Source organism: Schistocerca nitens, chromosome 10 (genome assembly GCF_023898315.1).
Source record: "Schistocerca nitens isolate TAMUIC-IGC-003100 chromosome 10, iqSchNite1.1, whole genome shotgun sequence".
Taxonomy (NCBI): domain Eukaryota; kingdom Metazoa; phylum Arthropoda; class Insecta; order Orthoptera; family Acrididae; genus Schistocerca; species Schistocerca nitens.
The window spans coordinates 51,425,734-51,497,822 of NC_064623.1; the positions used below are offsets into that span (position 1 = coordinate 51,425,734).

General features: G+C 45.4%; 1 protein-coding gene across 1 annotated transcript; it reads right to left on the reverse strand.

Moving 5' to 3' along the window:
* Positions 1-4,748: 4,748 nt before the first annotated feature.
* LOC126209853 (luciferin sulfotransferase-like) lies at positions 4,749-28,053 on the reverse strand. The gene is made up of 4 exons (XM_049938980.1): positions 27,949-28,053; positions 27,229-27,349; positions 22,105-22,199; positions 4,749-5,060 (listed from the first exon to the last, which is right to left on the reverse strand). The coding sequence occupies exons 1-4, from the start codon at positions 28,051-28,053 to the stop codon at positions 4,749-4,751; spliced, it is 633 nt and encodes a 210-aa protein (XP_049794937.1).
* Between the last annotated feature and the right edge of the window lie 44,036 nt (positions 28,054-72,089).

Here is a 72,089-nt window from a genome sequence, read left to right on the forward strand (position 1 = left end):
TCTGTATCGCTGAGGCAAACAAGCCTCCCCACCAACGGCAAGGTCCATGGTTCATGGGGGAAATGGCTAATATAACTATCTAACCCAAAACTATGTCACTATTCTGATTCATATATTTTGGCAACATAGTCCGCGGAGAGCAGCGACCTTATACTATATTTAAAAATGAACAGTCGAGATCGCAATAACATTTCTTTAGTGACCGGTTTCGGTTTACCCACAAGCCGTCTTCAGAATTTTTGGGCTGGCGGCTTCTCAGATTTTTCGTGATAGTTTTTTTTATTACAGAGGTCAGCTAACCCTCTGACCAAGCATGCTGAGCTATCGCGCCGGCGACCACTCAGCCATCTGGGACAGAAGGTTGTCGTAACTGAGCGGAGTATCTCGGCGCGCATCATGGCACACCCACACTCCCACCAAGCGCCAGCTACCCTCAGTCATTGTCCATTTCCTCCATGCTCGCTACTGTGAGATTCACGCAGGAGATGGGACATACTTGTGCATCCACACTGAAGAAGGTGGACCCATTGCCCATTTAGGTTCGTCAGTTATCAGAATGTGTAGTGTCTGATCTTTTGGACTAACGATTGGAAATTTGTGGTAAGTTCTATGGGACCAAACTGTTGAGGTAATCGGTCCCTAGGCTTACGCACTAATTATTATAACAAAATAACTGACGCCAAGGACAACACACACACCCATGCCAAACGGAGGACTCGAACCTCCGACGGGGGAGCCGCGCGAACCATGGCAAGGTGCCCAGACCGCACGGCACTACCGATTGAATTTTATTCTAAAATGTAAATGTATTTGGTAAATGTCTCAGTTTTGTGCCCTCAGTAATCAATCGTTTCTTACCTACTTGACGAAGTATTTTCGATCCCATGCTCATATGAACTTTTTGCCACGTTTTGGTGACAAAAATTCGAGGGGTTGTCCAGAAAGTAAGTTTCGATCGGTCGCTAAATGGAAACCACAGTGAAAACCAGAAAGGTTTATTTGCAACAGTTAGGTACACCTTCCACGTACTTATCTACATAGTCACCGCTCAAACTTCGAGTTTTAGCGCAGTGTTGTACGAGGGCTATTCCGAAAGTAAGGTCCGATAGGTCGCGAAATGGAAACCACGGTAAAAATCAAAAATGTTTTATTTGCAACAGTTAGATACACCTTGCAGCTACTTATCTCCATAGTCGCCGACCCGACTTAGACTTGTATCGTAGCGTTGTACCAACTTTCCCATACCCTCGCTATAGAAGGCAGCCGCCAGTGCTCTCCGCCAATTCTCTACGCTGGCCTACGGCTCGTTGTCTTGTGCCGAAATGTTGTCTTCATAACCAGCGGTTCATGTGACCTGAGCTGAAACTCAGAGGGAGACAATTACGGGCTGTATTGTGGGTAATCTCACATTTCCATTTGAAAACGATGCAGGAGCATCTTCATTGCCCCTGCAGAATGCGGCTGAGAATTGTCTTGAAGACGAAACAGCACGACAGTTATGTAATGTTAGCTGCATAGCTTCAGGGGAAATTTCTCACCAGGCCCCCGTACTTGGCGGCAGACACTATTATCTGGACATCTTTACGCACTCACTGCGAGCTCAGAAATGAGAAGAGCGACGTGATGCTAACTGGGGTTATACTAGAGACACTACCCAACACATCTGTGCAAAGCTTTATCGGATTTTCATAGTCGTTTCCATTTCGTGACCGATCGGACCTTACTTTCGGAATAGCCCTCGTATCAACTTTCCAATATCCTCGTCATAGAAAGCAGCCGCTTGTGCTTTCGGCCAGTTATCTGCGATGGTCTGCAGCTCGTTGTCTGTGGAAAAATTTTGTCTTCATAGCCAGCGGTTCTTGTGAGCAGAGATGAGACTCAGGGGGAGCCAATCACGGACTGTATTGTGGGTGATCAAACACTTCTCATTGGAAACGCTGCAGGAGCGTCTTCATTGCCCCTGCAGTGTGCGGCCGAGAATTGGCATGAAGAAGGAACTGCTCGACAGGTGTGTTATGTGGGCTGCATGACACAGGCGAAATCTGTAACCAGACCCTCACATTTGGCGGGAGACGCCATTCCCTACACATCTTTACGTGCTCACTGTTCACTCAAAACTGTAAAGACCGACACGATACGATCGACGGGCATACCACACTCATGCTCATAAACTAAGGATAATGCTAATACATGGTGAAACAACGCACTGGTGGGCGGTTTGCGCGTTTAAATCACCTCGACGTATGACCATGCGGCGCATTTGACCTGCGGTCGTCGCACGGTGGCGCTAGCAGTAGTCCACATACGCAGAGGTGTGTTGGTGCAAGTCAGAGTATGGTGCAGGGAGTAAGTGTGCAGTCGTTTTCAGATGTGCTAATGGTGACTGTGTGTTGAAATGGCTCAAAGAACACATACTGATGACGTTATGCCACAAAGTGTGATCTCAATATTATGGAAACGATTCCAGCAGGCAGGAAACGTGTCCAGATGCTACAGTACGGGACGCCCACAGACTACAACACCACAAGGAGACCGATATCTCACCATCAGTGCCTGCAGAGGGCCACGGAGTACTGCAGGTAGCCTTGCTTGGGACCTTACCGCTGCCACTGGAACAGTTGTCTCCAGACACACAGTCTACAGACGACAGAACAGACATGGTTTATTCGCCCGGAGACCTGCAAGTTGCATTCCACTGAACTCACAGAAGATCCCGTAAAACCTTGTGTCGAGAACACAGTACAGGGCTATTACAAATGATTGAAGCGATTTCATAAATTCACTGTAGCTCCATTCATTGACATATGGTCACGACACACTACAGATACGTAGAAAAACTCATAAAGTTTTGTTCGGCTGAAGCCGCACTTCAGGTTTCTGCCGCCAGAGCGCACGAGAGCGCAGTGAGACAAAATGGCGACAGGAGCCGAGAAAGCGTATGTCGTGCTTGAAATGCACTCACATCAGTCAGTCATAACAGTGCAACGACACTTCAGGACGAAGTTAAACAAAGATCCACCAACTGCTAACTCCATTCGGCGATGGTATGTGCAGTTTAAAGCTTCTGGATGCCTCTGTAAGGGGAAATCAACGGGTCGGCCTGCAGTGAGCGAAGAAACGGTTGAACGCGTGCGGGCAAGTTTCACGCGTAGCCCGCGGAAGTCGACGAATAAAGCAAGCATGGAGCTAAACGTACCACAGGATGGTGCTCCACCGCACTTCCATCATGATGTTCGGCATTTCTTAAACAGGAGATTGGAAAACCGATGGATCAGTCGTGGTGGAGATCATGATCAGCAATTCATGTCATGGCCTCCACGCTCTCCCGACTTAACCCCATGCGATTTCTTTCTGTGGGGTTATGTGAAAGATTCAGTGTTTAAACCTTCTCTACCAAGAAATGTGCCAGAACTGCGAGCTCGCATCAACGATGCTTTCGAACTCATTGATGGGAACATGCTGCGCCGAGTGTGGGAGGAACTTGATTATCGGCTTGATGTCTATCGAATCACTAAAGGGGCACATATCGAACATTTGTGAATGCCTAAAAAAACTTTTTGAGTTTTTGTATGTGTGTGCAAAGCATTGTGAAAATATCTCAAATAATAAAGTTATTATAGAGCTGTGAAATCGCTTCAATCATTTGTAATAACCCTGTACATGCTCATTGGAACAGTGGTCCCAGGTTATGTTCACGGACGAGTCCAGGTATAGTCTGAACAGTGATTCTCGCCAGGTTTTCATCTGGCGTGAATCAGGAACCAGATACCAACCCCTTAATCTCCTTGAAAGGGACCTGTATGATGTTCATGGTTTGATGGTGTGGAGCGGGATTATGATTGGTGCCCCTGCATGTCTTTGACAGAGGTACTATAACAGGTCAGGTGTATCGGGACGTCGTTTTGCACCAGAATGTCGGTCTTTTCAGGGGTGAAGTGGGTCCCACTTTCCTCGTGATGGATGATAACGCATTGCCCCACCGAGCTGCCATCGTGGAGGAGTACCTTGAAACAGAAGATATCAAGCGAATGGAGTGGTCTGCCTGTTCTCCAGACCTAAACCCCATCGAGCACGTCTGGGATGCTCTCGGTCGACGTATCTTCAAACCCCTACGACACTGCAGGAACTCCGACAGGCACTGGTGCAAGAGTGGGAAGCTGTACCCCAGCAGCTGCTCGACCACCTGATCCAGAGTATGCCAACCCATTGTGATACCTGTGGACGTGTGCATGGTGATCATATCCCACTTTTATGTCGGCGTAAATGCACCGGAAACAGTGGCGTTTTGTAGCACATGTGTTTCGTGACGGTTTTCTCAACTTATCACCAATACCGTGGACTTACAAATCTGTGTCGTGTATGTTCCCTGTGTGCCTATGCTATTAACGCCAGTTTTGTGTAGTGCCACGGTGTGTGGCACCACATTCTGCAAATATCCTTAATTTATGAGTATGAGTAGATACACTGCCCAACACATCTGTGCAAAGCTTTACCGGATTTTCCCTGTAGTTTCCATTTCACGACCGATTGGAACTTACTTTCTGGACAACCCTTGTAAATCCCTATAGTTTCTGACATAACTTTATACACCAGTAAATTCACTCAACACTAGCCTTTCTTTAGAGATTTTCTACAAAAGTGTGTTTAATAGCCAGCAGTGTGTATGCCCATCTACGTTGTACCGCTTAAATGGCGGAGTGCCCAGCGCTCCAGACGCTCCTGGAGAGAAGTGGGTGCCAGCCCAGCAGTCAGCGGGGCCCCGTGTAGCCACGGCCCTGGAGGCGCTGCTCGGTCCAGCGCTCCAGGCGTCGCTGGACGCCCTCGGAGAGCCGCTGCCCACCCTCGCCCACGACGCCGCGCCTCATGAAGGACCTTCCTGTGGAGGCAGCTGGCTCCAGCTGGTGCTCCTTGCGGATGTGCTCCACGGCGGAGCTGTTGTTGACGGCAGGGTTGTCTCGCATCCTGTCGAAGCTCAGATGGTCGACCAACTGGGCCACCATCTCTTCTGTGATCGGCTTCCCCAAAAAGGCAGCCGTTCTCCGTACCACCAATGCCAAGTCCTGTGGGTCAGACACACAGCTCAGTTACTCGTTTTTTATTCCAAGACTGTAGTTGTTTGCAGTGATGGTTCCTCCAAAATTTTACCAATGTGCTGCAATCCTATGGCCTGTCAAGAGTAGTAATCGTAACTAAATTAAACATATTAATTTTGTGTATATGAACTGAACTAGTTTATTACATAAATTTCATAATCAGTCGTTTAACATTGCAAGGAATAAAACTCCGTCTGAACAGGCCTTGGAAGGCCCAACGGCTACCGACCGGCCGCCGTGTCATCCTCAGCGCACAGGCGTCACTGGATGCGGATATGGAGGGGCATGTGGTCAGCACACCGCTCTCCCGGCCGTATGTCAGGTTACGAGACCGGAGCCAATAATTCTCAATCAAGTAACTCCTCAGTTTGCCTCACAAGGGCTGAGTGCACCCCGCATGCCATTAGCGCTCGACAGACCGGATGGTAACCCATCCAAGTGCTAACCCAGCCCGACAGCGCTTAACTTCGGTGATCTGACGTTAATTGGTGTTACCACTGCTGCAAGGCCGTTGGCCTATGAGGAATAACGAAAATTTAAAAAAAAAATAAAAAAGCAAAGGTAGCAGCGGGAATCGAAGCCGTGCCGATGATTTGCCAGTCGGCGCACTTCATCACTGTGCTATCGAACCAGCCCATAAATTGCTGCTGAAAAGTCGGTTGTACTCTACGTATAAATCTTTAGAGAGCGATTTACCTTTTCCTATGGCCTATTCAGGCAAAATACGAGGTGTGGCTAGAAAAAAACCGGACGAGTACTGGTGAAACAATAAAACGAATGCAATAAGGCTGAAAGTCGCGTGGCCTGTCACGTGATTCTCGCTCCGCCTACTGCTCGAGTTTCATCTGCCTCCTGCACTCAGTCTGCCCGTGGCCTCTGTTTTAAATAGTTGACGTTTTGTCTGTGCGTCGGAAAATGTTGAGTGTACAGAAAGAACAGCGTGTTAACATCAAATTTTGTTTCAAACTAGGAAAATCTGCAAGTGAAACGTTTGTAATGTTACAATAAGTGTACGGCGATGATTGTTTATCGCGAACACAAGTGTTTGAGTGGTTTAAACGATTTAAAGATGGCCGCGAAGACACCAGTGATGACACTCGCACTGGCAGACCGTTGTCAGCAAAAACTGATGCAAACATTGAAAAAATCGGTAAACTTGTTCGACAAGATCGCCGTTTAACAATCAGAGCAGTGTCTGAGTTAATAGGAGTTGACAAGGAAAGTGTTGGGCAGATTCTTCATGAAAGTTTCAACATGAACAAAGTGTGTTCAAAAATGGTTCCAAAGTGTCTCACAATTGAACAGAAGGAACGCCGAAGAATGATTTGTTCTGACATCCTGGAAAACATTGAAAGTGATCCCACCTTCTTACAAAATGTTATTACTTGCGATGAATCGTGGTTTTTTACTTACGATCCCGAAACTAAACGCCAATCGATGCATTGGAAAACTCCTGGTTCTCCACTACAAAAAAAAGCACGAATGTCAAAATCGAAATTCAAGGCAATGATGATTGTTTTTTTTTTTGACATCAAAGGGATTGTGCACATTGATTGGGTACCAGAGGGACAAACAGTGAATCAGCATTACTACATTAGCGTCCTGGCTACCCTACGTGAGCGAGTACGGAGAAAACGGAACGATTTGTGGAGAAAAAAGTCATGGATCCTTCACCAAGACAATGCCCCAGCTCACAGTGCGTTGTCAGTGAAGACGTTTTTGGCAAAACACAACATTCCCATCTTAGATCATCCACCCTACTCACCTGATTTGTCCCCCTGTGACTTTTTTCTTTTCCCTAAAGTCAAGTCAGCTTTGAAAGAAACTAGATTTGAGACTGTTGAATCAGTAAAAGAAAAAGCGACGGAAGTAATGTATGGACTTACCGAAAATGATCTGCAGCATTGCTATGAACAGTGGAAAATTCGTATGGAGCGGTGTAGAGACCGAGGAGGAGAGTACATTGAAGGAGATAACATGAAATTGTAAATAATTGTAAATAAATGTTTTTTCCAGCATCAGTCCGGTTTTTTTCTAGTCGCACCTCGTATTCTAGGAACTTGAAAGGCGTATCTACCTGCTTCTGCTCGTATAATCTGAGACAAATCTGTGAGCCTATAGCGCCTCTGTTGTTTCGCTCGATATGATATTGTTAGCTGGGATATCAATAACTATTCTCCTTTTCATTGATGTACTATGCCTGGTAGCTGAAAAGATGGACTCTTTTGTGTTTTGATTTTCAGGTTGCCCTCCCTTTTTCCTTCCCTCCGTATCGGTCCTGGTTTGTTGGAATGCATGAAGGTGAGTTTGGGGTAAAGATACCGAGATCAGCACTGACGAGAGATAGTGGCGTAGAGTTTGTCGTAACTTAACACTCTGAGCGAATTCAGCAAAGGGAAGCTAGCGCCAAAGTTAAGGCAAGTTAGTGTCAGGTTTGTCACTACCAAGGAAAACCTAACCACTGAATTTGAGCAGAGAGCTGTTGCCCATCTAGTTCCGCGATATTGAGCAGACTTTGGCTGGTTGTCGAACTATGTGGTCGTAGTTCGATGCAGCTCCTCACATTATGGTAAAATGAAGGTATTAGAACGTAATGTTTCCTCGCGCACAACTCTAATAACGTTCCTTTCGCAGTCAACTTAGTCATAAAAACTTTAAATGATGTTTTAATTATCATTAGTTTAGTGAGTTAGATGGCAAAACAAGAGAGTTCATATGCAGTTTGGACCATCAGCTCACTTTCTTATTTCGATTACAGGGTGTTTTCTAAATGTCTCGTTGGGTGTAAAATTTCATTCCGTTGCTGGAACAGTGTATTACCGAGCGAGATGGCGCAGTGGTTAGCACACTGAACTCGCATTCCGGAGGACTACGGTTCGAACCCACGTCCGGCCATCCTCATTTAGGTTTTCTGTGACTTCCCTAAATCGCTTCAGGTAAATGCTGGGATGGTCCCTTTGAAAGGGTACGGGCCAACTTCCTTCGCTAGTCCGATGGGATGGATGACCTCGCTTTTGGTCCCCTCTCCCAAATCAACCAACCAGCAGTGTATTTTTGTTTCATTACTTTAAGAATTCGGGAAATTGGAAATTTGTGGTAAGGACTATTGGACCAAACTGATTAGGTCATCGTTCCCTAGGCTTACACACTACTTTACTTAACTTAAACTAACTTACGCTAAAGACAACACATACACCCATGACCGAGGGAGGATTCGAACCTAGGATGGGGGGAGCCGCGCGAACCGCGACAAGTCGCCTAAGACATCACGGCTACCCCGTGCGACAAGAATTTCAGGCTCATCTTTGCACGTATGACTTGATCATATGCTGGCGCTACTTGCTGCTAACTTGCTTAGTTACGCTGAAATTTCAGTCTAGTGTGTTTCAAATTGTGCTACAGCACATCTAGGAATGGTAGAAGTAGAAAAGGACAAGAAACTGCCATTTCCAGATGTGTTGGTCACAAGGGGTGGCGAAAACCTGGGACACAGCGTGTATCGAAAACCGACACACACGGACCGATACCTGCACAAACTGTCAAACCACCACCCGAGCCAGAAAAAAGGCATGATTAACACGCTCGTAACCTGAGCAGGACGAATATGTGAGCCGCAGCACCTCAGACGCGACATGAAACACCTGGAAAGTGTTCTGAGGAGCAATGGGTACTTTTTTTTTTCTTTTTCACTAGCTGCTTATATTTTATGACCCACCGTCTAATTTCTCATGGTGGGTCGTATGTTGCCACTTAGCCGCTGTGACTGGGTCCGGGGTCCGGAGTGACTGAAAGTAACACCACACCGGCTCCCGTCCCCACTCACACCGTTGCCCGTGTCCCGCCACGTGGAGGCGGGCTCTATTTGTTTAGATCCATTTGATACATTTTTTTTGTGTGCAGCATTAGAAAAACTTATAATTAATACAAAATCAAGTAAGATATTAATAAACAAAACGAAATTAAATATTTAGAAAGAAGGAAGGAAGAGAATTGAATAGAGAAGGGATAGGTATAATATCGCCCGTCACCTGGTTGTGGGCGGCGGCCCGGGTCTTGGAATGACCACCGCTCACCATGCCTTTAACATCTACCATCCTAAAAACTAACTTAACTAGAAGAGATTAGGGTACGTTAAAGCTAGAAACTAAGACAAAGACCTCCATGTCCAGCGTGCTAAACTATTTACGATATACAAAAGAGAGGTAACTGATTTTGTGCTCGGCTCAAAGTTGCTAATGAAAGGATACTCGTGGTAATAGTAATAAAGGTAATGACGCTGACGGTTTGTGTTGAGCCTACAAGGCTTCTAGTAGAGTACATCAGGCGCAAGCACCTCCCGGCCCCGCCGACAACACGACCTGAACGGTGGTTTTCCCCGATCTACCATAGGTATCCGTCGGGTTGGGCTCAAAAGAGAGGAACCACAATTAAGATCCTTCCATCCAGACCGTGCGCCGCCTCTTATCAGGAGGCGTATGTCCCTTGAAGAGGTGCCTAATTTTAAGCTTCAGATCAGAAGTTATTAATGTAGTGGAGGTTGAGGTATAGGCTGTGTAGGTTGGTTGTACAAACAGTTCACGCTGAGCCAATGAGACTTACAATGATACGTGGTGTGGCAGTTAGCACCTTCCGGCACCGCCAGCAACACAGCCTGAACGGTTATTTTCCCCGATCTACCATAGGTATCCGTCGGGATCGGCTCAAAAGAGAGGGACCACAAGATCCTTCCATACAGACTGTGCGCTGCCTCTTAACGGAAGGCGTAGATCCCTTGAAGAGGTATCCAGCTTTAAGCTCTTATTAGACATGGAGATGCTGTTAACTATTTACATATAAGGTGCAATCTGTGTGTGACTTGTGCACCTCTTGTCAGTTGTTCCACTCTGTTCTTTGAATTTGACTTGGTTGACACTATGGATCATCCGCGCTGGACGCTTCAATATCTGTGTTGGTGCCCTGGTCTGTATCTGTTTCTTCTTCATCATTCGTGGTGCTAATCATATGTGTGTCCACCTGGGCATCGTGACGTCTGTTTGGACCGACTTGCCTTCGATAGGGCCTGTTGCGCAAGTATTCTATTTGTTGGATCTTCGAGATTTCGTCCGTTAGTTTGTTGAGTTCAGTCCACCTTTCCGGGTCGCGTATTATGGAATATAGTTCGTTCTGTGAGTTCAGGCGATTTATGTGTACTGTGTGTCTTATGTTCGTGCGTTGTCCGCAGAAGAAGACAGTATGTTTAGAGGAACCTTCTTCCCCGCATGTGCATCTATTAGTCTGCTGCAGACTCACGCGGTACAGGCACGTGGGATAAGGGCCATGTCCTGTGATGAAATGTACCATACCGTGGCTGGGATCGATATGTTTTAGTTTTAGTCTTTCCCGGATGTCAGGGAAGAAGTTGTATACACGGCAGCCCTTATCGCTGTTGGCCCACTCGCTCTGCCAGGTATCCACTCGCCATGCTCTGAGTTGGCGTGTTGTCTCAATCGGTACACCAGTGATCCATGCTCTGAGTTGGCGTGTTGTCTCAATCGGTACACCAGTGATCTGCCGAACCTGGTCTATTCTCCCCATCCTAAGCCAGTAGATTGCTGCGCGGTACCTGATGGTGATATCTATGGGGAAGATTCCCATGACGACACATAGTGCGTCATTTGATGTTGTGTTGAATGCCCCTGTTAGTCTAAGTAGAACACTTCTTTGGCCTCGACGTACAATGGTTCTGTTGGTTGAGAGATTTAACCTGTGGGCCCACGTACTGGCAGCAAAGCATAGTACTGACTCGAAGAGAGCGCAATGGTACGTTCGTGTCACTGACAGGGGTAGTCTGAATTGTTCCGAATTTAGCCTAGCCAGTTTGTGTAGTATCTTTTCCGCTTTGTTTGTGCATATTCGCACGTGTTCGTGGAAGTTCAATCGTTCATCAATGTATACTCCTAGATAGCGTGTGACTGCTAGTCTTTTTATGTTTGTGTCCCCGATTTTGACTATTGGGTTCCTGCGCAGGATACCCTTTAGCAATGTATAAGTTGTTTTGTTTCCTGCTATCTTCAATTTATTGTCTGTGCACCATTGGGTTATTGTCCTAAGTGTTCCATTGGCTCTTTCTTCTAGTTGGGCACGGTTGTTTGGTGAAACTACGACGAGTAGATCATCAGCATAAGCGAAAACTCCATCTGTCAGTATGTGCTCCTCTAGTAACTGTAGGAGCGGTTCTATAACTATGTCCCAGAAGATGGGGCCGTAGATCGACCCTTGTGGACAGCCTTTTGTAATTCGTTTAATCACTTTCTGGTTGTCCATTTGCCAAACGACCGTTCTGTCTCTGCAGTAGTCCATGAAACTATTATACAGAGACTCCGGTACCTACAGGTGTCTGAGTCCCTTGTTCAAGAGGCTCTGAGCCTCTTGAACAAGACCGGCCACCAGAGGTTGTCGAAGGCACCTGAGATGTCTATCATAATTGCAAATGTGTATTTCGAGGGTGTGTCGTGTACTATTTGGAGTGCTCTGTTAATTGCGTCATCTATAGATTTCCCTTCCCTAAAGCCGTATTGGTGTGGTGTGAGTCCCCGTAGTGTTCGGTGTGCTTGTAGTCTTTTGCAGAGTAGTTTTTCTTGTACTTTACCGTGTGTATTGATAAGGCAAATTGGTCTGTATGACTTGGGGTCTGATGGGTCTTTGTCTGGAGCCTTTTTGATGATAACCGCCTTCGAGGTCTTCCACACTGCAGGCACACGGCCCAGCCTTAATGCATCGTTTAACAACGTTGTGAGAAACGGGGTGATCTGCGGTGCAATTTGTTTCAGTACCTCAGAGTGGATACCATCCGGTCCAGGCGCCTTTTTGTTTTTGAGTTCTGAGATCGCTCTCGCCACTTCTTCCTGCGCAAATGGACAGGTGACGGTTGGTGTGGTGTATACTGTGTCTACTTCGCGTCTCAGTGCTGCATGTTGTGGTGTGTCTGTGTCTGCGATGTCGTCGGGCAGGAGTTTGCTCAGCAGGAACTCCGCTGTGCGTCTCCAGCCCTTAGTCATCTCACCATCCTCCTGTCGCAGCGTTCCCAGAACCAGTGGGCTCTTAATTTTCTCTGTCACGATTTTGTATGGTTCCCCCCAAATGTTTAGTTGTGTTTGTGCTGCTACATGGCTGTTCCAATGGTCTTTCCTGGTTTTATTCGGCTCAAGTTTATATTTGTCCTTGGCAAGCCAGTAGTTGTGTAGTCGTAATTGTCTTTCTCCATCTGAAATTGCTCGTTGGTAAAGCTTACGTTTACGTTTTGAGTCTTGTTTCAGTCGTGTTAATTGTGTAGTCCAGGGAATATTTTGGTGTTTTGTCATTCTTTGTGTGGGTATGCAGGTGTTCTGTGTGTGTGATGATGGGTACTCCACAAGTTACGTTACAAATGCAACAGAGCCAAACACTCAGCGAAGCGACAAATCAGAAAGACAAATGTCGGGTACATCCTTTCTGCCATACATTCTGAGCCGTGTGCGGCTCGCGTTCATGCCGTTTGTTCTTTGGCATTTTGTCACATCCAGTGGCGTCTTGTTTCTTCCTTACTTACTGGCGTAACGAAGTTGCTGGCTTGCCTCCTTGAGTGGCAGCAGCAGCGCTTATCGATACTAGTAGTGTCGTACTATCTTTGGTGTGACCGCTTGCATTTTTGGGTGGTGGTGGTGTGTGTGGTGGTCAGTCGGTTGGGACGGAGCAGCGAGGAAGTCTCCACAACGTGTGGCTAGGCCGGGACCGCTGGCTGCGTGCACACGCTGTCGGATCGTGAGGCGCTAGCTGCGAGACCGACAAAGTTCGTTGCCCACCGAACCTGCACGCTGAAGTTGAGTGACCAGTTAACCTGTTATGAAACCTCAACTACTGCGACATCTCTTCGTTCATTTGCGAGTTGTTGCTCCCTGGGCCGTTTGGGCTAGCAGAAACGTATGATGTGTTGGAGTCGGTGAAATCTTGCAGCCGTCTTCCTATATTGTGATTAATTATTAAACTGACTGTTACTTGCCAGTGAATTGCACCAGCGGTATGTTCTGCCCTGCGGCCTTTAACGCCCCAGTTACCTGCCCTGGTCGTTAGCGTAGTTTTCCGGTAGTGTGCCTTTCCTCGTCGTGCTGATGCTGTCCGGCACGGCGTGTAGTTCGACAGTCTTTTAAGTTGTTTGGTTCATATTTTGCTTAGAGTGGTTATTGTTTCCTTGGCTGTTTTTAGACGCCAATTTATGAAGATGTAGTGCTGTTCGTATCCTTGTCCTCGGCCAATATTTTCCATCGTTGTGCCATTAGTCGGATGAAAGGGAATTGGTTACATTATTGGTCAGTCCTTGGGCCGTCCGTAGTTTGGGTTGCCATCCGATTATTTAACTTCAGCTCTTGGCTGCCTGTCTCACCTCACGTTTGAGCTATCTTCTCAGGCCGACCCTTGGAACACTTCTGAACACCACTTATTCTGTTTGTTTTAGATTGTGATTTTCGTTTTAGTTTGAAGTATTCTGTGAGGCCTTCGGCCGTGTATTAATTCAGTTCTTTTTAAATTTTACATAAAAGCCTTCAGCCATGTTAAATTAATTTTAATTCAAAAAAAATATTTTTATTTAAAAAAATATTTTTTCCTTAAAATTTGTTCTATCTGAAATAGTTTGTAATCCAGGCCCTAAGCCGTTAGTTGTTCGATCTGTTATGTGTGGCCTTCAGCCGAGGATTTACGTGAACCCCTTTTAATAAGGCCTTCAGCCCTGTGTATTCTTTAAAGGAGAATTTTTTATAAGAAGGAAGGGGTTTATTTTAAATTGCTTGTCTGACTTGGTGTTCAGGCCTTCAGCCGTTGTTTCAAATTTGTTTTTGGCCTTCAGCCGTGCAATAAGTTAATATTTCATTAATTAGGCTGTGCTGTTGTAAGTTTAAAAAGAAATTTCTTGGTTAGAAAAAGTTGTTCATTAATGCTTTTTGTAGTGGACTGTTAAGGCAGCCAGTCCACAGTGAAGTAGCCGAAAGGGCACGCGTCAACTCACGCCGTCTGGCGTTAAGTCTGGAACAGGATTCGTAATGAATGTGATAAAGAAAAGAACGTAGCTACTAGAACACTTAACTTTTATATCGTCCTTTGATATACAGCATTCTTGATGATACAAGTGAGACTCAGTAGATACATGAAGTTACTTATGTCGCCTTGCTAGGTCGTAGCCATTAACTTAGCTGAAGGCTATTCTAGCTGCTCGGCAAATGAGCGAAAGGCTTCGTCAGTGTAGTCGCTAGCAAAGTCGTCGTACAACTGGGGCGAGTGCTAGTCAGTCTCTCGAGACCTGCCTTGTGGTGGCGCTCGGTCTGCGATCACACAGTAGCGACACGCGGGTCCGACATGTACTAATGGACCGCGGCAGATTTAAACTACCACCTAGCAAGTGTGGTGTCTGGCGGTGACACCACACTTTTTAATTATAGTTATTCTTCAAACATGTAGTGTAGGCCTTCAACTGCTAATTGCTTTCAATTGCATTTTTTAAAATTTTATGTTCTACTTTTAATTGCTTTTGATTTCTAAGCCAGGCCTTCAGCCGTTCTTGTTTTTCGTGTGGTTTTGGGCCTTCAGCCCAGAAAGCATCTCAAGTTTACTTTAACTAGGCCTTCAGCCGTATTGTCTAATTGTGATATTTTGAAGCAATGTGTAAATAAGTGGGTCTTAGAAAAATAAAGTTATGTGTTTGATTGTGAAGAAAAATAAAGTTATATGTTTGATTGTGAAACTCACAGTGAAGTGGCCGTGCGGTTAAAGGCGCTGCAGTCTGGAACCGCAACACCGCTACGGTCGCAGGTTCGAATCCTGCCTCGGGCATGGATGTTTGTGATGTCCTTAGGTTAGTTAGGTTTAACTAGTTCTAAGTTCTAGGGGACTAATGACCTCAGCAGTTGAGTCCCATAGTGCTCAGAGCCAAACTCACAGTAACTGTTTAAGCCCCATCCTCAATCGTAACCTTACCCTGTGCGCTCTTTGAGTGCCTACCAACCAGGTTTCACATTCCCAGACTGACGGACAGAATCGGTCGTATATTGCGCAAACACGGAGTAAAGAAGAGTTTCAAACCGACAAAGGAGATCAAAGAGTGTCTTAGATCGGCAAATCAGAAAAGGGACCCACTTGCAATGTCGGGAATGTACCGTATACCACGCACATAGGGAAAAGTTTATGTCGGAATGACTGGACGATCAACACCAGGATCAAAAAAAGTAAGCGACATTGCAGGTTGGGGCAGGTGGGGGAATCGGCCGTGGCAGAGCACGCACTGAATGAGACCGACCACATAATAAAATTCGCCGACACGGAAGTTCTGGCTGTAGAGAAGCACTATCACACCCGCTTGTTCAGAGAGGCTATGGAAATACAAAAACACGGGAATAGCTTCAACAAGAAAGAAGGAAGCCTTAAGGTAAACGGGTCCTGGCTTCCCGTGCTGCAGCGAACGACCGTCCCAGGTGGCAAGAGGAGAATCGCACCGGAAATGACCGCTGAGAAACCCTCGCCAAAAATGGTTCAAATGGCTCTGAGCACTATGGGACTCAACTGCTGTGGTCATAAGTCCCCTAGAACTTAGAACTACTTAAACCTAACTAACCTAAGGACAGCACACAACACCCAGCCATCACGAGGCAGAGAAAATCCCTGACCCCGCCGGGAATCGAACCCGGGAACCCGGGCGTGGGAAGCGAGAACGCTACCGCACGACCACGAGATGCGGGCAAACCCTCACCAGCAATGGAGAGTGAAGCTTTGAGAATACCAGTGAATAACACTCGTGCTGCAGTAAAATCATCAGATGAACGTCGCAGAAGAACGCGAGACAGAAGCCAATAGGCAGTGTCAACTCACTCTGAGCTCATAAAACTGGTCACGGACAGTGGGGTGCTTGTGACCTGTTTTCTCAGAACACAGCATCACCATTGGGGAACAAACATCGAACCACTGTATGGACCTGACCAGCCTACATAATACTTAGCTTTAATGCGACCTTGCTTATAATCCGTTCATCACAAGAATAAACCTGATGTAAACAAACACAAACGCGATGATTGGTCAGAAGCCATAGCACACGTACACTGATGTTACGCTATTGCAAGTAGGTCCTACTTATGTATTACATATCTTATTACTAAGTTACATTAAATGGAACTTTAAGATAATCTAATGTATTAACAGCCATCAACGTTTTTCTTAATCACGCTTTAGCTATGCAGTTTTCATTTCAAAAATCGTGTGCAGTCACAGCCTCTACAGCGTTGTACTCTGATTGTCGTGCTGTTAATGCGCAGTATGAAAATGGCGGAGGCTGCTTTTTGTTCCGTAATGAAACTCTCGCGTGGAACACGGTTAAAAAGTGCCGAGAAATAGGCTGTTCTTAATGTTTTTCATAAATTTACAGAGATAATCGGCTTTGAGGTTTTCCCAGCGTTGTATATACTTCAGCTGATGAAGAATCACGCATTGAACATGTAGTGCCGGCAGCGGTGGCCGAGTGGTTCTAGGCGCTTCAGTCCAGAACCGCGCGACTGCTACTGTCGCAGGTTCGAATCCTGCCTCGGGCATGGATGTGTGGAATGTCCTTAGGTTGGGTAGGTTTAAGTAGTTCTAAGTTCTAGGGGACTGATGACCTCAGACGTTAAGTCCCATAGTGCTTGGAGCCCTTTGAACCATTTTTTTTTTTTGAACATGTAGTGCAGTCGGTAGCGAAGTGGAATGTGAATCCAATGCTGTTATTCGTGCGTTGCTTCGAATCTTGCCAGCATATTTTTTTTTTCCTCGTTCAATCTGAAATACCTGCACCTCGTAATTATAAAACTCATCATCATTTTTTATGAACAATGCACGTCTTCTTGTTTCTAATTATATATTGGACGGAAAATTCCTCTTTCCATTTCAAATATAAATTCTAAATTATCGATGTTTTATGAAAGACTGTTCATAAAAATTGTTTACACAAAGAAAACATAAGAATTTAATTTTTAAGGCAAAAATGAAAAACCTAATGCTCGTTATACCACAGAGGTAGATAAGTATCGGAGAAACATTAAAAACAATCATTTTCACTGCATCGAGCACATCATACAAATGCTGCAGTTTTACATTTGCTACCGTACCATTACTATATGAACCCAAAAGAACTGATCTGGAGCCAAGCTGCTGGATTTGGCCCGAGAAGTAAGAAGACTGTTAAGTTGCTATACGTACTGGAACTAACGCTCGCAGCTTTTTCACACGCCACCGCTGGAGGCTGGTGGGATATAGAATGGCTTGTCATAAAAGAAGGGAAAATGCTGCGCCTGGTTGGCTTCGTATATTCTGTTGTTGATAGGCTCGTTATCCACGTAGCAGGTGACACTTCTAGAACTGAAATATATTTCTCGGATTCGGATATGGAAGGAGCTAAGAGATTACCAGATGGCTGACTGTAAGTAATACCTTCGGTGGCTTCAATATTTAACTATACGGTGAAATCGTTCAGTACTCTCTTACGTTACACACAGATTATGCAGAAAAATTACCCTGTGGTTATATCAGGAATGCTCATCATTCTTGTTTGTAATTACAATAGTACGTTAGCTAAAAAACGATGACGTGTTGCGGTTTTCGTCTAGTTATGAGCGTATTGTGAGAGATTTGCAGTGTATTATTTCATTCTTGTTAAAAATTAAATGGCATTCGAAGCTGTATTGCTCCTCTGCTCGTCTCTTTTTACGTGTGAACTGCAGCTGGCCACGCCACTGCAGGCTAGCTGTACCAGCTGACCCGTCAGTGCTGTCCAAGTTAAACGCGCCGGTAAAGACGTTGTCCCGTATTGTCGCTGAGTCGATTTGCGCGTAACGCACAGCGCAAAAGTACCCTTATTATCGTACTTGACAGTACTCGAGACAGCTTGGCTGCAGTCCCACGTGAAACGGAAATCCAATGAGATTCCTGCAAACGCAGAAGAATGCACAGCGCAAATTTTACATCAGATTTATTCTTATGATGAACTGTTTATAGTAACCGTGGGACACATGGAACATCACGATATGGCAGCCCATATTCTCACCGAATTTCCGCCATGTTTCACTCTTGGGACGTAACCGTTGCCAGAAGTTGGAAATACTGTGAAACAAGACTCATCCGACCAAATAACTTTCTTCCATTGCTCCATAGTACAGGTTTTATGGCTTCTGGACCACGTTTACCTGTTATGGGCATTTGAGTCACTGATGATTGGTTCTGAAATTCCATCTCGCCCTGCAATTACTTGGTTATGGAGGTCCCTCCGTGTTCCTTTGGTGCTGACAGGATTCGCGAGTGCGACATTCAGTTACGCAGTGAGTTTTGCGGCTGTTGTCCTCTTAATTTTTCGTCGCAGTCCTCTTCAATGACCGTCTGTCATGATAACTCAACAAACACTTTCGCCCGTGCAGAGTCTTTACCGCTTTCATTGTAAGCAGTATGAATCTAAGTTGCCGTGCCTGTTGAAACACCAAACACTTCTGCTACCCCTCATACGAGCACGAACAATGTGTCCGCGCCGGCCGAAGTGGCCGTGCGGTTAAAGGCGCTGCAGTCTGGAACCGCAAGACCGCTACGGTCGCAGGTTCGAATCCTGCCTCGGCCATGGATGTTTGTGATGTCCTTAGGTTAGTTAGGTTTAACTAGTTCTAAGTTCTAGGGGACTAATGACCTCAGCAGTTGAGTCCCATAGTGCTCAGAGCCATTTGAACCATTTGAATGTGTGCACGTTCGAATTCACTTACATCCGATATAATGCACTGACAGCCACACAGAACACTGTTCTGACACTGTCAATGCACTGAGAACATGGCACAGTTGCCGTTTGTGATCGAATACAACAGCACAACCTGCAGGATCGGCCAATATCTACATTTCTCGTTGCCTTCCGATACTTTTGTCCAATACCTGTACCTTTCATTGCAGAATGACCATGCAAAGAACGCGAAGTATGATATTCACGGTAACTGGTGCCGCTGTTTATATTGATGGCAGTAAGAAAAGCATGAAGAACGTACTAACTGCTGATGGCAAGTAGTACGTTTCGCACCGCGCTGCTGCTAAGGTCTCAGGTTCGAATCCTGCCTCGGGCATGGATGTGTGTCATGTCCTTAGGTTAGTTAGGCTGAAGTACACTACTGGCCATTAAAATTGCTACACCTTAGACATGCTTATGATAAACGGGTATTCATTGGACGAATATATTATAATAGAACTGACGTGTGATTACATTTTCACGCAATTTGGGTGCATAGATCCTGAGAAATCAGTGCCCAGAACAACCACCTCTGGCCGTATTAACGGCCTTGATACGCCTGGGCATTGAGTCAAACAGAGCTTGGATGGCGTGTACAGCAGCTTCAACACGATACAACAGTTGATCAAGAGTAGTGACTGGTGTATTGTGACGAGCCAGTTACTCGGACACCATTGAGCAGACGTTTTCAATTGGTGAGAGATCTGGGGAATGTCCTGGCCAGGGCAGCAGTCGAACATTTTCTGTATCCAGAAAGGCCTGCAACGTGCGGTCGTGCATTATCCTGCTGAAATGTAGGGTTTCGCAGGAATCGAATGAAGGGTAGAGCCACGGGTCGTAACACATCTGAAATGTAACGTCCACTGTTCAAAGTGCCGTCAATACGAACATGAGGTGACCGAGACGTGTAACCAATGGCACCCCATACCATCACGCCGGGTGATACGCCAGTATGGCGATGACGAATACACGCTTCCAATGTGCGTTCACCGCGCTGTCGCCAAACACGGATGCGACCATCGTGATGCTGTAAACAGAACCTGGATTCATCCGAAAAAATGACGTTTTGCCATTCGTGCACTCAGGTTCGTCGTCGAGTACACCATCGCAGGCGCTCCTGTCTATGATGCAGCGTCAAGGGTAACCGCAGCCATGGTCTCCGAGCTGATAGTCCATGCTGCTGCAAACGTCGTCGAACTGTCCGTGCAGATGGTTGATGTCTTGCAAACGACGCCATCTGTTGACTCGGGTATCGAGACGTGGCTGCACGATCCATTACAGCCATGTGGATAAGATGCCTGTCATCTCGACTGCACGGCGTTCCGTATTACCCTCCTGAACCCACCGATTCCATATTATACTAACAGTCATTGGATCTCGACCAACGCGAGCAGAAATGTCACGATACGATAAACCGCAATCGCGATAGGCTACAATCCGACCTTTATCAGAGTCGGAAACGTGACGGTACGCGTTTCTCCTCCGTACATAAGGCATCACAACAACGTTTCACCAGGCAACGGCGGTCAACTGCTGTTTGTGTATGAGAAATCGGTTGGAAACTTTCTTCATGTCAGCACGTTGTAGGTGTCGCCACCGGCGCCAACCCTGTGTGAATGCTCTGAAAAGCTAATCATTTGCATATCACAGCATCTTCTTCCTGTCCGTTAAATTTCGCGTCTGTAGCACGTCAACTTCATGGTGTAGCAATTTTAATAGCCAGTAGTGTATAACTTACACAACAATAGTGCGAACGATTCTTGACTACCGATAGAGTGTATGGAATACCTACCTGGTCGGATTAAGGGAAGACATCGGAACAATCCAGAATTAGCTTAGTAGCCATTAGATATCGTGAGAGAGCAGAATGGGGCGCTCCGCGGATTTGACGGACTTTGATCGTGCTCAGGTGATTGGGTGTCACTTGTGTCATACGTCTGTACGCGAGATTTCCACACTCCTACATATCCCCATTGTTTCCGATGTGATAGTGAAGTGGAAACGTGAAGGGACACGTACAGCACAAAAGCGTATCGGCAACCTCGTCTATTGACTGACAGAGACCGCCGACAATTGAAGAGGGTCGTAATGTGTAATAGGCAGGCATCTATGCAGTCCATAACACAGGAATTCCAAACTGAGAAGTGAGAAAACTCGGATTTCATGGTCGAGCGGCAGTTCATAAGCCACCCATCACGCCGGTAAATGCCAAACTACGCCTCGCTCGGTGTAAGGAGCGTAAACATTGGACGATTGAATAGTGAGAAAACGTTGTGTGGAGTCACCAATTACGGTACACAATGTGGCGATCCGATGGCAGAGAGTGGGTATGGCGCATGCCCGGTGAAGATCATCTGCCTTCGTGTGTAGTGCCAACAGTATAATTCCGAGGCGGTGGTGTTAAGGTGTGGTAGTGTTCTTCATGGAGGGTGCTTGCAACCCTTGTTGTTTTGCGTTGCACTATCACTATTGATTGTTTAAGCACCTTCTTGCTTCCCACTGTTGAAAACCAATTCGGGTAGGGCTATTGCATCTTTCAACACGAGCACCTGTTCATAATGCACGGCCTGTGGCGGAGTGATTGCACGACAGCAACATCCCTGTAATGCACTGTCCTGCACAGAGTCCTGACCTGAATCCTTTAGGACACCTTTGGGATGTTTTGGAACGCCGACATCATGCCAGGCCTCACCGACCGACATCGACACCTCACCTCAGAGCAGCATTCCGTGAAGAATGGGCTGCCATTCCCCAAGAAACCTTCCAGCACCTGATTGAACGTATGCCTGGGAGAGTGGAAGCTGTCATCAAGGCTAAGGGTGGGCCAACACCATATTGAATTCCAACATTACCGATGGAGAGCACCACGAACTTGTAAGTCATTTTCAGCCAGGTGTCCGTATAATTTTGATCACATAGCGAATGTGTGGAGCAGATGAATCGTTGTAACTCATTGGTTTCTTTTCAATAGCTTCTAGAACCCACATTATTGCTTTTTCTCCCAAAATGTTTACTGGATTACCAATGAATATGCTTCGCTAAGAAAGTAAATGCAACCGATGACAGATTTTCCCTATGCGCAATAGCTTAGCATGCAATAAAAAATAGAAAGTATCCTGTTTGTATCCTTTGTTTTCTTTGATATGTTACTTTTTAGGCAGACTTGGTATCAAGCACAGACGAAACTTTAAAGCGTACCCGCAATTGTCTTGAGGAACGTATACGTACCTCTTTCATTTCCTCGTAGCTGTAGAACAGGACGTGGGGCTCCTGGCGCATGTTCCAGAAAGGAATCACGTGTTCCCAGTACGGAAGGTACATGGCTGGAAATAAAATAACATACATAAATGACATTGTAATTCTGTCAGAGACAGCAAAGGACTTGGAAGAGCAGTTGAACGGAATGGACAGTGTCTTAAAAGGAGGATATAAGATGAACGTCAACAAAAGCAAAACGGGGATAATAGAATGTAGTCCAATTAAATCAGGTGATGCTGGGGGAATTAGATTAGGAAACGAGACAAAGTAGTAGATGAGTTTTGCTATTTGGGGAGCAAAATAACTGATGATGGTAGAAGCAGAGAGGCTATAAAATGTAGACGGGCTATGGCAAGGAAAGCCTTTATGAAGAAGAGAAATTTGTTAACATCGAGTATAGATTTAAGTGTCAGGCAGTCTTTTCTGAAAGTATTTGTATGGAGTGTAGCCATGTATGGAAGTGAAATTTGAACGATAAATAGTTTTGACAAGAAGAAAATAGAAGCTTTCAAAATGTGGTGCTACAGAAGAATGCTGAAGATTAGATGGGTAGATCACATACCTAATGAGGAGGTATTGAATACAATTGGGGAAAGAGGAGTTTGTGGTACAACTTGACTAGAAGAAGGGATCGGTTGGTAGGACATGTTCTGAGGCATCATGGGATCACCAATTTAGTATTGGAGGGCAGCGTGGAGGGTAAAAATCGTAGAGGGAAACCAAGAGATGAATACACTAAGCAGATTCAGAAGGATGTAGGTTGCAGTACGTACTGGGAGATGAAGAAGCTTGCACAGGATAGAGTAGCATGGAGAGCTGCATCAAACCAGTCTCAGGACTGAAGACCACAACAACGACAACAACAACAACATAAATACAGGGTTACTAACTACGATTTTAAAGAGATTACACGAAAATAACTTGGTCTACTTTTAGCAGTAATTAAGGGGACGTCCCTTACTTACGTCAGCTCAAAATGGGGTGCGGGAGGAGTGCGGCAAAATCTCAGCAAATCTCATTCAAAGGGGGGCGATCAATAAAAGCCTCAAGTCAGCCTTTAATTAAGAGACTATACATTACTATAATGGATCAAGTTTCGTTTTATAAAATTAATCCAGAGCATAAACAATATTAAAGTGACAGCAATTTTATGGCCTGAAATGAACTGAAGAGCGGTGGCAAAATATAACTTTAATCATACAAATAACCAGTTACTGAGAAGTAGCAGTTACTGTAAAAACCGCTCATCTGTGCCTAGCAGTTGTTTTGATGACTGCCAATAGTGTGTAGTGCCACCTGTTTATCCTAGTGCGTACTATGCCTTCGCGTTATCTCAGATCTGACCACCGACAAATGAACAAAGCAGGGGGAACGAGCATCTATGATGTACTCTACAGCTCATGGAAATAACTGCCAGACTGGGCGTCATTTGTTTATCGAAGTGTGTACATTCGATTCATGCAATCTAATTGTGTAGAATGACGATAAGTAATTCGTGGGACTGTGAAAATAACCATCAGTAGATGAGTATGCCTATAAGTGATTTTTTTGTGGCAGTTACTTTTAGCTCACAGTTATTTTTCTCTGGCAGTTACGGGATACCACTACGTTTAACACGGAAGCTGATAACTGTATCCTGGACTCCGGTTTCTTTTTAGCTTACAATGAAATGACATGAATAAGGTGACAGATAATTGCAGTCATAAACTACAGCATTCCTAGAATGAGGAATAATATTCCGTCTAGCTCACATTTAGCACCTTCACTGTCACCTTCAACTGGTGGCAATTCAGCAGGCACATTTTCTTCTTCTGCAGCCTGAGGTTCCTCATCATCATTTTCCAGACTCAAATTAATCATTCAGTAAATCCTTGATGTGTGTTCCTTTCAGGGTAAATTACGTGGACAGAAGATCAGTCCCGAACAGCGACATCGCAGAAACGTTCACTGCCTTGTTCTTTTTGTCAGTTCCAGCCTTCTAAACGCATCCTTAGGGAGTTCAAGATCTTCCTTTAGAACAGACACCAGATGTTTGCCATCATATTCTTGTATCTGCTGCGCTACTGATTTATCTTTCATGTGTGGCTTGCAGGTGAGATTAGGGTCGGGAACGTGACCCAACCCATCCACTCTCCACGAGAAATCCGCGTGTTCCTAACCTATACCCATTCTGTTGAACACATGTTACTGTATTTATTGTTGTGATTCTGATACTTAAGTGTTTTCTCGAATTCATTTCCCATATACATCTTATATTCAATATATTCATCGCTCCCAATATTGTCAAAAATGTAACTTGTATATTTGCCCATTAACTAAATCACTGCGTTATTTTTTGCCTGAGGGTAGTAAATTTCTTCTGGTCTGAAGAAAATGTTAGTTGGTACATTGCTTGCTGAAGTTACTGTTATTTGAGCATTTTTCTCCCTGGTCCACCTCCAGTTGATAATCTTATCTCCACATGTGTACCGACGAGGCACACCATCAAAGAGGTTGTATTTGCTGCAGAGGTTAGTGTCACTTAAACCGATGGCAAAGAGACGCTCATTAGTGCCGATGATGTTATTGACTACCTTGTACCACGCTGTTCTCACGTTAGACGAAAGAACATCACTATTGATGTTTTTCCAGACCACATTCCATGCTATTCCAGCATATTTATTTTCTATGTTATTTTTCCTTTCATTTTTACGTCTTTCAGCTAAAATCGTCTTTGTTGTAACGTTTTGGGAGTTCAAATGTTCAAATGTGTGTGAAATCTTATGGGACTTAACTGCTAAGGTCATCAGTCCCTAAGCTTACACACTACTTAACCTAAATTATCCTAAGGACAAACACACACACCCATACGCGAGGGAGGACTCGAACCTCCGCCGGGACCAGCCGCACAGTCCAAGACTGCAGCGCCCTAGACCGCTCGGCTAATCACGCGCGGCTTTTGGGAGTTTTTTGCTGTGATAGCTTAGTTTAAGATAAAACTCCCTAATATGTTTTAGTTTAAAACTTATTTTTTGTATATTCCCAGAGACTGGAGTGAAACAAGTATTTTCATTCCTTCACGGAAATAACCGCCGGCCGTCAGGGGGTTTTACTGAGCTCACAAATAACTGGATTGTTATTGTCCTTAATGTGATCCACTCCCCACCACTCTTGCAGTTGCCATTAACCTGTATGTAGTAGCTGTTAGCCAGAATCAACTTGCGTGGCTACCAAACCAAATAAAAACAGTTAAATATCTCAACGTACGTTCGCATATTTAGTTACAGCATCACAATAACACAAAAAATTGAAAAATATTAAGTAACAAACAAGGTTCCGAAATGGGCTGTGATTTCACACAGCAGGGTCGACGCGCTACGAGGCATTGCTAATAGGCTGCCGTAAGAGACCGTACTGCCTAGAGATTAAGCAGCGAAAGTCCCAGCCATAAGAAATATATCAGTACATCGGAGGAAAATTATTCTAAGTAGGAGTTAGCGGGTATGCAATCAGGAAAATCTAGTAGCTCGCGTTCTGCGGGTGAAGGGAGTTGACTGTATCCCCATTTGGGGCATTCGGTTTTCTTTTCTTTTTTTCTTAAAGTAACTACTACAAAAAAATAGCAGTTATCGCCATAACCGATACTCTGAAACAATCATTTGCCCCATCTCTAGAACTGAATGCTTTACACTTGTGCATGCCGAGGATTCCCCAATTTGAAACAAGTGTCAGATTTCATTCGGTGAGTTCCCTGCCACGCCGGTCTGAATCATTGTGTGTTAGTCAGTGAGGCAGCCATGATGCTCTGCGACGCGTATAAAGCCGATGTTACTGCGTGCAACATGAATTTGTATCAATACTTTCACAATGTGCATGTTCAGCAGCATGTGGACAAGTGGAAAGACACGTGCGAGCAACAAGTCATTCGTTTGTGGAAGGAAGCTAAGCTGTAGTTCACCGACAAGAATTCTGTTAGTGATAATATAAATCAAGAGATTGAAAAGCAGTCTACCTTGCTTGTAGATTCTAGAACCATTATTTTCGACAGTGACGGCTTTTGGATTCAAGAACTGTTCTTCTCGATAGTCACTGGCAGTGTATCTTGCCTGCAGATCAAGAACCGTTATTCTAGACAGCAACCAACAATGTACCTTGCTTGTAGATTTAAGAACCGTTGTTCTACGTAAAGACTGACAGTGTATTTTGCTTAATGACTCAAGAACTGTTCTCGACTGTTATGGTTGGCAGGAGAGCAAACACCGTGTTACTAGAGGAGGCTGAAACGCACGCGTTTTAGCTCACGCAGGCTGGCGTGAGGTCTGGAACAGGACAAGGAAATTAGAATTTAGAAAAACGGACGTAGCTGGTGGAATACTTAACTTTAATCCATTAATGATGAACGTCGATCTTGACGGTACATGATTCACAATATCAATAGTAACTGAATATGGCGCCTTGCTAGGTCGTAGCAAATGACGTAGCTGAAGGCTATGCTAAACTATCGTCTCGGCAAATGAGAGCGTATTTTGTCAGTGAACCATCGCTAGCAAAGTCGGTTGTACAACTGGGGCGAGTGCTAGGAAGTCTCTCTAGGAAGTCTCTCTGATTGTGGCGACACGCGGGTCCGACGTATACTAACGGACCGCGGCCGATTTAAAGGCTACCACCTAGCAAGTGTGGTGTCTGGCGGTGACACCACATCGACAGTGCCCAACAATGTACCTTGCTTGTACATTCAGAAACCGTTATTTTCAACAGTGACAGACAGTGTTACTTTCTTGTAGATTCACGATCCCTTATCCTTGATAATGACCGATAGTGCACTGGCCTGTAGATTCAAGAACCATTATTCTCGATAATGGCTGACAGTGTTCCTCCCATGTAGATTCAAGAACTGTTGTCTTGTTTCGGAGAACCTGCATTAGATCAGGACTATCTTTACTCAGAAGCTGTTGCAGCTGCTAACACTGTTGTATACTTTATCTGCAGTAATAAAGTTTCAATTGTTCCCGGCTACATGGGCACTTATGTGCATCGTCCATAACGGGATTCTTCAATAACGAACCGTAACGATCGTACAGGTTGTCAGTTCATAATTGGAAGCTTGTCACTTACGTATGTCTTCCATGAAGCACTCAGCAAACTCGTCCAGGGTGAGGTGGCACTCGCCCCACAGCTGGTAGTGGTGATAATAGGACACTATCATGTCCTTCAGGTTCCTCATCATGTACATTATCTGAAACATGCAGCGGACACAGTGTGTAAAACGTGGCGGGTCACAGGAAGTGAGAGTATGGCTTAATATATGTAAAAGAAAGGGTTGGGCTAGGGATAGGAAGATGCTGAAAGAAAGGCATTTTCCTGCCATGGGCAGTGCATTAAGGGGACGTTTGCTATCTTTTGGTTTAAAAAATATATATTTTTTAAAATTGCATTTTTGGATCCATAAAACTGTTTAGAATCCACCCCTGAAACGGTTTTTCCGAATACGGAACGGAAATGTTTGCTATTCGCGGTTGAACAAAAAAAACTGCACCGGCCTGAAATCGGCCTTTTTCGCGCACCAGTTTTTTTCTTTCGGAGGACGATTTGTTGTACCGGTGTTTGGGAGAAACACAAAATTCAAATGAGAGTTTGAAAGCGTGTGTTTGGAAGTTGGTCCCCAAGCATGGGGTGCGAAGACTGGAGATTGCGACTTTCCTGGCAGTGAGCAGCTTCAACGAAGGGTATTCAGCAATTCTGAAGACCATGAAAACGATGGACGTCACCCTGGAACTCTATTCGACGCAGTTCGCCAAGCATTCAGACGACCACCGGATTCAAGCGGCCGAAAACCGCTTCCATGAAGCACTCAGCAAACTCGTCCAGGGTGAGGTGGCACTCGCCCCACAGCTGGTAGTGGTGATAATAGGACACTATCATGTCCTTCAGGTTCCTCATCATGTACATTATCTGAAACATGCAGCGGACACAGTGTGTAAAACGTGGCGGGTCACAGGAAGTGAGAGTATGGCTTAATATATGTAAAAGAAAGGGTTGGGCTAGGGAGCAGCGCAGGATGACCGAGATCGAGCAGAACGCCCTCTATGAGGAAGAGTAAGGACTAGTTTATGGACCCGGAGTAGGAGATTGAACGTACGTTGCACAATATTGCATTTATCTGTAGTCAAAACTTCAAAGGCGTTTTTCTAGAAATGACTTTTTTTATCGCGCGGTATTGCCATACCGCGCGATAAAAAAAAGTCATTTCCAGAAAAATGCGTTTGAAGTTCAAATCTACTGAACCGATTGGCATGATTCTTTGTTTCCGACGAAGCTAAATAAATTTTCAAGGAGTTGTACCACTTTACCACGTTTTGTATTAGCGCGAAATACGGGAGAAAGTGTCACAGAAATGATACAGGATTTGGGATGGACATCATTAAAAGAAAGGCGTTTTTCGTTGTGACGGAATCTTCTCACGAAATTCCAATCACCAACTTTCTCTTCCGAATGCGAGCTATACGAGATTGGAATAATAGAGACTTGTGAAGGTGGTTAGATGAACCCTCTGCCAGGCACTTAAATGTGATTTGCAGAGTATCCATGTAGATGTAGATGTATTCCGATTCATGAACTATGAATACTTTTTCTTGGCCAACGAAGTCGGAAAAGCGATGAAAAAGAAACCTATTTTTTTCAGATGGCCTCCATTTTGTTTGCTATGGTCCAAATAACTTAAGCGAGGTACAACTCCTAAGGAATCTTATATACTTCACTAACGACAACTCAGTTTTGATTTCAGACGAGGCGGCTGACCTGTGACATACCGCGCGTGGAGGTCTGCATCGAAATTAAGTTTCGTTCCGACGGCACTTCGGCCTTTGCTCTTCGACATTTCTGGTCGAAAAAATTCCAGTTCGTAGAGGAAATATCAATAAACATTTTGACCAAATTTTACATTGATATCTGTAATACATTGGGAGAAAAAAAATCTCAAAGAACACGCTTTTTTCGGGCCAAAGATAGTAAACCTCCCCTTAAGCTATCAAGGACTACTGTAGCAGCATATTATTGAAGGATCTCTGACAAAACTCAAAGAAATTCTGGTCATATGTAAAGACTGTTACCGGCACCAAAGTTAGTGCACAGGCACTCATGCGAGTGTCAGAGACTGAAACTAACGGTAGAAAAACAAAAGCAGAAATGCTCAGCTCCGTTTTGAAGTCTCTGTTTAGGCTGCACCACTGCAAAGATGAGCCATATGGATATTTGTGCCAGTGGTGTTGAGAAACAGCTGAAATTTCCAAAACTGCACAAAGCTCCATACTTGATTATATACTGCGTATGCGAATGAGTTAGCCCCTCTCCTAATTACTGTGTAACGTAGATAGCTATAGGAAGGAACAGCGTCCAGTGTTCAGAAGAAAGCACAGGTCACAATAGTCTATAAGAACGGTACCAGAAGTGATGCACAAAATGATTCACCAACATCCTAGACATCAGTTTGAGGCAGAATCTTATAATACATTCTGAACTCAAACGTAAAGAGGTGTCTCAAATAGAATGACAACTCTCTCGCCAACCACCCTATATTTCGAAAATATCGGTTATGTGAAACCAAACTCGCACTTCTCGCACGTGAAATACCGAAATCCTTGGATCGGGAAAGTCGGATAGATACAGTATTTCCCGATTTCAGAAAATATTTTGACTGAGTATTAAGTGTGAGCTTATTATTAAAAGTACGACCGTATGGGGTATCAAGTGAAATTTGTGCCTGGATACAGCATTTTCTGATTGGGAGGACTCGGCAAGTTATCTTGGATGAAGAGTCATCGTCAAATGTGGAAGTGACTTCAGGTGTGCCCCAGGAAAGTGCGCTGGGACCCTTGCTGTTCATGTTCTATATTAATCATCTTACAGACAATACAGTAGCCTCAAATTTTTCGGAGACAACACAGCTATCTATAAGTAAGTAAAGTCTGAAACAGGTTGCACAAATATTCAGTCCGATCTTGATATGAGTTGAAAGTGGAGCAGAGATTGGATAATTGCTTTAAATGCTCAGAAATGTAAACATTTGTGCTCCACAAAACGGAAACACGTATTATCCTATAACTATAATATCAATGAGTCACAGTCGGAACAGGTCAACTCATACAAATGGAAAGATCATATAGATTTGGTTGCGCATAAAGCAGGTGGCAGACACTGGTTTACTGATAGGGCACTTAGGAAACGCAGTTAGACTAAGAAGAAGATTGCTTACAAATCACTCACGTGACCCACTCTAGAGTATAGAGTGGTTATTGCTGTGGCCTTCTCCACCAGACATGACGGCGCCTAGAGTATCAGCAACCAAACTGACGGCCTGCAGCCGCAGGTTGCCCGCTTCGCAGGCACACCGAAGCACTACACAATCGACAGGCAATATTGATGAACGGCCACAACAACAACAACAACAACAACACAGCAAAGACACCAGCGGCCACCAGGGGGCACTACCAGCCCACATAAACATAAGGAAGAGGTCGCTGCAGGTCCCGGAACTATTTTCACACGTCAAACCACGTGATGGAAAATAGTTCCGAGGTACTCATCCGCCGAAGCGCTATGGCCGCACATCGGCAGTTCATCGACCGCCAGAAGACGTGGATAACTGCCGCCCCGGCAGTCCGGGTTGGATCTTCTCGCTGATCTCTGGATCAGGCTTAGTATATCGGAGAAGTCTCTGGCGGAGACTAGTAGGAAATAATTTCAGTTGTTTTCTATATTATTCTTGTATGTAGTTGTGATTCGAAGATGGATCAGTGTTTTGTGTTGGTGTTATACTTGGAGAATTAGTTTTGGGTAGTTGAACAGTCCAATAAATTGTTCCCGGACTTTGATCGTTACTTTCTTCTGCTTACACAGACATATCAGTTATAATTAAATTTTCGCTACTTGAGTCAGAAACTATTTACCGTATGGGCACACAAATTTGTAGGAATGATCCAGAATGAGGTTTTCACTCTGCAGCAGGGTGTGCGCTGAAATGAACCTTCCTGGCAGAAGCTCGAAATCTGGCGCGGACTTCAATGCGAGATGCCTATGACAGTTTCCACAACGAAACTTTGTCTCGAAACCTCGCAGAAAATCCAAAGAGATTCTGGTCGTATGTGAAGTATGTTAGCGGAAAGAAACAATCAATGCCTTCTCTCCACGATAGCAATGGAGACACTATCGAAGACAGTGCTGCCAAAGCAGTTACTAAACACAGCCTACCGAGATGCCTTCACAAAACAAGACGAAGTAAATATTCCAGAATTCGAATCGAACAGCTGCCAACATGAGTAACGTAGAAGTAAATATCCTCGGAGTAGTGAAGCAACTTAAATCACTTAATACATGCAAGTCTTCTGGTCCAGACTGTATACCTGTTAGATTCCTTTCGGAGTATGCTGATGCATTAGCTCCATACTTAACTATCAAATACAGCCGTTCGCTCGACGAAAGATCCGTCACACCAATATTCAAGAAAGATAGTAGAAGTAATCCACTAAATTACAGGCCCATGTCGTTAACGTCGATATGCAGCAGGATTTTAGAACATATATTGTGTTCGAACATCATGAATTACCTCGAAGGAAACGGTCTATTGACACACAGTGAACATGGATTCAGAAAACATCGTTCCTGTGAAACACAATCAGCTCTTTATTCACATGAAGTGTTAAGTGCTATTGTCAAGGGACTTCAGATCGATTCCGGATTTCTGGATTTCCGGAAGGCTTTTGACTGTACCGCACAAGCGGCTCGTAGTGAAATTGTGTGCTTATGGAATATCGTCTCAGTTATGTGACTGGATTTGTGATTTCCTGTCGGTGAGATCACAGTTCGTAGTAATTGACGGAAAGTCATCGAGTAAAACAGAAGTGATTTCTGGCATTCCCCAAAGTAGTGTTATAGGCCCTTTGCTGTTCCTTGTCTATATAAACGATTTGGGAGACAATCTGAGCAGCCGTCTTCGGTTGTTTGCAGATGACGCTGCCGTTTAACGTCTAATAAAGTCATCTGAAGGTCAAAACAAACTGCAAAACGATTTAGATAAGATTTCTGAATGGTGCGAAAAGTGGCAGTTGACCCTAAATAACGAAAAATGTGTGGTCATCCACATGAGTGCTAAAAGGAATCAGTTAAACTTCGGTTACACGATAAATGAGTCTAATCTAAAAGCCGTAAATGTAACTAAATATCTAGGTATTACAATTACGAACAACTTAAATTGGATGGAACACACAGAAAATGTTGTGGGGAAGGCTAACCAAAGACTGCGTTTTACTGGCAGGACACTTAGAAAATGTAACAGGTCTACTAAGGAGACTGCCTACTCTGCGCTTGTCCGTCCTCTTTTAGAATACTGCTCCGCGGTGTGGGATCCTTACCAGATAGGACTGACGGAGCACATCGAAAAAGGCAGCACGTTTTGTATTGTTGCGAAATATGGGAGAGAGTGTCACAGAAATGATACAGGATTTGGACTTGACATCATTAAAAGAAAGTCGTTCTTCGTTGCGACGGAATCTTCTCACGAAATTCCAATCACCAACTTTCTCCTCAGAATACGAAAATATTTTGTTGACACCGACTTACATAGGGAGGAAGGATCACCACTATAAAATAAGGGAAATCAGAGCTCGTGTGGAAAGATGTAGGTGTTCATTCTTTCCGTGCACTATAAGAGATTAATAGAGAGCTGTGAAGGTGGTTTGATGAACACTGCCAGGCACTTAAATGTGATTTTCGGAGTATCGATGTAGATGTAAAACTGTGTGCCGGGCAGAGACTCTAATTCGGGACCTTTGGCTTTCGTGGCCCAAGTATGACTCACGACCCGTCCTCACAGCTTCAATTCTGCCAGTACCTCTTCTCCTGCCTTCCAAACTTTATAGAAGCTCTTCAGCGAACCTTGCAGAACTAGCACTCCTGGAAGAAAGGATACTGCGCAGACATGGCTTAGCCACAGCCCCGAGGCTGTCAGCTTCTGTGAAGTCTGGAAGGTAGGAGACGAGGTACCAGCAGAATTGAAGCTGTGAGGACGGGTTGTGAGTCGTGCTTTGGTAACTCAGATGGTGGAGCACTTGGCCGCGAAAGGCAAAGGTCCCAAGTTCGAGTCTCGGTCTGGCTGACAGGTTTAACCTGCCAGGAAGTATTATAGAAATGATGTTCAGACTATGCACTGCAGGATTTGCGCTGTTACTAGTGTCTTGTCTTGATTTGCCGTTAAGGGTTGGTACTGGTACTGCGATGTGGAGCTGAAACACAAGCATCAATGTGCATTACAGATGCAGATGGCCAAAATGAGTCTGGACAAGGTGAGCAGGGCTTTACTCGTAAACTCAAAAGAACAGAAACGGAGCTCCAGTCTTCATGAGTATGGACGCATTAAAGGAATATGGAGAGGTCCTCTTTCGACGCCGGGGTTGAAGAACATGATTCGGAAGTTCGAATTAACTGGCGATTTGTGATTTGCTCGTGGGAGAGGCCGACAGCTAATTGAGCCACAAATTGTTGAAGACGTTACTGTTGCTATGGCTGAGAATGCTGGACGCATCGTGCGATCTTCAGGCAGCGCGCTAGCTGTGTCACGACAGCTGAACATTCACTAGCCCACCGTTGCTTCGGGTACCAGTAGCGCAATCTCTAGTGCTGTTCCAGGCTGTCGTGGATGCAAATGGTCGCCATACTGATCAATGTTTGTTCTAACCTGAAACGTAAACATCGTACGCAGTTAACAAATGTTACCCTTCCATGCCGAAATTAAAACTGTTTGTCCAGGGGTTTATTCCTTGTTTCTCTTTTGCATATCCTTACAAATGTTTCCACAAAGTTTCAGTGTCCTAAGATCACTTGTTTTTCATGGGGGCCCTCTCAAGCAGTGAAAGTTTAATCATAACCACCCCGTATTGTTGAAATGTGTGGGACCCATAAAAGATAGGACTGACAGGGTATACTGATCGTATATAGAGAAGGGCAGCAAGGGTGGACACAAATTTGTTTGACCTGGGGACAGCGTCTCAGAGACGCTGAAGAACCGAAATGGTAGACTCTTGAAGATATGCTTCAGCTATCCCCAACAAAGCCTTCTTCCAAAGTTCCAAGAACCAGCTTTAAATATTGACCATAGGAGCATACTACAGCCATGTACATAATCCCTCAAGATTGGATTAATTACACCGTGTTTTTTTCCTGAGTTTCGACTCTCCCCAAATGGGGCAGGCCCGCAGCATCCTAGTATGCTGCTCTTCAGCCTACAGAATTTTTAAAACATAAGAAGAAGATAATAAGCAATAAAAGCAAGCAATAGAAACGGTGACTTAAATTGTAAAATGTCGGAAATTTTTGGAGTTAAAACATAAAACAAAGGGTTGGCGATACTAATAAAATACACAGGAAACAGACAGATAAAATAGTAGACAGACAATTAAAAAAACACGGTGACAGTCTGGTTTCTGTTCACAAGAAACATATAAAGCACACCCAGTGACAGTATGATTTCCGTTCGCAACACTTCGCAAAAGACGCACAGCACTTAACACTCACTTAAAACACTGCGCTAAAAAGTTGGCACCAAGATGACATATCACAGCCAAGGGCAGATTGGGGGGGGGGCGGACAGATGAGGGGGAAAAGAGGGGGAGGAGAGGAAATACGAAGTGGGGTGGGGGACCGAGGGAGGGAGAGGACTCATAAGGGGGGGGGGCGAGGGCAGAGCGAGAGGGTGTGGGGAAAGGCAGAGGAGGGAAATGCAAAAGGACTCGGGGAAGAGAAGAGAGGCAGAGAGAGGGTGGGTGGGGAAAACACAGGATGGAAGGGGGAGAGAGGGAGCCCAGGAAAAGGACAGAGGAAGGGAGGGGGAAGTGAGGATCAGAGTTGATAGGAGGGATAAATGGAGGGAGGGAGGGCATCATCCGGGAGGGGGAGTCGACAGAAGCCACCTTTGGAAAGGATTACGCCATGCACAGAGCCGACTTTAAATAGTCATTCTTCCTGCACTCCATATGTGCCATAGACTTCACAGTGGTTTGCCGAGCATGGATGAGGCTGTGGATGTAGACATCCGGCATACGGCGCAGTGTATTAAGCTTGACATTTCCTGTCTCCACTGATAGAGATAAGAATCTTTCCACAATTAATTGTAACTTGATTATGAATATTGGACATAAAAGGATGGTTTGAAAAGTACTCGAGATCTCCACGAGAGGTCAGCGCTAGCTGTTCACGTGATACTCTTTGGACTGTTGCCTGTAAACACGTGCCACGTCAGTGCTCTTGGAAGAGAGCTGTGGCGGTGTCGTGGCTCTGTTGTTGTTCCCGCGCAGTGATTTGCAAAGATGGAAAAAATCGAGATTCCAGCAGTGATTAAGTACTTCCCAAAGAAAGGGGTGAAAGCAAAGAACATTCATGCCGGTTTCCAGAATACCCTGGGAGACTCTGCTCCCTTCATATTCAACTGTTGTCAAGTGGCGCCGGCCTTTTATGACCGAGCGGTTCTAGGCGCTGCAGTCTGGAACCGCGCGACCGCTGCGGTCGCAGGTTCGATCCTGCCTCGGGCATGGATGTGTGTGACATCCTTAAGTTAGTTAGGTTTAAGTAGTTCTAAGTTCTAGGGGACTGATGATCATAGATGTTAAGTCCCATAGTGCTCAGAGCCATTTGAACCATTTGTTAAGTCCCATAGTGCTCAGAGCCATTTGAACCATTTGAGCAGCACTAACCGATCTAACAACTGCGCCAGACACTTGTTGTCTTATGTGAGCGTTGCCGACCGCAGCTCCGTATTCTGCCTGCTTACATATCTCTGTATTTGAATACGCATGCCTACGAGGTGTGGCTAGAAAAAAACCGGACTAGTACTGGTGAAACAATAAAACGAATGCAATAAGGCTGAAAGTCGCGTGGCCTGTCACGTGACTCTCGCTCCGCCTACTGCTCGAGTTTCATCTGCCTCCTGCACTCAGTCTGCCCGTGGCGTCTGTTTTAAGTAGTTGACGTTTTGTCTGTGCGTCGGAAAATGTTGAGTGTACAGAAAGAACAGCGTGTTAACATCAAATTTTGTTCCAAACTAGGAAAATCTGCAAGTGAAACGTTTGTAATGTTACAACAAGTGTACGGCGATGATTGTTTATCGCGAACACAAGTGTTTGAGTGGTTTAAACGATTTAAAGATGGCCGCGAAGACACCAGTGATGACACTCGCACTGGCAGACCATTGTCACCAAAAACTGATGCAAACATTGAAAAAATCGGTAAACTTGTTCGACACTTTCCTTGTCAACTCCTGTTAACTCAGACACTGCTCTGATTGTTAAACGGCGATCTTGTCGAACAAGTTGCATGAAAATGTAATCACATGTCAGTTCTAGTGTAATATATTTTTCCAACGAATACCCGTGTATCATCTGCATTTCTTCTTGGTATAGCAATTTTAATGGCTAGCAGTGTACTAATTCTAAAATTGATTATGAAACTTTTAGATAAATCAACGTCACTTTGTAAACCCCAAAACACTGAAAGATGGCTGTATGGCTTTCAGGCCAAAAGTCAAAATAAATAAATTCAGCAAAAGGAAACTTCTTCTCTTACATCGAGCTATCTAGACATCATTCCACTACTATAACGCGGATCCGGCTGAGCCCTTGCTGTTATCCTTCATATCTTCGTAACATGGAAGTTCAGCCCTCTCTGTACTGTGAAGTTCACCATCTGAGATTGCAGACCTCAACGGTGTTTTAACACCTAAAAAATGCTCCTGCCATACCATAAAAAAGCGAATGTGCCCCTCTTTAAAAGATTCTGACGAAGGTTGGGGAACCAGGTGCCTCAGTTCTCATCCCGCCTCGCTCAACCAAAAATTTTGGTATGCGACCATATTAGCGCTTTTTTAACATAGAACAGTCTAAATCCTTTTACATAGTCTCTTTGCAGTTAAGCCTTGATACGCAGCATCTCCCTCTCATTGTCACTGTCGGATATTTCTCTCTCTTTCCTAGCGTCTCCTTTTCCTTCCACTGCTACTTTCTTCTGTCTTACTCTCCAATTGTCGCTGTCTTCATCCCCTTGTCTCGCCCTTCCTTAACACTGCCTGCTTCTATGGCACTTTCACGGCCACTCTGTCCCACTGCCATTGTCTTTGTCCCATTCGTTTTCACTCACGCTTCCACTGTCTCTTTCTCGGCTGCAGTCTGCTATTTTTCTCTACAACCACCACTGTCAACACACGTCTGTTTGCAGTTTTGACCCCTGAACTAGGAAACTTTAACACGTGAGTACAGAGGATGTGGGGCAAGTGGGCAAATTTTTCGAGTTAAAGTTCGTTGGTATGGGGGTGGGAGAAGTCCAGATCCCCCAAGTCCAGGTATGGTTTCCACTTATCTCTTTTTTTCCATTTCCACTGTCTCCTCTCTCTTTTACACCCACTGCTGTTATCTCCATTCGTCTCTCTTTACTGCCTCTGTCTCTTGCTCACCATCCCTGTCTCCTCTCTCTTTGGCTCCGACTGCTACTTTCATCCAGCTCTTTTTTCTTTCACTCCCACTCAGTCTCTGACACCATTGCTATCTCCTCTGGCTCCCACTGCTATTTTCATCCAGCTCTTTTTCTCTTTCACTCCCACTTTGTCTCTCACACCATCACTATCTCCTCTCTCTTAGGCTCCCACTGCTGCTTTCATCCATCTCTTTTTCTCTTTAACTACAACTTTGTCTCACACCATTGCTATCTTCTCTCTCTTTGGCTCCAACTGCTATTTTGATCCAGCTCTTTTTCTGTTTCTCCTACTTTGTCTCTCCCACTATCACTATCTGCTCCCTCTTTAGCTTCAACTGCTAATTTCATTTATCTCTTTTTCTCTTTCACTCCCACTTTGTCTCTCACACCATCACTGTTTCCTCTCTCTTTCTTTCTCACTGCACTGTCTCCTCTGCTCTTTACCATCATTGTCCCCATACTACTCTCTTTCAGCACAAGAAAACGAAAATATGTTCTCATCCCAAAATTTTTTGTGAGAAAGTTGGAATGAGGGCTGAGGCAGTTCTTTCCCCACTTATGGATAAGACTCTTTTAAAGAGGAGCATATTCGTCTTTTTTGTGCTCTGACAGGAACATTTTACAGCTGTTTCCCTTTTCCTTGTTATAGGTGGGTGCACTGCTTGTATACGAGGGGGTGCTAAAACTAATGCCTCCGAATTTTTTGTGTGAAAACTCTTAAAGTTTCTTATGTAACAAACGTTATTTACATTTTATATTTATTCTTCATGTCTACATATTTATTTCTCAACATAGTCACCCTTGCGACGAACACATTTCTCCCAACTAGAGACCAGTTTCTTGATACCGTCACCGTAGAATGTTTGACTTTGTTGACGGAGCCACAACCACACCTCTACTTGCACTGCTTCATCACCGTCAAAGAAAAGTATTCGAAGGTATTATTTAAGTTTTGGAAAGAGATGACAGTCGAATGAGGCCAAGTCAGGACTATTTGTTTGATTTGGCGTTATTACTCTGTTTAGTCCTCGAAAACACATGTTTACGTGGAATACATAAATTCACAGAGAAAAATTAATCAATGCATATTTACAGAATTGAAAGTTCAAGCCACCAATATCTTTTCTCAGCAAATGTTTAACAAATAGCACTAACTAAACTAGACAATTCACACTACTTTTTAAATTTAATATTGACACAGATAAGTGAAAATATGAATCCTATTAAAACCTACAGAGTTTTCTTTATACTCTTTAGGAAATTAACAATCACTTTACAATGCCTTTAGAAGCCAAAAGAGAAGACGCTGATTGAGGGAGGAGGTGACACCCACTCTTCAAAGTCTTCAGAAATTTCTATCGCTCATTGTCAGATTTGGAACACGAAAACAAGATATGGCTTATATCAGCTTCTGACTCATATGCAGGGGAATCATAAATAATGATCCTGTACAGATGTGCAGGAAACGAGGTATGGTGAAATCAGAGTCAAACTATTGCAGAAACAGTAGATCGAAATGCGCTTTCTAAAGGCACCGTTTGAAGGAATTTGAGGTTGTAATGCCACATAATATCCACATTTGGTTTCTTGTAAGACATTTCACATCTCTTGCCATTACTGTTTTACGTTACTCCCGGCGTCACGTAAGTAGCCCGTATCTGGTAATTTTGAATCGAGAACAGTTCCTGTGTCTGTAACTTGCTTCGCTAAGATATCAGTTTCCACACTATAGCGGATTCCACCGTGGGACTGCAACCACAACACGACGATTGTCTGTCGTCTCCGTTTACAGCGAATATATTCCAGTACCACATACGAACTATAACGTTCGGTTGTTTTATTCCATCTCCGGTGTTGAAAACTTAGCAGTCTGGTAGTAGGACATCGTTAATAGCCTTAAGGAGGAAGCTTTTTTTTTTTTTTCCTTTATTGAGTTTCGATTCCCCCTAAATGGTGCGGGCTGGCAGCAGCTTATTACGCCGCTCTTCAGCCTACAGAATTTGTTTTAAAAAGATGAAGATAATAAAAAATAATAACAGTTGGCGATAAAATCGGTGACTTAAAGGTAAAATGGCAGAAAAGGCTGGAGCTTAAAACATAAAACACAGGGTTGATGATGCTAATAAAATACACAGGAAGCAGAAAAATAATACAGACAATTAAAAAACACGGCGACAGTCTGGGTTCTATTCGCAAGAGATATAAAATGCACACCCAGCGACAGCATGATTTCTATGCACAACACTGAACACTCACTTAAACACTGCACTAAAAAGTTGGCACAAATATGACATACCACACCCGAGAGCAGGTGGGGGGAAACTGGTCAAATGATGGGGGAAAAAAAGTGGGGAAGTAGAGGAAAAGTGAAGGGGGAGGGGGGAAAGGAGCCAATGGAAAATGTGGATCCATAAGAGGGGTGGGGAGTGCTAAGCAGACGTGCCAGGGAGTGGGGAAGGCAGAGGAGGGGAGTACAAAAGGACTCGGGGGGGGGGGAGATAGGGAGAGGGTTGGTGGGGAGAAAACACAGGATGGAAGGGGGGAGGAAGAGGGAGCCCAGGGAAAGGACGGAGGAAAGGAGGGGGGTGAGGATCAGAGTTGATAGGAGGGATAAATGGAGGGAGAGAGGGCACCATCCTGGAGGGGGAGTTGATGGAAGCCACCTTGGGAAAAGAAATGTAGGGTGTAGAGATGGAGGGTAGGGGGGATACAACAGTGAAGACGTGGCAGGGGGCGGGAATGGGGGATGGGAGAGGAGAGGAGCAACCAGGGGGTGAGAGGTTTCAAGGCGGCGGGAGGTGTATAAGGAGGAAGTTGAAGATACGAAGTTAATTGTTTCCAAAATTGCCAGAGTCTGCAAGGTAAAAACTGAAGCACGTTTAAGGCAGTTTGTAGGTTTCATTGATTTCAATCTGAGGGCATGGGTATACTCCTCTTGAGGCATTTTGCATTCCTCAGTATACAGGGTGGTCCACTGATCGTGACCGGGCCAAATATCTCACGAAATAAGCATCAAACGAAAAAACTGCAAAGAACGAAACTCGTCTAGCTTGACGGGGGAAACCAGATGGCGCTATGGTTGGCCCGCTAGATGGCGCTGCCATAGGTCAAACGAATATCAACTGCGTTTTTTTAAAATAGGAACCCCCAGTTTTATTACAAATTCGTGTAGTACGTAAAGAAATATGAATGTTTTAGTTGGACCACTTTTTTTCGCTTTGTGATAGATAGCGCTGTAATAGTCACAAACGTATAAGTACGTGGTATCACGTAACATTCCGCCAGCGCGGACGGTATTTGCTTCGTGATACATTACCCATCTTAAATTGGACCGTTTACCAATTACGGAAAAGGTCGATATCGTGTTGATGTATGGCTATTGTATTCAAAATGCCCAATGGGCGTGTGCTATGTATGCTGCTCGGTATCCTGGACGACATCATCCACGTGTCCGGACCATTCGCCGGATAGTTACGTTATTTAAGGAAACAGCAAGTCTTCAGCCACGTGTGAAACGTCAACTACGACCTGCAACAAATGATGATGCCCAAGTAGGTGTTTTAGCTGCTGTCGCGGCTAATCCGCACATCAGTAGCAGACAAATTGCGCGAGAATCGGGAATCTCAAAAATGTCGGTGTTGAGAAAGCTACATCAACATCGATTGCACCCGTACCCTATTTCTATGCACCATGAATTGCATGGCGAAGACTCTGAACGTCGTGCACAGTTCTGCCACTGAGCACAAGAGAAATTACGGGACGATGACAGATTTTTTGCACGCGTTCTATTTAGCGACGAAGCGTCATTCACCAACAGTGGTAACGTAAAGCGGCATAATATGCACTACTGGACAACAGAAAATTCACGATGGCTGCGACAAGTGGAACACCAGCGACATTGGCGGGTTAATGTATGATGCGACATTATGGGAGGAAGGATAATTGGCCCCCATTCTATCAATGGCAATCTAAATGGTGCAATGTATGCTGATTTCCTACGTAATGTTCTACCGATATTACTACAAGACGTTTCACTGCATGACAGAATGGCAATGTACTTCCAACATGATGGATGTCCGGCACATAGCTCGCGTGCGGTTGAAGCGGTATTGAATAGCATATTTCATGACAGGTGGATTGGTCGTCGAAGCACCATACCATGGCCCGCACGTTCACCGGATCTGACGTCCCCGGATTTCTTTCTGTGGGGAAAGTTGAAGGATATTTGCTATCGTGATCCACCGACAACGCCTAACAAATGCGTCAGCGCATTGTCAATGCATGTGCGAACATTACAGAAGGCGAACTACTCGCTGTTGAGAGGAATGTCGTTACACGTAATGCCAAATGCATTGAGGTTGACGGACATCATTTTGAGAATTCATTGCATTAATATGGTATTTACAGATAATCACGCTGTAACAGCATGCGTTCTCAGCCAAATGCATTCAGGTTGACGGACATCATTTTGAGAATTTATTGCATTAATACGGTATTTACAGATAATCACGCTGTAACAGCATACGTTCTCAGAAATGATAACTTCACAAAGGTACATGTATCACATTGGAAAAATCGAAATAAAATGTACCTACGTTCTGTATTTCAATTTAAAAAACCTACCTGTTACGAACTCAGCTGGTCCCGGCGGTGGTTCGAGTCGTCCCTCTGGGGTGTGTGTGTGTGTTTGTCCTTAGGATAATTTAGGTTAAGTAGTGTGTAAGCTTAGGGACTGATGAACTTAGCATTTAAGTCCCATAAGACTTCACACATACGAACATTTGTGAGCAACTGTTCGTCTAAAATTGTGAGCAATACGTGTGCGACTATTACAGCGCCATCTATCACAAAGCGAAAAAAGTGGTCCAACTAAAACGTTCATATTGCTTTACGTACTACACGAATATGTAATAACAATGCGGATTCCTATTTTTAAAAAAACGCATTTGATATCGGTTTGACCTACGGCAGCGCCATCCAGCGGGCCAACCATAGCGCCATCTGGTTTCCCTCTTCAAGCTAGAGAAGTTCCATTCTTTGTAGTTTTTTTCGTGAGATATTTGGCCCGGTCACAATCAATGGACCGCCCTGTATATAGATATTACCGGGCAACTGAGCTATAACAAGACCATTAAACCTGCAGTTTACGTTAACAATCAGCGAGCCTGTCATATTATAATAATAGATTGGAATCTGGCAACTGAGAGTGTCAAGATCATATTCAAATTAAGGCAAATGTGAGAAACATATGACAGGATGCCAAGAGCCAAAGCGAACAGCTTAATTCCCGTCGCTCCGCAATCTTCCTCTCCCTGGACCTCGAACGTGCATATGACCGTGTATGGCATTCCGGTCTCCTCTTCAAGCTCCAAACCTTCGCCCTTCCCATTAACTACGTCCGTCTGATCGGCTCCTTTCTCTCCCGCCGTCCTTCCTATGTCACCATCCATAACACCGATTCCTACACCTTTTTCCCCTCTGCCGGTGTGCCCCAAGGCTCCGTCCTCTCCCCCCTTCTGTACCTTTTGTACACGGCGGACATGCCGCCGCCGTCACCCCCCGTCCACCTTCTCCAGTTTGCCGATGAAACCGCCTTCCTTGCCCCTGCCCCCACCCTGCAGCGCTCCCAACACCTTCTCCAATCCCATCTTGACCGGTTCACCGCTTGGTGCAACCAGTGGTTGCTCAAGGTCAATCCTTCCAAAACCCAGGCGATCATTGTAGGCAAGACCACTCCTTCCTTCCGCCTCCTTGATTTCTACATCACCATCTATGGCCGTCCTATCGCCCTCACTCCCACCCTTAAGTACCTTGGCGTCACCCTCGACCATCGCCTCTCCTGGACTCCCCAACTCCGGACAATCCAAGCCAAGGCACGCTCCCGACTCAGTCTCCTCAAGCTCCTCTCCGGCCGTACGTGGGGTCTGGACCCCTCCACCATCCTCCACACCTATAAATCCCTCATCCGCCCTATCCTTTGTTATGCCCATCCGGCTTGGATCTCCACCTCCCCTACCTTTTATAACTCCCTCCAAATCCTTGAACGCCATGCTCTCCGCCTCGCCTATCGCATCCGTCTCCCCTCCCCTACGCGGATCCTGTACGATCTCATCCCCTTCCCCCACCTCCTCCTTTTCCTTGAAAGGATACGGATCCTGTACACCTCCCGTAAACTCGATCCTCCTCACTCGCTCGACCCCCCAGGGGATCCACAACTCTTTTGTGGATACGTGCGTAGCGAGCACGGGACCCCGAGCTAATGTGGCCCTCCTTCCTTTCCGGGCTGCATACCTTCCCTTTCCGCATCCTTCCCCGTTCCCCATCTTCGCCCCCCCCCACCTCTGGCTCTTTCCTTCCCTTTCTCCCCCTATGGGAGTATAGTTTGTGCCTACGTCCGGAGACGGACGCTCGAAACTGTTCCAAATTCCTTGCTTTCTACGCTTGCAAGTCCTTGTCCTTCCTCTGTCTTTCTCTTTTCCTTCCCTCTTCTCTTTGCCCTTTTCTCCGCTGCGGCGTTTGAGACCCCCTCTTCTTTCCTTTCCCTTTCCCTTTCCCTTTCTCTTTTTTCCTCCCTGTGCGTGTCTGAAGGCCGACCCACGCACTCCCATGCGTAGCTGGTGACGGGGTAACGCGTAATTCCCTGCCCCGGGTAGACAGGTAGGACACGTACGTACCCCCTGGTAACGGCCAGGCCCAGGGAGGGGTGATTACCCAAGCTGATACCTTCCGAAAGTGCCGATTGGTCCCTCCGTCCGTTTGTCGGGAGGTGTGACCTGAGGTGTGAACAATCACCTAAGGCGGGTGTGCCCTCAGTGAGGGCCCCCACAAGGGAGGAGCGCGCCATCGGAGACGCCGGTAATCATGGGGGATTCTTCCGCAATGGTTTCCTCACCTTCCACTATGTCTGCTCACAAACGTAAGTTCACTGAGTCTCAGCCACAGACAGTTCTTCCATCGTTGCCACAGTTCCTTGTTGTTTCTCGGTCTGATGAAGGTCACGACTTCTCCACGGTCAACCCTTTCATTATTCAGAAAGGTGTCGACGCAATTGCAGGTCCCGTAAAGTCTTGTTCCAGATTACGGAATGGCACCCTGTTGCTAGAAACACACAGTGCCCTCCAGGCACAAAAATTGCTGCGTACTTCTCTGCTCCACACCTTCCCTGTCCAGGTGGAACCGCACCGTACCTTCAATTCCTCGCGTGGAGGCGTTTATACACGCTCCCTCGATGGATTGTCTGACGAAGAAATTCAGCACTACCTGTCTGACCAGGGCGTAACGGCTGTTCATAGAGTTACGAAAAGGGTTGACACGAAGATCATTCCAACCCGCACTGTCTTCTTGACTTTCGACAAAGTTCAACTCCCATCGAAAATCAAAGCAGGCATGAGATAATTTCCGTTCGCCCTTACGTCCCAAACCCTACGCGTTGCTATCGATGTCAGCGGTTCAATCACACCAGCCAGTCCTGTTCCAATCCGGCCAAATGTGTTACGTGTGGCAAGGATGCCCATGAGGGTGTTTGTCCAGCTCCATCCCCTCGCTGCATCAACTGTATGGGTGACCACGCTGCTTCCTCTAGAGATTGCCCAGTTTTTAAGGACGAAAAGCTCATCCAGGAAATAAGAGTGAAGGAAAAGGTGTCGACCTTCGCTGCTCGAAAATTATTCGCCAGTCGACAGCCCACCGTGCCTCAGACAGGCAAATACAGCACTGTCCTTGCTTCTCCTCGGCCAACAAAGGAGGCGGCCACGCAGACTTGCGACCTCACCTTTAGTGCCACGGTCGTCCGATCGGCCAGCGCAAAGATCGCCCGTTCAACTTCACCACTTTCGCCTGCCCACTCTATGGCTCACCCTTCGTCGGGTTCTGCTAAATCTCGAGCCCACAAGTCAGACACCAAGTCTTCGAAGAAAGAGCATACTCGTGAAGAGTTTTTACGTACGTCAACTTCACCACCATCGGTTCCTCCTTCATCTAAACCTCATACTTCCAAGAAGGCTACAAAGAAACCCAGTTCCTCTCCTTCTCCGCCAAGGCGTGTCCCATCTACAGCGCCACCTGGCGGAAATCGCCCTCAGCCGTCTTCTGTGTCGCCGAGGCGCACTGCTGGTGGCCGGTCAACCGGCCGATCGCTGGTGGCAGGAGCTGCTCCTGACCAACCTATGGATCAGGATCTTCTGCCTTCGGCTGAATGCCATTCCATGCTGTCGGTTGCAAGCTCTGAGCAGTCGTTGAGTTGACAGCACCCTTGGTCACAATCCTCCATTTTCTGTTCACCCTATGTCCATTATCCACTGGAATATCCGCGGCATTCGAGCCAATCGGGATGAATTGTCGATCCTCTTACGATCCTACTCGCCGGTCATCTTCTGTCTTCAGGAAACAAAGCTGCGTCCTAATGACCGCTTTGTTCTCCCTCATTTTCAGTCCGTCCGATATGACCTCCCCTCTGTGGAAGGCACTCCAGCCCATGGAGGACTCATGATTCTTCTCCATGATACTCTCCATTATCATCCAATCGCCTTAGACAGTTCCTTCCAAGCTGTCGCCGTCCGTCTTTCCCTTTCTGGATACACGTTCTCTCTTTGTACTGTATACATTCCATCGTCCACACCAATGGCACGAGCTGATCTCCTTCATCTTCTTGGTCAGCTTCCACCCCCCTATTTGCTGGTTGGGGACTTCAATGCCCACCACCCGCTTTGGGGATCTCCACATCCTTGTCCACGTGGCTCCCTATTGCTAGACGTCTTCCACCAAGCGGATCTAGTTTGCCTCAACACTGGGGTCCCCACGTTTTTGTCTGCCTCCACGACAAATTTATCTCATTTGGACCTTGCGATCGGTACTGTTCCGTTAGCTCGGCGCTTCGAATGGTTCGCCCTTGATGATACACACTCGAGTGACCACTTTCCATGTGTCCATAGGCTGCAGCCTCAACTGCCATATATGCGCCCGCGACGCTGGAAGTTTTCCCAAGCCGATTGGATACTTTTTTCGTCTCTAGCGACATTCGATGACCGTCGCTTTCCCAGCGTCGACGATGAGGTCACACATATTACCGACGTTATTCTTACAGCTGCGGAACGTTCAATACCACGCACCTCCGAATCGCCCCGGCGCCCCCCAGTTCCTTGGTGGAACGAGGCATGCCGTGACGCAATACGTGAGCGGCGACGTGCTCTTCGCATTTTCCGTCACCATCCTACTTTGGCCAACTGTATCCGCTATAAGCAGCTCCGTGCGCGATGCCGTCGCGTCATCCGCGATAGCAAGAAGGCAAGCTGGCAATTCTTTATTAGCTCATTTAACACCTTCACTCCCTCCTCGGAAGTTTGGAGTCGGCTTCGACGGTTCTCAGGCGCGTCTAGTTTCTCCCCGGTCTCTGGGCTCACTGTCGCGCATGATACCTTAGTGGACCCCGTCGCAATTTCTAACTCACTGGGTCAGCACTTTGCTGAGATTTCGAGCTCTTCAAATTACCCGCCAGCGTTTCTCCCGAAGAAACGTGCAGCGGAAGTGCGACATCTTGCTTTCTCCTCTCAAAATCACGAAAGCTACAATACTGTTTTCTCCATGCGGGAACTCCAACATGCCCTCTCTTCTTCTCGCTCCTCCGCCCCAGGACCGGATGGTATCCATGTCCAAATGTTGCTGCATTTATCAACCCATAGTCTGCGTTACCTCCTTCGCCTTTATAATCGAATTTGGACCGACAGTACTTTTCCCAGACGATGGCGGGAAGCTATCGTCGTTCCCATTCCGAAACCTGGAAAGGACAAACATCTCCCCTCTAGCTATCGCCCCATTTCTCTCACGAGTAGTGTCTGTAAGATTTTGGAGCGTATGGTGAATTACCGTTTAGCTTGGTGGCTAGAATCCCGCAGTCTTTTAACACCTGCCCAATGCGGATTCCGAAAGCATCGCTCTGCAGTTGACCATCTTGTTGCTCTCTCCACTTATATCATGAACAATTTTCTCCGGAAACGCCAAACGGTAGCAATATTTTTTGATCTGGAGAGAGCATACGATACCTGTTGGAGGACAGGCATCCTCCGCACACTGTTCTCTTGGGGCTTTCGAGGCCGGCTGCCCCTTTTTCTTCGCGAATTTATGGCAGAGCGAACATTTAGGGTGCGGGTGAACACTACTCTCTCCCGTACTTTCTCTCAAGAAAACGGGGTACCCCAGGGCTCCGTGCTGAGTGTTGTACTGTTTGCCATCGCTATAAATCCAATTATGGATTGTCTCCTTCCTGATGTCTCGGGCTCCCTCTTTGTGGACGATTTTGCGATCTACTACAGCTCTCAATGGACCAGCCTTCTTGAACGACGTCTTCAAGGATGTCTCGATCGCCTCCTCTCTTGGAGCCTCGAAACCGGCTTCCGTTTTTCTCCCAGTAAGACCGTTTGTATTAATTTTTGGCGACGTAAGGAGTTTCTTCCGCCCTCCTTACATCTAGGTCCTGTCAACCTTCCGTTTTCCGACGTCACTAAATTCTTGGGTCTTATGTTTGACAGAAAACTGTGCTGGTCCTCCCACGTTTCCTATCTTTCGCCTCGCTGTCTGCGAACGCTCAACACCCTCCGTGTCCTGAATGGTACCTCCTGGGGAGCGGACCGAGTGGTCCTTCTCCGCCTCTATCGCGCCTTAGTGCGCTCGAAATTGGACTATGGAAGCATAGTCTATTCCTCTGCTCGGCCGTCTATTCTTCGGCGTCTCGACTCTATCCACCACCGTGGATTACGTTTAGCGTCTGGAGCTTTTTACACTAGCCCTGTGGAAAGTCTTTATGCTGAGACTGCAGAACCTCCGCTGTCCAATCGGCGAGCGGTCCTTCTGAGCCGTTATGCTAGCCATCTGTCTTCCATGCCTGCTAATCCAGCCCATGGCCCTTTTTTCGACGCCTCCTTTGATGTAGGGTATGCAGGCCGCTCCTCCTCCCTACTACCCCCGGGAGTCTGCTTCCGTCAACTGCTCCATTCTCTTTCCTTCCGCTTTCCTAAAACCTTCTCGACAACTTGGGGTACAGCACCGCTTTGGCTCCGTCCCCGGATCTGTCTGCTCCGTGATCTTTGTCAATTTCCCAAGGATGGTACACCTTCACTTGTTTATCGTCAGGCATTTGCTGCTCTATGTGCACAAATGACGGACGCCACCTTTATTTACACCGACGGCTCGAAAACATCGTTGGGTGTAGGGAGTGCCTATATTGTTGGCGACGCCCCAAATCACTTTCGGCTTCCCGACCAGTGTTCGGTTTATACTGCGGAGCTTTTCGCTGTTCTCCAGGCTGTCCACTACATCCGCCGCCATCAGCGGATACAGTACGTAATCTGCTCAGATTCTCTCAGCTCTCTCCTCAGTCTCCAAGCTCTTTACCCTGTGCACCCTCTGGTCCACCGGATTCAGGACTGTCTGCGCTTGCTGCATCTGGGGGGCGTCTTGGTGGCGTTCCTCTGGCTCCCGGGACACGCTGGTATCTATGGGAATGAGGCGGCTGATATAGCAGCCAAGGCTGCAGTTTCTCTTCCTCGGCCAGCTATTCAGTCGCTTCCCTTCACCGATCTACGGAGCGGTTTATGTCGCCAAGTTGCTCATTTATGGCATGCGCATTGGTCAACACTTCCCCGAAATAAATTGCGGGAAGTGAAAGCCCTTGCTTGCGCTTGGACCTCTTCCTCCCGAACGCGTCGTCGGGAGGAGGTAATTTTAGCTAGACTCCGGATAGGGCACTGTCTTTTTAGCCATCGACATCTTTTAAGCGGCGATCCTCCCCCACTCTGTCCCCACTGCTCTCAGCTGTGGACGGTAAGACACCTTTTAATTGAATGCCCCTATTTTAATCCGTTACGCTCCCGTCTACAGCTGTCGCCTGATCTATCGTCGATTTTAGCAGATGACACGCGCTCAGCCGACCGTGTTCTCCAGTTTATTAGTGACAGTGAAATGACGTCAGTCATTTGAAGTTTTATCGGGGACCATCAACCCCTCTCTGTAGTGGACTTTTAAGCCTTGTTTCTGCTTTTAGTGTCTCCAATTTTTTGAGTTTCGTTCCCATTTTTGCTGTTTTCCATTTTCAGTTTTTATTATTTCCTCAGTCACGGACCGGGCGCTAATGACCATAGCCGTTTTGCGCCCTAAAACCAAAAACAAAACAAAACAAAAGAAAAAACCTCACTCGCTCGTCTCCCCGATCCTCTCCCACCCCCGCCCGCTGCCGCGCCTGTATTCGCACGTCCCACCCAGTCTCCATCTCTCCACCCTCCTTACCCTCTCCCAAGGTGGCTTCCGCCAGCTCCCCCTCCCTGATGATGTCCTCCTCCCCTCCATCTACCCCTCCTATCAACTTTGACCCTGCCCCCCCACTTCCAATGTCCTTTCCTTTAGGCACCCTCCCTCCCTTCTCTTTCCTTTTCCCCCGTCCCCTCCCTCCACCCCTCTTCCCCGGGCTTCCCCTCCCCCTTCCCCCCTCCCCCTCTCTCCCGTGCCCCTGGCTGATCTGCTCTGCTCTGCTCTCCCCTCTCCCTCTCCCCCTCCCCCTCCCCTTCCTCCTCCTCCTCCTCCTCCTCCCTTGGCAGGTCCCCGGACTCGCACACGCTCACTGAACATTCGCGCGCCGGAGATCATCGCCATCAGTGTCTCGTGTGTGTGCCTTCGTCTGTTTTAGTGTTCTTTCGTCGTCACGCCTCATCTGTTCACGTGTGCCGTCGCCGTCGTCCGTCTTCTGTGCGCCGTGTCAACGAGTGTTAGTGTATTTTCGTCCAGCGTGAACGGCTTCGTGTTTATTGTTTTTGTATCTACATTTTTTGCCCGCCATTTTTTTTGTATTGTCTGTGTCACCTATATATCGTATTATTGTACCCCTTAAGGCTGAAGAGCAGCGTATTATGCTGCTGCCAGCCCGCCTTGTATGAGGTGCTTAAAATTACAATAAAGGAAAAAAAAAAAAAAAAAGAGCCAAAGCTTGTGCAGACGGCCGAAATTTTAGTTCTTCTGCTGGAAGCATTCCGTAATTGGTGAATACGGTCTTTAATCTTATAGGCAGGACTACCCACGAATGAAAAATTTATGTGACAGCATTTGCAGTCTAATGGCTGAGGACATCTCCCCTGCCTCCTCTGTACAGAGGATGTTGAATGGCAGTGATTCCAAGGCGTCGCAGCACTCATGTGTTGTCACGCTGCAGGGGAGGATGCTCCATGTATGAACTAACTCTTCGAATTCGAAACTCAGTTACAGGAAGAAGTTTCTAACGCACCGACAAAGTTACGTTACACACTGCCATGTTACACCCTGCAATCTGAAGCCCTCTAGCGTTAGAGAGATGAAAACACGTAGATATGCAGTACAAGCATGTAGAACGTTAACAACGTTTGTTTTATTTAAAAATCTATAAGAGTTTTCACATAAAAAATTCGGAGGCATTGCTTTTCAGCACGCTTTTATACACTACTGGCCATTAAAATTGCTACACCAAGAAGAAATGCAGATGATAAACGGGTATTCATTGGACAAATATATTATACTAGAACTGACACGTGATTACATTTTCACGCAGTTTTGGTGCATAGATCCTGACAAATCAGAACAACCACCTCTGGCCGTAATAACGGCCTTGATACGCCTGGGCATTGAGTCAAACAGAGCTTGGTTGGCGTGTACAGGTACAGCTGCCCATGCAGCTTCAACACGATACCACAGTTCATCAAGAGTAGTGACTGGCGTATTGTGACGAGGCTAGGCTGCGTAGATGCTCGGCTACGTTGATCTTGATCTGGTCAGGCAAACTCTTCTCTGATGACTCCAAGAATTGTTTTAAAGTAGAAAAGTTAGTGACTCGTTTTCTATCCTTGACGCCCAGATCTGACACTTTCTGACCACAGCACTAATCTTATCCTCAACTGTGAACATGTCTACATTTTTTCCTTGTAAACTCAAGTTTAACACATTCAAGTGTTCAAACACATCAGCTAAGTACGCAACTGAGCGAAGCCAAGAGGTTAGTGAGAAAATCCGCGTACTTTGTGTCAAGAAGGAAGGCACGAACCTCAAGTTCAAAAAGTCTTGACAAAATCCTACCTCGAGTAAGCCATCTTACTTCCATATGAATAAGATGTTGCTCATGCTCACCGCCGATTTCTTTACACAACAAAGAAAATAATCTGGATTGCAGATGTCGAGTTTTAACGTAGCTGATGATTTGAACTACTTCGTTAAGTATCTTTTGCAAAGGTTCAGGCAATCTTTTGGCAACTAAGGCTTCACGATGGATACAACAGTGAGTCCATTTCACCTCAGGGGATACTGCTCTGATACGAGCTAGAACTCCTGTTTCTTTGCCAACCATTGGCTTTGCTCCATCCGTCGACAAGCCTACACATTTTTCCAGGTGACATTGTGTTCATTGAGAATTATTTAATGCAGTAAAAATATCCTCTGCTGTTGTATGCAGTAGTTCGCATGAAAAAAGAAAATCTTCGAACACTTGGTCCTCCCATAAGTATCGTGCGAAAATCAACATTATAGCTTTTTTTGATATGTCTGTGCCTTCATCCAACTGTAGAGTGTACATGTCACTCTCGCAAAGTCTAGCCAGCAATGTTTCTTCGATGTTAACTGCCATATCAGTAGTTCGTCTTTGAACAGTATTATTTGAGCGTGGAACAGTTCCTATTACCTTAGCAGGTGCATCATCTAACATTCTCTTGCAAAGTATCACTGCTGGTGGCAGTATAAGTTCCTCAGCAATTGAGTGGTTTTTCTCACATTTAGGAACAAGCTGAGACACCTCGTAAGACACAAGGGTTGCATTTTCATTTACATTTGCACCACAGTGTTTAGTAATTGTTTTACGAGATGTTTTCAACTCTCCTAATTTATTTGTGAAAAAATCTAATGACTTACTTTTGTACTGTGGGTGCTTTGCTTTAAGATGGTGCCCGAAGTTTGCTGGTTTCATGCATTCATTCGAAAGGCTTTCATAGCAAATTAAACATTGAGGTTTAGGCTGTTGCTCAGATCCAGTGAACGTAAAACCGATTTCCAAGTAATCAGAGTTATATTTTCTAATTTTTCCAGTAGGCTTAACATTGATCATGGAAGGGTTAGGTTCAAGGGACGCCGACGAATTAGGTTCAATGGACCCTAATAACTTCGGTTCGAGAGTCACGAACTTACTTGCTTTAACATCAAATGCATTATCTTCCTCTTCATCTGTAGGCCTTTCTCGTTTTAACAAACCACTTTTTAAGCAACGGTCCATTTTTAACTACGCGAACTGTAGCTTCCGCGAAAAACAAAGCTTTACAAACACTACTGTTTCAATACAGAATATTGAATATGTAAACAACACGGTCTGTGAAAGTACTGGCAATAAATTAACAATGGCCGATTGTCGTCTGAAATTCGAGTTTCTGTGTAAAGTAACTGTTAGTTGTCAGCTGCAAAGAGGCAGCGCGCGCAGTCTAACGGCATACAGCAGAACTATTTGCCTCTATCTAATTCTAGTTTTGCGCTAGAGTGTGCTGGTGTCAGTTGGCTCTAGGAAGACGATAGACGCAGAAGTTAGCGTTCGCTGAAGGTCTTCTCATGCAGGAAGCGTCCAAAACAAAAAAATCTCTTATGATACGAAATATATTTTAATATATTTTTTACTCTAATAGCATCTTGCGGACCCCTCTGGCATAGCTCGCGGACCCCTGGGGGTCCGCGGACCACACGTTAGGAACCACTGTACTAGTGGAATTAGAGTTGGAAGTACGAAATACACCGCCAGGGTCAGGCCCCCACACAACCGCACGAGTGGTCGACTGTGAAGAGCGTACAAATTGAATAGTTGGGCGGCGGCCATTAGAGTGGTAAACTGACGCGCGGAGTTCGAATGTTTATACATCGCTTTTGGTTATAAAATGCCTTCCCTTGAGTTAGGTCACAAACATAATGCCTCATTTAAATACTTTACTACAATATACTTTTTAATTTATGAACAAACAGCAACTAGTCACTGTTTATGAATTTATCTTACGTACTACATGGAATCTGCCGTTGCTCAAAGTTATGTACTGGACCCCTAGCATTTTTCGTAGTTCATTTACGATAGATGTACGCAAAATGCTTCAATATACTCGAAGACTTGCCCACTATATTAATAGATATTTTCTGACTGTACCTTGCTTTAGATTTTATGACGAGAAGTGCGTTATATATGGCATAGTGCTTTGGCAACTCACGACCAAATTATCAAGTTTCAACCTAACCTAGACCATGAAAACACTACCGATCAGCCAACTTTCTTCAAAATGATCAGAACAAATAAAAAGTTATTCTGTCGGTCGGAAATCTTGCCTCCTGACAGCGTGTAACCATTTTTGTAACAGCTGTGGTTTTGAGAAAGGAAACCTGCAAATAGATGCACAGACATTATGCTAATACCGTGTTAACAAAAACATTTATTAAGCAAGTGCACTGACATACAAAACAACTTAAAATATCCACGTACCTGTGAAATGTAATATTCGTTCCTTTCTCGAATTTATTTGTACAATTAATCGCTGCACAACTCTTCACCATTGTACTTCTTTTGATTGGAACGTACAGACAGAAGAATTACGAGTAACAAATACTGTATGTACGCCCCAACAAATATACAACGTTGAATAAGGGTCTTCATAAACAACAATACTACACAACACATCAGACTACAACCACTATAATGGCGGCCAGCCGAAGGTTCAAATTATCCCGCGACTGCAGCGCCATAAGTGAGTCTAGTTATTTTTTACAAGGTCTTTGGCCAGGGTAGCCGAGACTCGGGTAGGCGCACCGGCACCGGATCGAATCCGCCCGGTGGATTAACGACGAGCGCCGATGTGCCGGCCAGCGTGGATGCGGTTTTTAGGCGGTTTTCCCCATCCCGCTAGGTGGATACCGGGCTGGTCCCAATGTTCCGCCTCAGTTACACGACTCGCAGACATCTGAACACTTTCGCACTATTCTGTGGATTACTCTCGACACAGAGAGCTGGGTAACACAAATTCCGTCCCGGGGGGTACGGGGTGGCGGCAGGAAGGGCATCCAGCCACCCCTTAACCATTAACATGCCAAATCCGATTAACGATAGCTGACCCTGCGTAACTATGGGACAAGGCTCAAGCGATAGATAGTACGAATTAGACCAGTCTAGAGACAGGAAAAAATATTTTTAAAAAATGCTGAATGAGAAGAGGGAGTTGCTTACCCTGGGCTTGACAGTTCTGATCTGCCTCGGCAACAGTTCCAATGGTAAGTGACTCTTGATCAGTCTCGGTGACTCCATATTTTGAACGTGGTCTATCGAGTGTGGCAGTTTTACACTTAAGTTAGGCATAACAGACGTTATTCTGCAACAGAAAACAGAGGACTTATGTACCAATACGTAATGTAGGCAAGAAGGCAGGTAAGCTTAAATAGCCACTGTGTTTCAGAAAGGGTGTTTTACTGTGTAACGCGCAAAATGCAAAATGAATAAATTATTTATTTACGAGGGGCAACCAATAAGTAATGCAAGACATTTGCGCCTGTATGCCCGCACGGTACACTCCAGTGGTCGGCGCCAAGGCCAACGTCTTGTATCGATAACCTCCCCATGGTCCACGTACTGCTGCCCGCGGAGTCCATCCTTCATTGGATCAAAGAGATGGAAATCGGAAGGTGCGAGATTCAGACTCTAGGGTGGATGAGTCAGAACAGTCCAACGAAGTACTGTGAGCTTCCCGCTGGGGCGCAGATCTGAGTGAGGCCTTGCCTCCTCATGGAGAAGGAGAAGTTCGTTTGCATTTTTGTGACGATGAATGGGCTGAAGTCGTTTCCTCAATTTCCTGGGGGTAGCACAATATACCTGACAGATGATCGTAGCACCATAAGGAAGAACATAAAACAGAATAATCCCTTCAGAGTCCCAGAAGGCCCTCACCATGACTTTACCAACTGAGGGTGTAGCTTTGAACTTGAAACGTCCCCTTTGAAAAATTATGAGTGATGGTGCTGGAAAAATTCTTACGTTATTTGATTTTCAAGCAGCTGAGCAAAACTCAACGTACTCAGACAGTTCTCTCTTCACTTATTCTGATCATCACTAAACTGACACACAATATTTTTAGCGCAACGCAATCTGACTTTCAATAATCCCTACAAAAGAATGGCCCTGACTAACAATAACCTATACCTTTCATGAATCACTTACCTCACAAAAATCTTCGTTACTCTTACTGCAATACAGCGAGCGCCAATACTGCCAGCTGAATAAAAGGTTCTAACTACTGAAGGCACTAACTACTGATAGGCATAGTTAGCAAATGAAAGATTTTGATAGAGAACAAATAATTTATTTACCTTAACAGTGCTCAAAAGACATAATAAATATATATCAGTTCATGACATCCAGTCTTACAAATTTCCTTTTTCTGACGTACACACGTCCAGATCGTCCGCTCTCAAAACTCTCCCATCTCTCTCCCCACATCCACCACTGCTGGCGGCTCACCTTCAACTGCGCAACGCTATGCGCTGTTCACATGCACCTGCCCAACACTACACATGCGAATATTCCAATAACGAGTCCAACCAGCCATAGACTGTACACAGACCACTAGTGGCGTTACCAACATAAGAACCTAAACAGCCTACTTACAAACTGTTCCTTAGGAGGAGAGGTGGTACGGTGCCGCTCCATGGATTGCCGTTTTCTTTCCGGTTTGAAGTTATAAACCCATGTTTCATCGCCTGTGACGATGTTCGACAAAAAATTATCGCGATCAGCCTCGTAATGCGCAAGCAGTTTTGGACAAATAGTTCCTCGCTGGTCTTTATGATCTTTCGTTATGCGGCAAGAAACCCAGCGGGCAAATACCACTAACTACCCGAACCGGTGGTCGAGGTTGTCAGCACTCCCAACAGAGATGTCCAGTTGGGTATCACTGTGTTTGACTGTGCTACACTGATCACCGCGAAAGAGAGTGTCCGCACGTTCCAACATTCCAGGGTGACAGAAGACCGTATGCTGCTGTCCGGCCGGCATGCGGGATATTGGACAGGGGATGTCAAATTGATTCCATATTCTTAGATTTCCAGAAGGCTGTCGACACCGTCCCCCATAAGTGTGTTCTAACCAAACCGCGTGCCTACTGAATATCGCCTCAGTTGTGCGACTGGATTCGTGATTTCCTGTCAGAAAGGTCACAGTTCGTAGTAATAGACGGAAAGTCGTCGAGTAAAACAGAAGTAATATCCGGCGTTCCTCAAGGAAGTGTTATAGGCCCTCTATTGTTCCTGATCTATATTAACGACATAGGAGACAATCTGAGTAGCCGTCTTAGATTGTTTGCAGATGATGCTGTCATTTACCGTCTTGTAAAGTCATCAGATGATCAAAACGACTTGCAAAATGATTTAGATACGATATCTGTATGCTGCGAAAAGTGGCAATTGACCCTGAATAAGGAAAAGTGTGAAGTTATTCACATGAGTACTAAAAGAAATCAGCTAAATTTCAATTACGCGATAAGTCACACAAATCTGAAGGCTGTAAATTCAGCTAAATACTTAGGAATTACAAATACAAATAACGTAAATTGGAACGATCACATAGAAAATATTGTGGGTAGAGCAAACCAAAGACTGTGATTCATTGGCAGAAGAAGGTGCAACAGGTCTACTAAAGAGACTGCTTACACCACGCTTGTCCGCCATATTCTGGAGTATTTCTGTGCGGTGTGGGATCCGCATCAGGTGGGACTGACGGATGACATCGAAAAAGTACAAAGAAGGGCAGCTCGTTTAGTATTATTGCGAAATAGGGGAGATAGTGTCACAGACATGATACGTGGAGTGGCAATCATTAAAACAAAGGCGTTTTTCGTTGCGACGGTATCTTCTCATGAAATTTCAATCACCAGTTTTCTCTTCCGATTGCGAAAACATTCTGTTGGCACCCACCTACATAGGGAGAAATGATCATCACGATAAAATAAGAGAAACCAGGGCTCGCACAGAAAAATATAAGTGCTCCTTTTTTCCGCGCGCCGTTCGAGTGTGGAACGGTAGAGAGAGAGCTTGAAGGTGGTTCATTGAACCCTCTGCCAGACATTTATTGTGAATAGCAAAGTAATGATGTAAATGTAGATGTAGATGCAGGTCTGCGCTACCTTGTCGCGATGATACAGACGCCTCGCCCAACGACTCACGGTGCTTTTGCTCATTGCCAATTCTCTGTAGACATTGTGCTCTGGTTGTGTGCAAAAAGAAACAAAAGCTCTCTGCTTGGAACGCACCTCCGTGACAGACACCATATTGAAGGCTCCTTAACCCCCCCCCCCCCCCCCCATCTGTCTAAACTTTATGAAACTACAGGGGCTGAAGCGGGAATATCCCACGATGTCCCGCAAAATTTTTCAATCGAAACTGGTCGGGAACAAAAATGTATTGCATTACTTATTGAATACCCGTCGTACATCATCTATGCGATAGTAAATATAAGGTCTATTTCAAAAAATATAACTCGTTGCTGTAACTGGAGGAAAGTAACTCAATAAGCCATGTTCATAGCTCTGCAAGTGAACGTTACTTACACAAATCTATCTAAATAAACATTTCCTCCACTCACTATTTTGTAAGTTACAGACAAAACCACTTTACCTGAAACACCCTGCACGTGTTATACTTACTCTAGGAACGGAAATCTTTCACTAAGCGGTGTCTGCTTCGCCTTCTCCAAGTCGCAGTCATTCATGAGTAACCAGACCATTTCCTGACTCCACGTAGTTCCTGTCGCAAAAAAATACAGTATCGATAAACAGATCTATTTCGCAGCAAACAAACGCAGTTCAAATGGTTCAAATGGCTCTGAGCACTATGGGACTTACATCTGTGGTCATCAGTCCCCTAGAACTTAGAACTAATTAAACCTAACTAACCTAAGGGCATCACACACATCGATGCCCGAGGCAGGATTCGAACCTACGACCGTCTCAGCAGTGCGGTTCCGGACTGAAGCGCCTAGAACTGCTCGGCCGCAGTGGCCGGCCAAACGCAGTCAAACGTTGATAAAGCGCGACAGTGCGATGGTGCTCGAACTAGATTTTCCATCTGAGCACAAAAATATCACGAATCTTCTGCTTCAGCCACTTTTATTTATTTACCACAATCAAGAAGAATATTACATTTTTCTGCTGACACAATCTAAAGATACTAGTCACAAAGGTGACAAACATTATCTGTGTACTGGGTCCAGGAATCAAACGTGGTATCTTTACCGTGTTTGGGCCAGTACTCTACAGGGAGAGCTATACAAACACAACTCACAACTCGTCCTCTCAGCTGGAAAAGCAATTGTCCTTGGTTTGAGTTCCGGTAGACCACATAGATTTAATGTACCGGGCAGTTTGAATAAAACATTTCTCATCAATTAATGATTTACTTTGTTTTTGTAAAAACTAAAAAAAAGGCAACGTTCGTGTTGTCTGTCGATAAAGAACGAACAGCGCTTATGCTGTGGAAGTGCCCTTGGGCGGAAGATCGCTCTACTTGAGGCACAGAATGTGTGACCAGGGCCCCCCCGTCGGGTAGACCTTTCGCCGGGTGCAAGTCTTTCGATTTGACGCCACTTCGAAGACATGTGCGTCCATGGGGATGAAATGATGATGATTTGGACAGCACAACACCCAGTCCCTGAGCGGAGAAAATCTACGACCCAGCCGGGAATCGAACTCGGGCTCTTAGGATTGACATTCTGTCGCGCCTTTTTTTTTTTTTTTTTTTTTTTTTTTTTTTTTTAGGGCCTCCCATCGCCCCTTCTATCCCTTTCATTCGCTTTCCTTCATGCGCCTTCTTCGGCGAGCTTCAATGCCCCACTTTTTTTTTTTTTTTTTTTTTTTAGTGGGTTGCATCTTGAAGAAAATGTTAGAAATTTGTAATCCGAATAGATTACCGTGAAAATAACTCTCTCTATTATACTGTTGACTGCATTAACGGAACGCAAAATAATCTTCCATTAGAATTTAAACAAAAATGAGAGAGAAGCAAAAGTAAAAATTAAGAGAGGAAATTAAACTTCTTCAGTGATGCGTGTCTTATGCATTAGAAAAGTTTTTCCCTACTATTCTTGTGATGTGGCATGACTCCTGTTACTTTTTGGGAAAACATGCTTTTTCGGGGTTCTGTTGAGGCCTTCACGGCTACCGTATCGGCCCCGGGGCACACGAAGTCCCCACCGTACTTCACCCTCCACAGCAATCCCCTACTTTGGCAGTCTACCTTGTTCCGTCGATTTCATATTATTTAGGTATTAACCGCTGCCTTGTTTCTGAAACAAAATTTGCATCATATTCCCGAACTTCTTTTTATGGTCTTTGTTCCGGTATATTTTGAAGTATTCGTCTTTCATATATTCTCGATATTCTTGTAGATTGTCATTGCCTTTGTTGTTGTCAACATAATTGACAAAGTTTCCGAATATCCACCGGATGACATTGTCTATTTTTGTGGTGGTAAGGAAACTTCTTCTGGGAAGAGTACATCGTGTAATGTGATTTCTCTTCCATCGGTCCGTTTGAGAAAAGCGACTTGCAAATTCTTGTATCCATTACAGATGAAGCGATGCTTTAAGGAGTCCAAATTGTGACATTTTTGGCACACATTGGTTGCATGTAGTCCTATTGAATACAGTTTTTCATTGGTGCTAATTATGTTGTTGACAACTCTGTGCCATGACGCTACCACTCAGCTACCGGGGGCGGACAAGCACAGAATGACTAACAAGGAATGCCTTGAGTGCAAGGTTGCAAAATGCCGATAATGTTTACGGCATTCGACGCCCCACATATCGTCTACTATGGAACCACAATATTGGCTGCTAATGCCAATGGTGAGCGCAGCTTGAGGCTACGGAGCGTAGTTGAACTGCTGAGGCAGCGAGTAACTCACAACACTGCTAGGGTTGTTGATACAAAGCAGAGCAATGGCAACGATAAACAAAGCAACAGTTGCCGAAGTTGATATTTCGTCGGAAAGGAACCGAAGCAATTGCGCAGAGTGAGAAAGAGATGGCAGAAGCGAAATACAGGGTGATTCAAAAAGAATACCACAACTTTAAAAATGTGTATTTAATGAAAGAAACATAATATAACCTTCTGTTATACATCATTACAAAGAGTATTTAAAAAGGTTTTTTTTTCACTCAAAAACAAGTTCAGAGATGTTCAATATGGCCCCCTCCAGACACACGAGCAATATCAACCCGATACTCCAACTCGTTCCACACTCTCTGTAGCATACCAGGCGTAACAGTTTGGATAGCTGCTGTTATTTCTCGTTTCAAATCATCAATGGTGGCTGGGAGAGGTGGCCGAAACACCATATCCTTAACATACCCCCATAAGAAAAAAACGCAGGGGGTAAGATCAGGGCCGGCCGCGGTGGTCTCGCGGTTCTAGGCGCTCAGTCCGGAACCGCGCGACTGCTACGGTCGCAGGTTCGAATCCTGCCTCGGGCATGGATGTGTGTGATGTCCTTAGGTTAGTTAAATAGTTCTAAGTTCTAGGGGACTGATGACCACAGATGTTAAGTCCCATAGTGCTCAGAGCCATTTGAACCATTTTTGGTAAGATCAGGGCTTCTTGGAGGCCAGTGATGAAGTGCTCTGTCACGGGCTGCCTGGCGGCCGATCCATCGCCTCGGGTAGTTGACGTTCAGGTTTCATAACTAACCTTTTTCGTAGGACTCTCCATACAGTTGATTGTGGAATTTGCAGCTCTCTGCTAGCTCTGCGAGTCGATTTTCCTGGGCTGCGAACAAATGCTTGCTGGATGCGTGCTACATTTTCATCACTCGTTCTCGGCCGTCCAGAACTTTTCCCTTTGCACAAACACCCATTCTCTGTAAACTGTTTATACCAACGTTTAATACACCACCTATCAGGAGGTTTAACACCATACTTCGTTCGAAATGCACGCTGAACAACTGTCGTCGATTCACTTCTGCCGTACTCAATAACACAAAAAGCTTTCTGTTGAGCGGTCGCCATCTTAGCATCAACTGACGCTGACGCCTAGTCAACAGCGCCTCAAGCGAACAAATGTACAACTAAATGAAACTTTATAGCTCCCTTAATTCGCCGACAGATAGTACTTAGCTCTGCCTTTTGTCGTTGCAGAGTTTTAAATTCCTAGTGTGGTATTCTTTTTGAATCACCCTGTATTAGCGTTTCTGCAATACGAGTGAGGGGAATGTGTGGTGTCGTATACGCTCGATTGTGCAGACAATGTACACTAGGAGTCGATGGTGGTTGGTTGGTTGATTTGGGAGAGGGGTCCAAACAGTGAGGTCATCGGTCCCATCGGATTAAAGAAGACTGGGAAAGGAAGTCGGTCGTGCCATTTCAAAGGAACCATCCCGGCGTTTGTCTGGAGCGATTCTGGGAAATCACAGAAAACCTAAATCAGGATGGCCGGACGCGGGTTTGAACCGTCGTCCTCCCGAATGCGAGTCCAGTGTGCTAACCACTGCGTCACCTCGCTCGGTTGTATAATGATGGCGATACGTGCTTAACAAGTGAAAGTGACATTGAAACAGATGTCGAGCCATGTACTTCATCATCCTTGTCGAACGGAAAGCCACAAACGTAATAAACGACAATCGTTGTCCAAGGAACAGGTACTAAACATAATTCCGTACATGGAAGATCACAGGGAGCATAGTAAAAAGAAAAGAGTTATCAACAGATTTCGAATAAGTCCACAGCAATATGACCGTGTAGTGCATACGAAAAACTACAGATATTGAAAATAGGAGAAAGTGTTTACACGTTTCAAGGGTGTTCGCTATAATTTACGGGATGTGCTAAATTGTGACCAACTATGTTATGCACACCAAATTGTGGGCAACATAGATTACTATGATTTGAAGCGAAACAGTGGATGGTTGCAAAACTCCAAACAGTGCTACAGAACTGGAAGAGGTAAGACAACGAAATTCCAAACAAAGCGTCAACTTGACAATGCACACCAAATTGTGGAATCGGCTCAAAAAACTGTAGATGAGATAAGCAGACTTACGCCATCGTCCAGTATGGAATTTGTTTCCAGTTCCAACTGATCAGAATTTGAAGAGGAAATGCATAGGAAAGGAACCCTGGAAATTAGAGGTACCAAGAGAGTTGTATCAAGATCAGCTAATATCAGTGTCTTAACGTAATCGTATAAAATTATGCCAACTGTTAATCTGGATGGTAAATTGGCCGGATTTATTGCCGGAGGTGCTTTGCCCGCTACGATTCCTTCTCGTGTGCGCGATCTTGCAAGGGCAGTAGAGAATATTTACGTCACAGCAGCCACGAGTGAGAAAATGAGCGTAAGAGAACTACAACTAAGGTATGAGCACTACTTTTGGCCAATAGCATGTCCAAACAACTTGCTTTTGCTTGATTGCTGATTGGCGTGTAAGAAACATGCTCCTTTACAGCAAACTATCCCTCGTGTAAAGTGTGTGACATGTCAGTTCACACCACCTAGTACAGGGCCGGCCAGACTTCAGTGCGCATGGTGTGCTGGCGGCGGGCGAGCCTAAAGCCGTCGGCTCACGGACCGTGCATCCGAACGTTGAGCGTTGAGCGTGCCGAGTTTCTGACGTCATAGCGTGGAATAGCACGTTCGAGAGTCTTTCCGAGCGTGCAGAGCAATATCTGGCATGTCAGACATTCTGAGCGTGCGTCTGAGCGTTGACCAATGAGATGCCACAACGCCACCTACGTCACACGCACGCCGTCCCCCTTCAGTACAGAGTTGTGAGGCGCCATATTGACGTTCATTTCAAGCCTATATGTATATATGCCGTTTCGGAGCACCAACAAATTGAGAATCACTGGAAAACCCGTTGTTGGTTGTGTGATTCGTTCCAGTAAAATAATGAGAAACATCATATTCGTGGCAAAAGAATTATTGTAACTTGCGTATTATAAGAGTAGGCTATTTGAAGACAGCGAAGCACTGAAGATCCACCCAAAATGCATTGTTCTTGGTACAATTTGTTATAATTAAATTTCAATTAGTAACATAATTATCTACGATTAACGTTTTTAGCAAAGGGTAACACAATGTGATTGAGCACAGTAAGCGTGCTGTTGGTTTACCATAATGAGTAACGTCTCTGTTATAGCATTTGTTTTCGTTGGGGCGGTGGTTCGCGTCGTAACACTTCCAATGTTTTTTCCTAGCATTCGCGTTTTTATTAGGTTCTGATACTTTATTATTAGTTTAATATAAGTATATGCTATAATATTTGCTGTTATGTAAATATAAGTTCACCTTTTTTTGAGGGGTGACTGTTCGATTGGCTTAATCTACAGGACAGCTTGCGCTACTTGTATAAAGATATTTTGCCCCTTTTGCTTTTACGCTTCGTAATTCACATGTTGCAAAGATTCTGCTACTGGGTAGGAACACTGATCAAGTAAGACTGACCTTGGGGTTTTACTAAAATGTGGGAACGATGAAATAATGTTTATCTTATGTGGAGAAGTATTCCAAATTTGTACCGCACTATTTGTAATGGAACTTTTATAAGCCAGTGTCATTGATTGGACATGGTACTTTGCTTTTCGTAGACGATGGAGAAAATGTGCGTTTCAGTAGAGCTAGCGTGGGAATTTTACGCGCGCCCGTTAAGTAAACAGTGTGATTTACGAACTACAAACATCCCTCAACTGCCGCTGGAGTGCGTTGCGATCGCGTATACCACGTTGGGGCACACGTACCGTATGCACAAGTCGCATCGTTCCTGAGCGTTCAGCAGCAAGTGGCACGCTCAACGTTAACGTTCGACAGCACGGTCCGTGTGCCGACGGCTTAAGGCTCTGCCTCTCTCAGCTTTCGTCGTTCCCTCCCGGAAGTATCCGGTCGGCCGCCACATTTCGTTGAGTACTGCGGTGCGGCATTCTTCGGTCACCACAGCTATCTTCTGTTCTGCAGAATCGTGGTGTCAGCGGTGGTTACCCTTCGCCTTTTGCTCGTGAAACACAGCTCCAGTGGCTGTTTGCACAAAAAGAGGGAGTCTAACAACCAGTCGTCACAAGCCTTTAAAAATAAATGGGAATGATAGAAGAGACCCTAAGACCGGAGCAATTCGGCTTTAGGAATCACCACTCGACAACACAACAACTCCTCCGCGTAGTCGAACATACAACACACGGCTACAACATGAACAAAGCCACAGGGGCCGTGTTCCTGGACGTCGAAAAAGCTTTCGATCGTCTCTGGCTCAACGGCCTCATACGCAAACTAAGCGAAGCTGGTTTCCCGGACGGAATCGTACGTCTCATACACTCATATCTCACGAACAGGTGTTTCAACACTAACGTGCAGGATAAACAATCAACACAACATGGTATCCAAGCTGGAGTACCCTAAGGAAGCATCCTAGGGCCCATCTTGTTCAACCTGTACATTAACGACTTCCCAGCAACACGAAACACGACGTTAGCCATCTACGCGGACGATACCGCCATCCTTGCGCAAGATGGGAAACCGTCGAACATTAATTCACGAATACAGACAGCACTGAGAACAGCTGAGCCTTGGTTGGAGCGATGAGGTATTAAAGTAAACGTCGACAAGTGCGAATCAGTTCTGTTTACACGTAGACCGAAACTATTGCGCAATCATCAACACAGTAGACAGATAACACTACATACGCTCCCAATACGTTTCCGAGAGAAAGTCATATACCTAGGTGTCTGGCTGGACCGGAAACTTACATGGGAGGACCACATCGAGTATGTTGCCAACAGAGCGCACGCGAGGCTCATACAACTCTACCCAATGCTCAACAGGAACAGCACACTGAATAGGAGGGTGTCGAGGTCCATACACATGACACTGATTAGACCGCTGATGACGTACGCAGCTCCCGTCTGGGGATACGCAGCTCCTACACGACTGCGCCGCCTGCAGATCATACATGACAAAGTGCTACGAATCATTAGCAACGCTCCACGCTACACACACACCGTGGATCTTCACCAAGAATACCGCCTGGAAACCCTCAAGGAAGTATTCAAAAAACACGCCACACGACTATACAGGAACTCGAGACACTCGAACAATCCTTTCATCCTCACTCTGGGAAACTACGATCACAACCATAGGTGGAAGCACAAGCGGCCAAAGACACTACTAGCTAGGGCAGAGCCACCTATGGTAAACTAACATACGCAAACAAGCGACAAATGTCGGCAAGCCCCTGCATATCAGCAACACTGACTGGCAACTACCAGCTGCTATTAGAGCCGACCAACAGGCCACAGCAGGGACACCAACGAGCTCGCCCACTGACGCACAAACAATCCGCCAACATCACCCTACACTGTGCATCCGATATATGACCTATGGGACACAAAAACGATAATAAACCTAACTGTTGCAGGTTGCTGACGCTGAAAGAGAGCTCTACACCGGCACCCAACGGCAGCCTCCGAGCAACACCACCGCACAACGTCAAAGGTATCAAGACATCCGCTACTGCTCTTACCACCCGACCTAACTATCGCAGAGGTTTTTTCCCTTGGCTCTTGCCTTGGCACTTTTTTTCCTCTGCCCTTCAAACCGCTACCCTTCGTTCTACTTCGAGCCAAATCTATCTCCAGATGAGCGCGTATTAATGGTTAACCTTAACCAGGCGTACGCAAACATCGCAGTACCCACATCCTGCGACACCTCACTCTAGTGAAAACTAACCCTCATGCAGAGATAGCAGTAGACCTTTTGAGGTGGCCATCATGCCGGTGTCGGCGTGGAGGGGCTCCAATTCTATTAAAAAAAGGAGAGGGATGAGAATTCTCGATATGTGTTACGCGGTGCACCACAAATTTCCTACGAATCATTACAATTCCCTGCAGAAAGAATTTAAAGATTAAGTTTGACACAAAAGATTACAACGGTCAACGCACGGGATTCATTGTTCTGTACACCAAGAAGTACTTTGTGTTAAATTTGCAGGCATGGAGTCCGTGAAAAATTGGTCACACGCATCATTCCACTGTCAGTTGCAACAATTTTCGATGGAACTGAATGAAGAATACACAAACTTTATACAGGGTAATTTTTTCCACCATACGCAAATTCTACGGATTGATCTATGAGAAGATAAGGAACAAAAAAGGTCTAATGCCCTTATGTGTGTAGTGCGTGGTTTCCATGATAGACCATTTATTCAACCATACATTACTACAGGGACTGCGGTCTAATACGCACCGTACCATGGAGCCAGACTATGCATAGTTTCCTCCTAGAGGGTGGTACTGTTCATCATACGCCATGCCCTAGCGCCCTCTGGTGCCATAGTAATTGGCATTGTTGTGTCCGATTGGCTTCTCTTGCTAACTAACCTTGTAGTGGGTGTCATACAGCGTTGTACGCAATGGTTCTGTATTCGAATCAAGAGCTTGCCGACATGGTGTTTACTTATGGAAAGGCAAATGGCAATGGGCGGCGGGCAGCCAGGTTGTATCGGGAGACAACGACCAATAGCATTAAAAGTTTGCAACAGTGTTTCGCCGTTTATCTGAGACAGGGTGGTTTTAGGAAGCAGGAAATCATGATGGACGTACCCCAAATGTTCGGACAACAGATTTGGAGGAAAATGTGATTAACACTGGGAAAAGCGACAGCAGTGTCAGTAACAGGCAGTTGGCCCTCCAGTACAGGGTAAGCCAGACGACGGTGTGAACACTCTCCATGACAGTTTGTGTGTGTGGGGTTGATCTGCTATTCTGTTATTCTGCGCAACGGATTAATCTGAGATGTACCCTTTAACCTGTGGCTCCTGCAAGATGCAATTTCCACCCCCACACTACTTCAGAAGTCAGACAGACGCTCCTAACGTTCTAAAGAGAAATGCCTGAAAAAACTTTCAGCAATAAATATCTTCTGGAGTCGTCCGCTGTAAGCAAATGACACAAAAATTCACAAAATTTCTTACGTAACTAGTGGGATACTTGGGTACTGGAGTAGTGCTAGTTAGTGTAAGAAAAACATGAAACTAACGAAAATTATTATTTATTTTGCAAAAATTCTGAGAGATAACAATGGCACTTTTAGTTATGAATTGAACAAGTTATATCCTGGTTCTTTTCGGAAGGTGAAGTTACCTCTCAAGGATAGGATTCGCTAATGAAATTTCTATACAAAGTTTAAGATTGTTATTGACTTGGCAGAATGGCTGAGAGGCGCGCCTACTCAACCTGAATAATTATCCTTTAGAATGTTGCTAGGTACGGTCGAGGCTGTCGCATGTGAAATGCAGTGAAGTGTACCGTTGTGGAGGAAATACGGGGCTCGCAATAGCTGTAGTGCACAATACCGTAAGCTGCGACGACTGCTGTCTGCGCCGCTCGCTGCTGACAAATAAGACAACTCTCGTTCTATCTGGATTGACCTTCGCCAATCAAACTCTCCCTGCGCCTTGATGAAGGCAAGGATTCCTATTCGCCCCTAGTCTAACTATTGGCGTCGAACACTGGTCAGATAATCAGTCCACTGCGATGCCACTCAAAAATTCGCTCCTAGGCGTTTAACTATAACTCTGTCCGTTCACACCGCACAATAAGTGTGTCGGCCAACACAGTGAACAATGCTTAATCGCAAGGACTCAATATAGAGTCGCACTTCGATTCGCTCTCGACAGAGGTGCTCTCCCAGTGAAGTACTGAGGAGAGACTTGTTCCTCACTCCAAGAGCGACAACGGAACGACGCCTCTCCACGCCAGACGTGAAGGGGTATATCTTTCGGTCTCTTCCATTACTCCTTCAGCTCAAGGCGTCAGAAATATTGTCTACCAATCAGCATTGCTCTTCTAAAATGGGAGAATGATGTTTCGTTTAAGGCGACCAATCTGGAAATCTGTAGTATCGGCGTTTGGCATTTGCTGTCTCCCTGTGAAAATCTCTGAAACTGCATGCTATGTGTAAAGGATGCGTAGGTTGGACACTCCCACACAATGTAGCGGAATTTGCTTTTAAGCCGAACGCGGGGTCGTTCCCCCTTTCACTCGGACACGCGCTGTCTGCTCCACGGGTGGCCGAGGTTGACTCATCCTCTGAAGGGACCGGCCTCCCGGTGTGAGGTCTGCCTCTTTCGAACTAAAAGCTCCTGTGACCGTTGTGTCTGGAATGTGTGTGTGTACGCCAGCCTCGAGGATTTCAACCCCGGTGCACACTTGTTATTTGCATATCGTTTACATGAATTCATACAACATTGACTTTATCTTATCGAGTTCGGGTTCGAATAAAGCGTCTTGATGTGCGGAATATGATTGTGAGGGTGGAATATGTAAGCAATGAAGGTCAGGAGACCACGACGTCTTACAAGTTGTTACTGCCCCTATCACTTGCTGTGTGTGGGGGGCTTACCAGCGACACACTTTCCACATCTGGAGCAGTTTTGTCACTGGGTTCCTCACTAGACAATCACGATTCCAGAATTAGAATCATGCATCCTATTCACAGACGAGGGAAGCTTTATGCGGAATGGTATCTTCAACTTTCATAACAATCATCTGTGGGATAGCACACAGAACCCCCATGGTATGCTGACAGTGATTCATCAGCATCGATGCAGCCGGAATGATCGGGCTGGGATAATTGGGGACCGAATTTTGCGGCCAGTCTTTCTACCACGTCGCATAACAGGCCGGAACTATCCGTGTTTCTGGCGGGTGACTTTGCCTCTCCTGCTGGAAGAAGTGCCATCGATAATTCGAAGGCTTATGTGGCTGCTACATGATGGTGCTCCAGCCCACTTCACCGTTAACGTCCGGACGCATCTCCGTCATGTCTTCCCTGATCGATGGATCGGACGAGGGGGTCCAGTTCCATGACCTGCTCGTTCACCGGATCTCAATCAGTGCGACTTCTGCTTATGGGGCCATCTCAAAAGTATCGCGTATGCAGAGCCCATTCAAGATGTGGAAATACTGAAGCAGCGTATTCATGCTGCCTTTGACACTGCTCTGATGCAGCCTGGCCGATGTGGACATGTGAGACAGAACATGCTGCGGCGTTACATCTACATCTACATGTACATGTACATGGTTTCTCTGCAATTCACACTTAAGTGCCTGGCAGAGGGTTCATCGAACCATTTTCATACTACTTCTCTACCATTCCACTCTCGAATGGCGCGTGGGATAAAGGAACACCTAAATCTTTCCGTTCGAGCTCTGATTTCTCTTATTTTATTATGATGATCATATCTCCCTACATAGGTGGGTGTTAACAAGTTATTTACCCCTTCGGAAGAGAAAGTTGGTGACTGAAATTTCGTAAATAGATCTCGCCGCAAAGAAAACCAGCGATTACAACCCCAACTCGCGTATCAAATCAGTGACACTCCTACCCCTATTGCGCGATAACACGAAACAAACTGCCCTTCTTTGCACTTTTTTGATGTCCTCCGTCAATCCTACCTGGTAAGGATCCCACACCACGCAGCAGTATTCCAGCAGAGGACGGACAAGTGTAATGTAGACTGTCTCTTCAGTGGATTTGTCGCATCTTCTAAGTGTTCTGCCAACAAAGCGCAGTCTTTGTTTTGCCTTCCCCTCAATATTATCTATGTGGTCTTTCCAATTTAAGTTGCTCGTAATTGTAATTCCTAGGTATTTAGACGAATTGATAGCCCTTAGTTTTGTGCGATTTATCGTATACTCAAAATTTATCGGATTTCTTTTAGTACCCATGTGGATGACCTCGCACTTTTCTTTATTTAGTGCTAATTGCCACTTTTCTCGCCATACAAAAATTCTCTCTACATAATTTTGTGATTGGAATTGATTGTCTGATAAGTTTACTAGACGGTAAATTACAGCATCATCTGCAAACAATCTAAGGGGGCTGCTCAGATTATCACTTAGATCATTTATATAAACCAGGGACAGCAGAGGGCCTATGACACTACCTTCCGGAACACTAGATATCACTAGATATCACTTCTGTTCTACTCGATGATTTACCATCTATCACTACGAACTGTGACCTCTCTGAGAGGAAATCACGAATCCAGTCATACAACTGAGACGATAATCCATTTGCACGCAATTTGATTAATAGTCGCTTGTGACGAACGATATCAAAAGCCTTCCGGAAATCTAGGAATATGGAATCGATCTGAGATCCCTTGTCGACTGCACTCATTACTTCATGGGAATAAAGAGCTATCTGCGTTGCACAAGAACGATATTTTCTGAATCCGTGTTGGTTATGTATCAATAAGTCATCTCCTTCAAGGTGACTCATAATGTTCGAGTACAGTATATGCTACAAAATCCTACTGCAAATTGAGGTCAGTGATATGGGTCTGTAATTCAATAGGTTACTCTTATTTCCTTTCTTGAATATTGGTGTGAGCTGTGCTACTTTCCAGCCTTTAGCAACAGACCTTTCGTCAAGTGGGCGCAATTGTGTCTGCATACTCTGAGAGGAACCTGATTGGTATACCATCTGGACCGGAAGACTTGCCTTTCTTAGGTGATTTGAGTTGTTTCGCAACACCTAAGATATCTATTTTTATGTCACTCTTGCGAACAGCTGTTCTGGTTTCGAATTCTGGAATATTTACTTCGTCTTCTTTCGTGAAGGAATTACGTAAAACTGTATTTAGTAACTCCGCTTCAGTGGCACCATCATCGGTAACATTCCCATCACTATCGCGCAATGACGGTATTGACTGTTTTTTGCCACTGGTGTACTTTACATATGACCAGAATCTCTTTGAGTTTTCTACAATATTTTGAGACAATATTTCATTTTGGAAACTATTAAAAGCATTTCGCACTGACGTCAGCTCTAAATTTCGAGCTTCCGTGAAACTGAGCCAGTCTTGGGGATGCGTTGAGCGTCTCTTGTGGCACATGGGAACCATTTTCCACACATACTGTAACTCTGGCTTCACGGTACAGAGCGTATAAGACCGCAGTCTCTGTAACAATGTATGATTGAATAAATGGTCTCCAGCACGGAAACCAAGCACTTCCGTCCGTAAGTCCATTAGACCTTTTTTGTTGCGTATCCTCTCATTGATCGATCCCTAGAGTTTGTATACGGTGGACAAAATCACCCTGTATATCACGGAAAAGTACGTTGCTTAAGTCAAGGTATATGTCTGGAACGATTTTTTAGTTTAGAACTCGCTATTGTTGAATTTATGGAGCAGAAATGAGTGCAGGAACGAAAATTAGAACATCCAGAACGAATTGCAGACCTCGCATTTTAAGTGGACTTGACTGCACACTGCTCACGGTAAGACATTGCAAGGTGAGAAACAACTGCGCTTTAATTCGACGGAAACGCATTTAAAAAGAAAACTGTGTTGTAGAAGTGGGCTCTGAAGAACATAGTCCAGTTCTCAAAGGTCACTGTCGTTACAGAAAATAGGAAGTT

What these genes read in the sequence shown, in the direction of transcription:
- LOC126209853 (XM_049938980.1), bottom strand. Translation starts at nt 28,053, where the DNA reads ATGAGGAACCTGAAGGACATGATAGTGTCCTATTATCACCACTACCAG. An exon ending in CTGAGTGCTTCATGGAAGCG is followed by an intron (nt 27,350 to 27,948) that starts GTTTTCGGCCGC and finishes TGCATGTTTCAG; the next exon opens with ATAATGTACATGATGAGGAA. An exon ending in GTGCTTCATGGAAGACATAC is followed by an intron (nt 22,200 to 27,228) that starts GTAAGTGACAAG and finishes TTTTATTTCCAG; the next exon opens with CCATGTACCTTCCGTACTGG.